This window comes from Apium graveolens, chromosome 9, assembly GCF_009905375.1.
Source record: "Apium graveolens cultivar Ventura chromosome 9, ASM990537v1, whole genome shotgun sequence".
In the NCBI taxonomy this organism is placed as follows: domain Eukaryota; kingdom Viridiplantae; phylum Streptophyta; class Magnoliopsida; order Apiales; family Apiaceae; genus Apium; species Apium graveolens.
This window is the reverse complement of record NC_133655.1, coordinates 10212980-10285068: the sequence shown is the minus strand read 5'-3', so window position 1 is coordinate 10285068 and position 72089 is coordinate 10212980. Positions and strand designations below refer to the sequence as shown.

Here is a 72089-nt window from a genome sequence, read left to right as displayed (position 1 = left end):
AAGAAAGTTAGCATTATTTCTTCTAGTGTAAGTTCTGAAGCAAAGTCTGATACTGTAAATTCTGATAAACAACATGTTAGCATAAACTTTGAAATTAAATCCGCTGCAAATGCTAACAAACTTAATAAGGCCAAAGGATCCAAGCAAGTCTGGGTCCTTAAAACTAATCATTAGTGGTCTTTGTGATTGCAGGGCAACAGAAAAAATATCCTAGTTCTTAACAGTGGATGTTCAGGACATATGACTGAAAATAAAGCCCTGTTACCAGACTTTGTGGAGAAAACTGGTCCAAGAGTTTCTTATGGAGATGGAAACATGGGAAAAACTCTGGGATATGGCAATATCAATCTTGGGAATGTCATCATTGAATCAGTAGCTCTTATCTCAGGACTTAAACACAATCTGCTAAGTGTGAGTCAAATCTGTGACAGAGGTTATCATGTAGATTTCTTTGAAGAACACTGTGAAGTTGTAAGTAAATCTACAGGAAAAGTGGTTCTGAAAGGTTACAGGCATGGTAACATTTATGAAGTCAGACTTTCAACAAACTCTGATGGTTCTGCAATCTGTCTGTTGAGTAGAGCATCAATTGAAGAAAGCTGAAATTGGCACAAGAAACTCTCCTATTTAAATTTCAACAACATAAATGAACTTGTAAAGAAAGATCTTGTGAGAGGACTGCCAAAGTCAGTATTTGCTCCTGATGGCCTTTGTGATTCATGTCAAAAGGCAAAACAAAGAAAATCTTCATTCAAGAGCAAAACTGAATCCTCAATTCTTGAGCCTTATCACCTACTGCATGTTGATCTATTTGGTCAGTCAATGTCATGTCTATTGCAAAGAAGAAATATGCTATGATTATAGTGGATGAGTTCACAAGATACACTTGGGTGCATTTTTTGCACAAGAAGACTGAAACTGTATTTACTCTAACTGATCATGTCAAACAGCTGGATAAATTGGTCAAAGATTCTGTTAAAATCATAAGGACTGATAATGGCACTGAGTTCAAGAATTCAATAATGGAAGAGTTCTGCAAAGAGCATGGAATCAAACAGGAATTTTCTGCACCTGGAACTCTACAGCAAAATAGAGTTGTAGAAAGAAAGAATAGGACTCTCATTGAAGCTGCACGAACTATGTTTGATGAAGCAAAGCTACCAACCTACTTTTGGGCTGAAGCTGTGCAGACTGCTTGTTTTACACAGAATGATACACTGATCAACAAGCATGGAAAAACACCATATGAGATAGTGAAGAAAAAGAAGCCAAATTTGAAATATTTTCATGTATTTGGATGCAAGTATTTTGTTCTTAAGACTCATCCTGAACAGCTGTCAAAATTTGATCTAAAAGTTGATGAAGGAATTTTTGTTGGATATCCACTTTCCACAAAAGCCTTCAGAGTCTACAATATAAGAACAAGGGTTGTCATGGAATCTATCAATGTATCTTTTGATGATAAGAAGATTACTGAACTTGAAGATTTCAATGATCATGATCAGCTGAGATTTGAAAATCAAGATTTAAATTCTGATTCTGCAAGTTCTGATGACTTAAATCCTGATCCTGTAAGTTCTGACGGGTTAAAGTCTGATATCATTGAAACTGTGGTAACTACTCCAAAGGAAAATGCACCTGTCCAGGGGGAGCAAGCTGAAGATCCTACCACAACTCAAGATTCTCAAGAAGCATCGATACCTGTCACTGGCTCTTCAAGTTCTGATTCATCAAGTTCTGATGAGCAAAATTCCGATAACTCTATAAACTCTGACTCTTCAATTTCTGAAGGATCCAACTCAAATTCTGAAGTCTCAGAGAGCATAACTATAGGGGGGCATCAGAAAATGCTGATGCAGATAGCATGGATCATGGGGGAGGATCCTGTTCTAGGGAACAACTTCCATCTGCAAGGAAGTGGACTAAGGCATATACACCTGACTTAATAATTGGAGATCTTGAAGCAGGTGTCAGAACTAGAACTGCAATATTAAATGAATGTCTCTATCATTCCTTTCTATCTCAGTCTGAACCAAAGAAAGTGAATGAAGCTCTTCAAGATGCTGATTGGGTGCAATCAATGCAGGAAGAGTTAAATGAATTTGAAAAAAAAATAAAGTCTGGCCCTTAGTGCCAAGACCAAAGAACAGATCTATTGTTGGTACTAAGTGGGTGTTCAGAAACAAAACTGACAGTGATGACATAATTACAAGGAATAAAGCAAGGCTGGTTGCTAAAGGCTACTCTCAACAGGAGGGTATTGATTATGATGAAACATTTGCACCAGTTGCTAGATTGGAAGCCATAAGAATCTTTTTGGCTTATGGTGCTCACAAGAAGTTCAAAGTCTTTCAAATGGATGTGAAAAGTGCTTTTCTCAAAGGAGAATTGGAGGAAGAGGTATATATTGAACAACCTCCAGGATTTGTAGATCCTAAATTTCCCAATCATGTCTACAGGCTTGATAAAGCACTTTATGGCCTTAAGCAAGCTCCAAGAGCATGGTATGAGACTTTAGCTCAATTTCTTCTGGAAAGTGGATTTAACATAGGGACAATTGACAAGATTTTATTCTACCTCAACCATGAAAAGGACTTACTTTTGGTACAGATATATGTTGATGATATCATTTTTGGCTCTACAAATAGAAAGCTTTGTGAAAGATTTTCCAAGCTAATGCAGTCAAGATATCAAATGAGTATGATGGGAGAGTTGAGTTATTTTTTGGGACTTCAAGTCAAACAAACTGAAGATGGTACTTTCATCAGTCAATCCAAGTACACCAGAAATCTGTGGCGCCCTCCAAACCCGGGTCAGAAGTTTGGGGTCCACACACACATCTTATTTATAACCTGCTTATAACAATAATCAAGATAATAATAATATGCAGTGACCCTACTTATCAACTACCACGGATCGCAACAGATTAAAGTATGCACACAAGCCAAACACATCTACTTATATTACATATCGTTCAAATCCCAATCATTCAAACTCAAACTGAGTATTAAATATTATTACAAACTTTTACAAACTTAATTTTATTCCAAAAGAAGCCTACTAGCTCAGCTTCCTCAACCTTAATCCCTAGCTCTCGCGCTGGACTGGGGATCCTTGCTACCAACTGGTTCCTTTTTAACTGGAAAGAATATAAACAACATCGCACAAATGAGCTAACTAGCTCAGCAAGTCACAATGACAAAATTGAGAATAATGATCATCAAGTGAATATGGTTATGATATCAAGTGAACAATGGATTATGATTTAGAATTGGATACTATATTTTTATTTAAAAAAAACCAAGGTTAGGCTGCTGATCAGTCACGCACTAACCCCGAGCAAAGCACACAGCATTGCTCTAACTACTGGATCCAAGGCACACATTGGCCTAACTTGACCATTATATGTCGACCACGAATCTGGTCCACAACTTTATAAAAACAATCCAATTCTAACATAATAACAGAATAAACAATAATAAACAATAACCAAAATCATTAACAACAGTGAGTGTTTAACAATAAAAGGGTTTTAATCCTTGTAAGGATCAATAAGGTAAATTTTAAAGCTTGGATGCTGGGTAATGAAAGAATTGGATGACAAAGGAATCAACATTTCAGGGTTTCAAAGATTTGGTCCTTTCAAAGCATAAGATACAATGGGTTGAGTATATAAGTAATTCAGTTCAGTGATTGGGATTTTGTTTGTATGTATTTGTGGAGTAGTATCGTAGATTTGTGGTTCATATTTGGGTATACAATAGTCAATGGCTTAGAAAGAATAAGGTTTACGGCTCAAGAATAATAACTGGAATCAGGGTTTAGGTTTCAGTGCTTCAAAGCACTTGCAATATCAATAGGACTATCAAGTACTACAATATCTCAAGAAAGTTCAGAACATTTGCCTGGTATTAGCTTACTACACTGCACTCGCTTCCAATCATAATCGTCTTACTCCTCAACTACCTGTTTCCCCTTCCTACATCTTGCCTCTTCTGCTCACATATCATATGCATTTATCAATAACCAACTCATACGATTCTATTCAACACAAACTTCTATCTACCCTTCGTTTCACCCAAATCCGATTAACGGATTGAAAGTTACGCAATAATCAAGTAAACACCGAATATATAGACTGATAGTCAATCCACAAGTCACGTAAAACACATAATACATCACGTAATCAATGACATATCATTTATAAAGAAGTCTCGGGTCATAAATAGGCTTTCTGGTATTTAAAATGATTTTTAAAACATTTTTCGGAATTAAAACGGGTCGTTGGATCAATTTCGAGTAAATAAACAGGGTTCGGTTAGCCAATTCTGGCTTTGAAACAATTTTATAATAATTATCGAGCCTTGGAAATAATTTAGAATAATATTTTAAAGCTCGAAACTATTTTTCGGAATTTTTAAATCATTTTTAAATAATTAAATCTAATTAAATAATTAATCAAATAAATTAATCAATTAATTTTCAAATTAATTGACCAATTAATCAATTAAAAATTAACTGAAATTAATTAACTAATTAATTCAGATTTATTTTTGAATTAAAATTAATTTTTTTGGAATTAAAATAATAATTTTTAGAATTTTTAGAAATTAAAAACGAATTTTTTATAATAAAAATAAATAGGAAATATGATTTTTAAACATTTTTAAAACAGGAATCCTAAATTTGCAAAGTCTGGAAACTTCAGGGATCTAAATGTATCGTTTTTAAAATTATAGGGGCCTGTTTGCAATTTTGCCAGCCCCGCCGTCGACTTCGCCGGAGTGTGGCCGGAGAACACGATTCTGGCCACCTCAGGCCACCAAACTGTCCAGATCACAACTACACTTCACCAGGAACATATTCATGCAAACAAATCATTCTAATCATTCCTGTTCTGGCCGGAAATTGGCCAAGAACATCGCCGGTTTCCGGCGAACATCGTAAACCTTCAAAACACAACTCCCTTCGATTCACTAATCCTCTGTTAACGAGCTATATATCAATCGATTGCAAATTTCATAAGGAACACAACCCACTATAAATCAACAGCTAATAACCCCTAAATCAAAAACCCCCAAATTTCAATTGAAAACATTCATACGGGTTATAAACCCTAATTTTAAAATTCGAAAATTAAACTCCAATTTGAACATGTTATTGAACTCCAAATCAGACGTATAATATACCAAAATCATCAGGAAAACAAGTTCTACAACATGCAATCATCAAATCATACAAACAATCATCCGAACAAAAATTCATATTTTTAATCAAAATAATTCAAAATTTAATAAAAATATATAAAATTAACCTTTGATTCTGCAGTAAAACAGGTTATGGAATCTGATAGAGCTCTTCAAGACCTTCAAATCTAATACTCGAGCTTTTCCAACAAAGATCAATAACACCTTTAAAAGTTGGTTTGATTCTTGGAACAGTTTATGAATATATGATTTTTCTCTGTAAAATTATATATTTATCTGTCTGCAAATGATTTTGATACGAAATAAAATACGGTAAAAGGCTATTTATATTTACGGAAGATTAGTATCCCATTGGATCATTCCGGATATAAAACGGTACGTTTATTTGTAAAAACTGATCCAAACGGTATCGGTTTTCGGGATAATTATCCAAATCAGTACAATTTGTACTGCGGTCTTGGTCTCAGCGCCTGGTTACACGTATTACGAAGTGATAATTGTGATAGTTTAATAAAAAGCTCCCGTTTATCGAAAATACAAGTTTTATTGATTTACCGAACGAATATTGTATCGAAAATGTTGCGCCAGGACCCGCACAGGACAAACCGTACGCCGGATCGAAAAAGTCGAAATATGGAAAATGCTCGGAATATTACAATTAGGTTAGGAAGGAGTTCTCGGAAGAGTTTCGGGTTCCAAAAACGTAACAACGGGTGACGTCGGTTGGTTCCCGTTTTTATAAAATAGATTTTAAATACCCGGGAAAAGATTTTATAAATTTCATATGATTCTTATAAATTCATAAATCAACATAAAGATAATTAGGAAGATATGACAATTATCTATATTTTATTTTGAACATATAAAAATTAAAATACTCAATTAATATTATTTTTGAATATCCAAATACAAATAACACTTAGCAATTAATTCACAGAATAGATACTGAACACACATAATAATTATTTAATTAGCAAAAATAATTACACGATATATCCCGGATATTACAAAATCTACTCAAGAAATTTGGAATGCAAGACAGTCCTACTGCTTCAACTCACATGGCCACTGCAACCAAGTTAGATAAAGATACTGGTTCATCTGTAAATATTACTAACTATAGAGGTATGATTGGCTCACTACTCTATTTAACTGCAAGTAGACCTGATATCATGTATGTTACATGTCTTTGTGCAAGATTTCAGGCTGATCCAAGAGAACCTCATCTAATAGCTATGAAAAGGATTTTCAAGTACCTCAAGGGTACAGCTGATCTAGGATTGTGGTATCCTAGAGAATCAGATTTTAAGCTAATAGGTTACTCGTATGCAGATTTTGCAGGTTGCAAAATGGACAGGAAAAGCACTAGTGGAAGCTGCCAATTTCTTGGAGGCAGATTGGTTTCTTGGTTTAGCAAGAAACAGAAATCAATTTCCACATCAACTGCAGAAACATAATATATTGTTGCAGGAAGCTGTTGTGCACAGATTTTTTGGATGAAGAATTAGTTACTGGACTATGGGTTAGAATTTTCTAAAATACCCATTTACTGTTATAATCAAAGTGTTATTGCTATGACAGGTAATCCAGTTCAACACTCAATGACAAAGCACATCAGCATTAGGTACCATTTCATAAGGGAACATGTAATGGAAGGTACAGTGGAAATGCATTTTGTCCCAACAGATCAACAACTAGCAGATATCTTCACAAAACCACTTTGTGAAGCTACTTTTACAAGACTGGTAAATGAACTTGGAATGGTTTCAGGTTCTTTTTCTAAATCTACTTAGTTTTTGTTCTCATGTATCAGACTTTATGATCAGTGTTTACAGATTGTCTTATCTCTATGTAATATGTGCTTAAATTGTAATACATTAAATACTGATTATTATCTGATGTGGATCTATATACTCTGATAGTGATTTGAATGTTCTGTGATTATTCAATCCAATGAGGATAACTGTGCTAAATGCTGACCTAGTAGTCTTTAACATACTAGAAATCCCATGTTTGAATTAGCTGTTTATGTGAAACTCATTAACACAAGCAAATTATGATGTTGAGCTTGGTCAAATTTACTTTATGTATCTTATTACCAAGTTTCAAACTAGATTCTTGCTTCTCATCTGTCAAATTCTGATGTCAGTAAATCTTAAGGATGAACCACATGCTTGATAAGCCTCACTTATCTGAAGAAAAGAAAAAAAAGAAAAAAAATTAAAGTCAGGTACTCCTTTGAGATCTAGAGTAATATATGTGAAAGGGAAGACCCAAGTGCATTGCTGGTATTAAGTAATATGCATTAGAAAAGCAAATAAATTTTTCTTGGTGACTTTTCACATTCTCTGATTACTGGAGAAATACTCTGATAATAGCATAAATTCTGATAGCAGTCGTGACTCACTTACACTGAGAAGCCACTGTGAAAAAGAATGTTAAAAGATGCATAAAATGAGCACAAACAGCTGAGGTGGATTCTTGCATAAATTTATTCTATAGTAGACTTCATTATTAATGAGAGATTTTAAGCACCTTTCTTAGTTATGCCTTATTTCTAAGATATACTGAAGTTTATCAGACTTTAATCTTTATCTGATATTTTGCTAAATGCACACTCTCTCACTCCATATGAATGATGAAAATTACTATGGTGATTAAGTTGTTTTAGATAAACAGTTAAGTGTCATTTGCATAAATTCTGAGGACAAGTTCTGATGGAAGTTCTGATGATTAAACTCTGAAGAAAACAAGTCAGTATTTGTATGAAGAATCACAGATACAAACATTCACTTTTTGAGTGCAGAAGCCATATTCTGATGACTGTTAAGATCTGATAATAGTCAAGTTCTGATATTAAATCCTGATGGAAACTCTGATGCTTACGTGGCATTATTTGTTACTTGACTTATTTGTGATAAATACTAAAACGGTCATATTTAATCAGAATATAATTAGGTGAGATAAAACAGTCATAATCATTTGGGTTAGTGGTAAACGTGTTTGTCTTGAAAAACTGCATGTGCAAGGTAATTATTGCTTATTTCTCGTGCCCACTAATTCCTGCTTTAACTTTTTACTGACTGTTCACACATTGCCAGGTGTAAATTGTATGTCATGCTTCAAAAATATAATTGTTGAGTGGAGAGAGTATATATATGGGAGTTAAAAGATTTTCTAATCTTTTACCTACTTTTCTATCCTTAATCTCTCTTATTCTCTCTCTCTCTCTCTCTAATATTCTCTGAAGCTCTTTTTCTTACATGACTTTAATCAAACACCTTGCAAACACTCTCTTTCTCACTTAATTTCTTTCAGAAATGGCACCAAAAGATTTGATTTTCAATGGAGCTAAGTTTGTTACTAACAATTACTTGGTCATTCTTAGCAAGAATGAAGCTCCATCGGAACTTCACTTTATTTAGGACTTCCTTGCTAACTCCGATATTGGGTATGCTTTGACCCAACCTGAAGTAATCTCTAGAACTCAAGTGCTGGAGTTTTGGAGAAGTGACGCATATGATGATGGTGGTGCTCATGGGTCCTCAAGTATCATCTTTTCAACAGGGGAGGATGAACACGTAGTGACTGTAGCTACAGTACGCCAAGCACTGCAGTTTCCTGAGAACTGCACTTATACAACTGTTGAGGAGCCAGTTCTTTAATAGTTAATGGCTCTTCTGGGGTATGAAAAGACATTGGTAAAGCTGGGTCAATTGAAGAGATCTCACATAAGGAGGGAATGGAGTTTCTTCTTCGACTGCATCACAAAGGCTTTTGCAAACAAATGTTCTAATTTTGATGCAATCCCCATTCTTAGTCAACAAATCGGGTATGCTCTCATTAATCAAACTGATTTTGATTATGTAAGTGTTATTTTAGGCTTTATTGGGGATATGATGACAGAAGATAGGAATACAGTTTACTTTGCTAGATTCTGTCAACTTATTTATAGTTTTTGTTGTTCTGATAAGCCCCAATTAGCTAGTGAGTCAATTCCACCATTCAGACTAGCTAAAAGAGCTTTTAATGACTTATTATCTACTGATAATAAGAAGGTTGTGTTGAGACCCGTCCAAATTCCCATATCTGTCAAACAAGCCTTAATAAACTATGATCCAGTTACATACACTGCACTATATCCTGATGTCCAACCATCTGAACCTCAACCATCAGCACCTACCACCACTACACAAACACCTCAAACTTCTCAATCACAACCAAAATCTACCATCAGGATATCTTTCAAACCATTAACTCAATCCTCTCAACCTGAATCATCAGCACATACCATCAGATCTTCATCTTCCAGGTCAAAGAGGACAAAGTCTGTTCCTCAACCTCCTCAAAAGAGAAGGAAAATGATTCTAAGGGATGAATCTGACAGTGAAAAGGAAGCACAGGTTCATGCTTCAGAATCTGTGACAGTTGAAGCTGAGAATGTTACTTCTCAGAAAGAAACTGCATCTCAAAGTTCTGATACTTCGAAGAGGAAATTTGTAAGTTCTGATGCTGCAACAACAACTCCTTCATTGGCAAGGAGATTGAAGAAAATGAGGGCAAAGAGGTATAATGCTAAATCTCCATCTGAAGATACTGCAGAAGCTGAGGAAGGGGATCAGGAATCTCTGATCTCAAAAGAGCCAATTATAATTGAATCTCTTCCACCTCCAGCTAAAGACCAAGACACTATTCCTGATACAATGCTAAAACCTCATGTCTCTCCTGTTGATGCTACAGATGATGTTGAAGAACAAGCTACAAATTCTGAAATAGATATTCATAATCTGAATATACCCAATGTTCTTTATCTGGAAGCTCCACCAACAGAAGCTCAGCAATCTCCAGTTCAATCTCCAATCTTAAATGCTGAGATACCAACTCCACCTGTTTCTCCAAAGCATGCTGAAATTCCAATAGTAGATGAGGTTATTCCTGAATCTCCAGTTGCCTCACACACTGTTGTTCATGCAAACTCTGAAGCTCAAGGGGAAGCAGACTATAGTATACTACAAAGATCCCAAGATTCAGACACTTGATGAGGAAATTGCTAGAAGATTATTTCTGAAACATAATCCTGGAATGGATTTGGAAGTACTCAAGGAGGAAGAAGCTAGATTTAAAGCTGGAAAAAATCTAAAGCCAAAAGCTTATGTTGCAAAGAAACCTCCAAGGCCTAAAGAGAAAGGCATTGTGATCAAGGAGAAGTCAAATACTGAGGCATCAAAGTCCATGACAAGATCACAGATTGATCCCAAAGACAAAGGGAAAGGAAAAGTTGATGAACCTATAAAGCCACAGGAGATGAAAATTTCTCAAATCCTGATAAAACATGTGTGCAAACTGGTTCAAGTTACTGATGATAATCTTGATGAAGATAGAGATGTTCAAACTCTGAAAAGAAAGAAGATTTCTGAAGAATCAAAGACAACCTCTGACAAGGCTCAAGTTGTTCAGAGTGAAGAACAACAAGTTATAACAGAAACAGCAAGTTCTGATAAAGTCATCAAGTCAACCTCTGACAGTGCTCAAGTTGATTTAGACAAAATGGAAGTAGCTGATAAAAAGAAACTTCTGTGGAAAAATGTCAAACCATCATATCCAAAGAAAAGCCAATTGCTGTCTACTTTCATGACTATTGGGTTAAATGCTAAAGAACCAAGAGACAAGGCTGGACTAGGTGCTGATGAAGCTAAAATCAAGACAGGAGTTGAAGTTGCTACTAGAGATCCATTTTTATTGACTGACAGACCTCTTGAAGATGTTACACAGAAACACCTTGATAAGGTTATTTCTATTCAAGTGGTACTTGATGTTCATAACAAGCACAATGTTAAGGAAAATCTGATTATATTTATTGAAGATGGAAGGACATATCAAATGTCAGAATTAGATGTGTTAAACAAAACACTGAAAGAACTTCAATTCTTTCATTACCTTTTAGAGGTAAAGTCTGAAAATACCAGGAGATGGTCAAATTTCATATTGAAGACCATCAGAGATAATGCAAGAATTTCTAGTTCAAGATTTACAGAATTCATTCCAAGTATTGTTGAAGATGATGGAAGTGAAATTCCTATAAAGAAGGATTCTGCTAAGCTTGAGGTAATACTGAATGAGAAATGTCTCTGCTACAATGAAGATTCTTCTCATCATAGGGTAATAAGACTGAATGATGGTTTAGAAAGAAACCATGTCTCTGCTTTAAGGACTGGAATCTATCAGATTGGAAGTCAGAATGAAGAGATGAAGCAAGTCAAGACTACACTCTCTCAGGTCCTGAGGATTAAAGAAGAAAAGCTGATATCAAACTTTGTCAAGAATCATTTTGGATTCAGATTGACTCAGTGAGATTGGTAAAAGCTACAAGGACTGTAAGTTGTAGTTAGTTATTCAGTTAAACTCTTATTGCATTTGTACTTAAATGTTTTTGACATCATCAAATCTATTAGCTTGTATATTTTGCATAATTTACAAGTTGGGGAAGATTGTTAGATATATTTAAGATGTTATGTCTAATATGATTTGTGTTTAGTTTTCAGAACTTAACAACGGGACAAATCAGGACTTACTGGAATCAAGACTTTCTGGAAGTCTGAACATAATATCAGGACTTAAGGTCATATCAGAACTTAAGTACGGGAGGACTTACAGTTAAGGAAGGAAGCTGATTTGCAGTAGAAGATCGAGAATAAAATAAAGGAAGATATGCATGGAAAGAGTTAGAGGACTGAAAGACTTGTAGAAGGTATCTGATTGATATATTTTAGGAGACAGAATTATATTCCATATCAATTAGAAGTTTTCTTGTAACTGTGTACTATATAAACACAGACTTAGGGTTTACACTATATGTGTTATCATTATCGAGAAGATTATACATTGTAACCTAGCAGCTCTTAGTGATATTTGTTCATCACTGAGAGAGAACAATTCCATTGTAAAAGAGGTTATCATATTCAATATATCTGTTTACTGTTACTTGTGTTCAAAATCAATTTGATTCTACTAAATACTGTATTCAACCCCCTTCTACAGTGTTGTGTGACATAACACGTATTATATTTTAGTTTTACTATAATTAGCAAGAGTTAATTTTTCTCCAATGTACTTATTTTAATTTTTTTAATTTAGTTGTAGAAAATTACATTCCATTTGTCGATTTAAAATATATATACATGTACAATATCGAGGTCAATGTTTAGTTGGATCACTTAATTGTTAGGATTAATTTCAAAGTTATTAAAAAAATATATATATATATATATATAACAAAATTAGTGAATTGTACATGTTAGTGTGAATATATTATCTTGTTTAAAAAAATGAAAACTAAAACAACTTATTCAAAAAATATTTTCTATTAGATTTTAACATTAAATATATTTTTATTAATTTTAGCAAATGCTTTATTTCATGCAAACAACGTATACAAAATCAAAAAAAAATAAAAAAAAATATTACCTTCGTGTTTATCTTCTAAATTTAATGAAAATAAAAAAAATAAGAGAAATATTTTTTATGAAGACAATTATATATGTGTGTATATATATATATACGAAAATATATACGAATGTTGAACCCAAATACAAATATAATATTTAGTATCAGAACGTGATATATGTGAAAAAAATAAACGAAATGAATTTAGATGGATTTTGAAAAATTGCCCAAACTATTAACATTTAATACACTTGCACAAATTATTTCAAGCCGGAAACCTTAAAAATAGGTAATTCGAGCTTTCATTTGTTTTTATTCCCTATATTAGATTAATGTAATTTAATTTGTAAAAAATGACCAAAACATAAATTTGTTGGAAATATTTATTAAAATAATTGATCAAATACCAATCTTCAAGAAAGAATGCCCAAAATACATTGCTTTCCAGTTTCTACTGCCCAGAATGCCTACTAGCGGTATGTTCCACCCAAAATACTCACTGCATACGCATTCAAGTCATGTGTATCTTTTTAAAAATTTAAAGAAATGCGCATTCCAATAATTCGTATTCATTAAAATACAAAAGTGAATACATATTCCTGTAATGCGTATCTTTTGTTATTTTTTTAAAAAGTGAATACGCATATCTAGAATACGTGATCAGTCGACTTTTTGGGCGGACACTCCCGCCTATTAATATTTTGGACATTTATATAGTAGTTCATACTAGCTTAAAACTCGTGCGATACACGGACTATACAGATTTTTTTTAATATTACATAATTTTTTAAAAAAAAATACTTGAATTCAATTCTTAATTTTGTTCATTTAAAACTTTAAATGATATGATTTCATGATAAATATATAAGTAAACGTATATGTTCATAAATTTTTAGATTATTTAAACTTATTTAAAGTGATAACATTGGTAAGGGGGGAGATATTATTATAATGAAATTATTATTTTATTGAGGATAAAAATATAATGTCTCCATTATGTTGGTACCTTATAAAACTATTATTTTAACATGGTGATTACTTAATCGATTAACTATAACTCTATAAAAGATATTTGAAAAAGATAATATTACTGATTGAACGATGTAATTTTATTGATAATTCTAAGTGTATTTAAAAAAAATCATGTTTTAAATAAAATTTGATTTTTTATTTTACATGAATAAGATATGAATTATACTTAGTCTAATATTCATTTGATTTATCTCGGATCAGTGATTTACATTATTTTATTTTAGCCTGATGCTCAATACACCGACCAAATCAAACTAATAATTTTTAGTTTAATTTTTTTTTAATTCTGGATCAATAAGATAATTTTGTTTTAGATTGAATAATTAGTATATATATTTTTTTTGTTGGTCGAATTGTACTTTTATTTTAGTTTTGTGTTAGTCTGAATCAATTGTATAATATATTTTTTTATCCTGGATAAATAAAATATATTATTTTGTTTATCTAAATTCATTGGTATAATTTTTTTTAGGAGAATTGATAATATTATTATTTTATCTTAACCCGAGTCACATTATATATCAACCAAATCTTAAGAATTATATTTGGTTTGTTTAAATTTAATTTAGCCCGAAGTAACAAATTAGAATGATATAGAACTCAATATGAATTAAGATTTAAATTGATAGAAGAGGTTAAATTTAATATAAATTATAGTGATATAGAATTAGATATAAAATAGAATTGAAATAATTGGTAAAGTAACAGACGAAGTTGACTTCAATATCAATTAGAATTAGAATTGATGGACCCAATAATCAGAATTAGAATAATTAAGTAAGGGTAATTAGGTAATTTCAGCAAGTACCGACGGATCGACTACCAAACTTTTTATGTTTCGTCTATTATAATATAACACAGATAATGAGAAAAATACCCGTAAGTACGTACTTAGGGAGCTTATCTGAGTACTAAATTTTGTTAATGACAAAATTATAATTTTTTAAATAATTCTCTAATTACAATAATACTTCACGTACATTTTCATTAAAAACTCTTTGTACTCACCTAAATTACGTGAGTACGTACCTAGGAGCATCAAACATCAAACTGTCATATAATTTATCACATCACATGGATATTTCTGAACATTAAAGTATTGCACCTCGTACTCCTAATATCAATAAAAAATAATTAAAATTTCAATGGCTAATCTATCACACATGAATTTTTAAAATCAGCTAATGAATTTTGTTGTGTTATATATAATTTGGTGAGTTTTTTTTCAATTCAATTTTTTTTAAGAACGAAAATCAAAATAAAAAATAGTTTCAGTTTTTTTTCCAGAGAAGTTGTATATGTGGTTGATTTTGGTTGCAAACCGTATTTTTACAATTATTTTCAAAAGATGATAAAATTATAAACTTAAAAATGAAGTATTTTGAAAATTTCTGAAACTAAAATTATTGATAAATTATATTTTTAAATAATTTTTATTTTATTTTTACCCATGTCAAATCCGTTCAATAACTCTCTCTGTTATCAAATAATCGTTGGTTGACTTTTTGGTACATATGTTTAAGAGTTTTGACCACCTAATTAAAATTAATTTTAAGATTTTTTTTGTGAAAACAAATATTGAAGTTATATTTTTATTCAGAAAAATAAAATTAAATAAATATTGTCCAAAAGTCAAACGTTAATTATTTAAAAACCGGGAATCAGACTTAGTCGGTGGAGGCACCGTCCCGGGATTAATTGAGTAATCGGGGATTAATCGGATCATTAATCGGAACTAATTTAATATTATTTTTATTTATAAATAATAAAATATGTAATTATTTTACTATTTTTATTAAATATATATATATATATATACTATATTATTATAAGCGAAACATGGCTATGTTTGGTCGGTTGGTTAACACATTTCTAAAAATTTATTAACACCTTCCAAATCAAAGTTTAAACAAATATAATTTAATTAAAAAATAATAATTATGTTTCTAATATAACTACAAAATCTATGAATTATTATCCATCTTAATTTATAATCACACTCAACTTCTTTCTTACCTCTTTTATATAGGGAACCAAACACTTTCAAAATCAATTTTAGTAATTCAAATTATCATATAACAAAATAAGAAAAAAAATCAATATTAAGAAAAACAATACCGAATCATTTAAATACACCACTGCTACTCAATACTCCGACTTTTAAATAGGCTCACTCGCACAACGAAACGATCTATACAGGCCGTAGTATGAGGACCTATAAAGATTTTAGCTATCTAAATTTTGAATCGTTCAATAATATAATACATGCAAAAGAATATGTAAATATTTTAACTTCATTAATCTCAATAATATATATTTATTATTTTTCTTAATTTAATTTTATATAAAATAATAAAATTACAAATATTATAACCAGTCCGTGCATCGCACAGGTTATAAGTTAGTATAAAGTAATAACTATACTATCAAATAATAACTATACGTGGGTGGGTAGATAAAAAGTAATTCTAGTACTTTTTCTGCGAGAAGACAATTTCCTTTTCGAAAAATAGTGAATAACTATACTATCTAGAATTACTCTACACAGTGAATCTTTATTGTTTGATCAGCAAATAATTAATTATTCTAGTTACTTTGCCATTAATTGTTGAGATTACTCCGGACCATGTGAAATGAGGAGTTAAATTAATAAGGACGTCGATAAACCCGACTCCTTTTCTAAAGATTGGACGATTGCGTAAGAGGCTAGCGGGGCTAGTTCAACTGTGTAAGAGGCTAGTGGGGCTAGTCCATCATTAAAGGCCAATGTGTGCCTCGATACCCCGTGTTATTGGACTTATACTGGGTATAGGTTCGTACTATATTCCGACTGATCAGCAGGTAAGTACAATTTCTTGTGTCCAATCAGATTTACTGTTGATCACCATTTATGACATTCAAGTTATGAAAGTATTCAGGTGATTAGAAAGAAAAGTATATTCAATATTTTAATCCAGTGAAGCCTTGTTAAAGTGAGATTTATAAATCTTTATACAGACTGTTGACACATCGAACTTGTGATGGTTGATGTAGATTTCAAAAATATTTTTCTTTGCGTCTACCGATTTCCTATATGGATGGTAGACTTGATTCTAAATGAGTTTTTAAATGGTGACTAAAACCTCTGTTGCTCAATCATTAAAGGTTTTAGTATTCCTTAACAGTTTATGGGATCAGAAGTCTTATTGTTTTAAATGTTCAGCGTGATAACATATATCAGTTTTATTTGAAAACCTCTGTTAGGAGTTATCCCACATCGTTTGTGGGAGGGGCAGTTTGCTAGAATATAAGCAGCCAGATAACTCCAATTAGTATGAGGCCTTTTGGGAGGTGCCCAAAAACAAACCCGTGCGGGCTCGGCCCAAAGTGGACAATATCATACTAATGTGGAGTTAGACCTGCTCAGCAAGCCCAACAAACCTCATATATGATTTCAAACTAGCATATTACGCTTTAACGGACTTGTTGAACATTTCTTTCGCTCATATTTGTTTGTTTTACCTATAATCTTCCAATGAAAGGTAGATTTGCGAAGTTTAGCCGCGTAATTCAAAAAGAGAAAAGAAGGAGGCTTTTATAAAGATGGTTGGTTCAGGGTATTCAGGACTAAAGTAAATTTTATTGTGTAGAGTCATTTTATATATACTAGCTTAAAACCCGTGCAATGCACGGATCACACGGATTTTTTTTAATATTATATTATTTAAAAAAATATGAATTCAATTCTTAATTTTTTTCATTTAAAACTTTAAATGATATGACTTCATAACAATTATATTAGTAGATGTATATGTTCATAACTTTTTAAAACATTTAAACTTAATTAAAATGATAGCATTGATAAGGGAGAATGTTATTATAACGAAATTATCATTTTATTGAGGGTAAAAATATAATGTCTTCATTATGTTCGGACCATAAAAAATATTATTTTAGCATGATGATTACTTAATCGATTAACTATAACTTTATAAAAGATATTTGAAAAAGACAATATTACTGATTGAACGATATAGTCTTATTGATAATTTTACGTGTATTTTAAAAAAAATATTATTAATATTTTAATTAAAATTTGATTTTTTAGTTCACATCAGTGATTTACATTATTTTATTTTAGCCCGATGTTCAATACATCGACCAAATCAAACTAATTATTTTTAGTTTAAATTTATTTTTAAAGTTCGGATCAACAAAATAATTTTATTTTAAACTGAATAATTAGTATATATGATTTTATTTTCATTGGTGGAATTGTATTTTTATTTTAGTTTGTGTTAGTCTGAATCAATTGTATAATGTATTTTTTTTATCCTGGATAAATAAAATATATTATTTTGTATATCCAAGTTCATTAGTATAATTTTTTTGGGAGGATGAATAGTATTATTATTTTATCTTAACCCGATTCACATGATATATCAACTAAATCTTAATAAATATATTTAGTTTGCCTAAATTTAATTTAACCCGAAGTAACAAATTAGAATAATATAGAACTCGATATGAATTAAAATATAAATTTCTAGAAGAAGTTGAATTTAATATAAATTATAATGATATAGAGTTCGATATAAAATATAATTGAAATTGGTAAAGAAATAGAGTAAGTTGTCTTCAATATCAATTAGAATTAGAATTCACCCAATAATTAGAATTAGAATAATTAAGTGATGGTAATTAAGTAATTTCAGAAAGTACCGATCGACCGACTACCAAACTTTTAATGTTTCGTCTATTATAATATAGTACAGATTATAGTTGTGTTATCGTATAATTGGGTATAGTATACTTCTTTTCGAATTTATACTAGCTGGTTAAGTTTTGAGATTGAGGACTTGTTGAAAAGAGTTTCAAAAGAGAGAAAATTTATTTGTGCAATTTAGAATTCTTGTTTCTAAAATTGTAACCTAAAAAGATCTTGGTTTAGTTGGGGTCATAGACGTTATATTTCAGTTTTTGAACTATTGTTGGTAATTATTTATGATTAAACATGTTGTGTGGTATTGAGATTTCACGTGACGACCAAAGTCTCTGACCCGGGATTTTGGGTTGTTACACCTTTGCCAGTGGAGTATTGACCCATATACTTCTTTGTAACATGTGAGATAATCTTTTGTCAGTGGAGTATCATCTAAAATTTTAAAATTATTAAAATAATATCCACAATTTAATCAGGGTTTAGACTTTAGGGTTTAGGGCGCTAAACCCTAAATCGATTTTACTTTTATTCATTATTTTTAATATTTCTAAACCTCATATGGGGAATTGTTAAATCATAAAATATTAAAAATTATAAAATATGGGGGTGTTGGCCCCAAATGTCACTATTTGGGGCAAAATTGCCTTGAATATCACTTTAACAGAAGTTGGCCCCAAATGTCACTTCAAAACGGTATCCCGGGTGCTGTTTTCAGTTTTTAACAAAAACGCAGTTTCGGGTTGTGGAATTCGATTTGTTTTCAGTTTTTTTTAAGTAAAACAAAAACGTTGTTTCGTTTTCTGGTTTTAACAAAAAAGCAAATTTCTGTTCCTGTTTTCGGATTGTTTGTATAATTTGATTAAAATAAAAAACACGCTTTCGGTTTTTGTTTTACTATAAAAACGCAGTTTCGGATTTTGTTTTTTGTTTTGGAAAACTAAAAACGCAATTCTAACACATAGCAAATGCCAAACTTTCGTCTTCCAACACTACCATCGGAACTCTGAGAAGACCCAACAATAGTAGAAGCATCATCAAGATCAAAAGAAGTAAGAGAATGATCTCTAGCTGGACACTTAGTAGGCCTCTCAGAACGACGTACAGGGGGAGGCTGATCACTAATAGTATCATCGGGGGGAGGGTGTGGAGAAGGAGTCAAATGGAGATCAAATGAAGGATAAGGATCCCCCGACCTCTCCTGAATGTCATCAGTACAAGCACGCTGAATACTATGATGCTCAGGTGAAGAGTGTGGAATAGGCTGCTCGGGAATGTGTGGAGTAGGTGTCAAATGTAGATCAAATGAAGGAAAAGGATCTCTCGGTCTCTCCTGAATGACAACAGTATCAACCCAATCAGAATGAACTACTCCGCTACTATGAACAAAACTATCATCATCATCTCCAAGATGCGTCATCACAGGATCATCTCTACGAACATCATCTCCCACTACATCTCCAACTACATCTCCAACTACATCTACTGCAACAATCTGATCACCTATATCAGCTCCTCGAGCTCGGCCTCGTCCTCGGCCTCGACCTCGGCCTCGTCCTCGGCCTCGACCTCGGCCTCGACCTCGGCCTCGCCTTCGACCTCGTCCTCCACCTCCACCACTACTAACACCACCACGTCTACGACGACGGCCGGGATCTTGCCTTCTCTCTAACTCTACGCTCATCCAATGTCAATCCATCAAAACCATATAATCTGAAATCCCTAACAGCATTACAACCATCAGCAGCTAAACGATGAACATCTGGAAGAAATGATACCGTCTGATCAGCTAAACACCTCAACAAATCTCCCTAAAAAATAAATAAAGGAAATATATGTGACCAAAATAAACAAAGAAATAAGCAAATTAAACAATGCAAACAAACAAATGCAAAGTTAAAACTTACAATGTAACTATGAAATGCACCAGTACGAGAAATAAATTTCACTGTCCTCTGCAATTACCAGTCATGGTAGTCAGGAACTGTACTATCACCACCATCAGTCAAATCTGAATGTAAGATATAATCCAAACTATGGTCCCAAAGAGTGATAAAAGACTCATGTTTCTGACTAAACTTAATCAACTGATTGCCCTTTAAAGTCATTTTATGAAGCTCAGTAGTATACTCTAAAACATGTGGAATAGACTGAACCATGCCAAACTGACGAGCAACTCTGTCAGGCACATGAGTATCTACAATAAAAATAGAGAGGAGAGGCCCACGATAACGCCAGATATGACGACCAGTCAAACAATAAGCAGGCAAATCATCAATGATATCAGAATAAGGTTCCCATTTGAAATGGAATGATGCAAGCCCATCTAGAACAGTACGATAAACAGAAACTGTACGCCCAACCATCTCTCTAAAAGAAAGATAGAAAATCCACCTAAATAGCAATTGAATATATTAATGCTAACACCGTTTAAAGTATTGGTAAAATAAAAAATGTTAAAAGTTGTTTGTTCATGTTAAATAAATAGGGAAAATGAATTTTTTTTTGTCACCCAACTTATTGTGTATTTAGAAACTTATCACTCAACTATAATTTTTTTTTGTTTTACTCACTAATGTTAGGTTCAGATTTTTTTTAATCACTAACGTTAGGTTCAGATTTGATTATTAGTATTTTGTCAATTTTCAATAGTATTATTAAAATATAATGATAATTAGTACAAAAAGTGTTATATGTGTCTTATAATAAAGCTTATATGTGTTTGCTAGATGCATATAGAGGAGTCGTATAATGTCTGAATTATAAACATATGTTATAGGAAGAACGCATATTGTTTTAAACATCTGATCAGAACAGATATGTATATATATTGTAAACAGACGCATACAAATTTTAAAAAACAGAATACGCATCTGTAAAATACGCAATTCGTCGGTAGTTTGGGCAGTTCTTCCACCAGTGGGTATTCTGGGCACTTGAAACTGAAAATTGATGTATTTTGGGCATTCTTTCATTGTGAAACAAGTATATATATAAACACAAAAATATAGTAATATTGTAATAATGTGAATTTGATATTAAATCAAACAACTCTCACAAGATATTTATCTTACAAACATAGTTTTATAACTTATTTTTAAGATTTTTTTTGTATATAAAAATTTAAACGTTAAATTATTATTTATAAGTAAAAAAATTAAAAATAATTCATGAAACTACATCTTTAGGAGCCTTAAAATGCTTGTCAAACTCTTATCACCCAGGTAAACGTCTTGGGGGACATATGGAGTACTATATATATATAAAGATATAGACATATATCAAATCATTAAAATATTACATACTACCACTATATTTTAATAATGCTACCAAAAATTGACATAATGCTAATAATCAAATCCGAACCTAATGTTAGTGACTAAAAAATAAATACGAACCTAACATTAGTGAGTAAAAGAAAAAAATAATAGTTGAATGGTAAGTTCCTAAAAACACGTTTAGTTGGGTGACAAAAAAATAATAGTTGAATGGTAAGTTCCAAAAAACACGTTTAAAGTATTGGTAAAATAAAAAATGTTAAAAGTTGTTTGTTCATGTTAAATAAATACAAATATTTCTAAAATCCAATTAAGGGATTGGTGAACCCTAAATCTTTAAAACAACTACAATAGCTTTATCATTTCAAATTATAAATATCGGTTCCTAGGGTTTAGGGCCCTAAATCCTAGATTAAATTAGGGTTAAAGATCTATTGTTGAGGGCCTAAAGGCCCTAAACACTAAATCTTAAACCCTAAATCAGTAAATTTAACTTGCAACTATCTTCATGTTAAGTAAATACAAATATTTCTAAAACCCAAGTAAGGGATTAGTGAACCCTAAATCTTTAAAACAATTACAGTAGCTTTATCATTTCAAATTCTAAAGATCGGTTCCTAGGGTTTAGGGCTGTAAAATTAACTTAAATAAACATACCTTAAATAAAGTTACAAATTATAAAGTTCAGTTCCTAGGGATTGGTGAACCCTAAACCTTCAAACAACTAATGTATTTGTCAACAATAAAAGAACAAATAAATACAAAAGTAGTTATACCTGTCTCCGTATGGTGGCGCAAGCTGACCATCCCAAACAGGAGAATAATGTAAACGCATAGCTGTAGGAATCGGAGCAAGAGTAGGCAACCTCTCTCATGCCCATGCCCATAACTGAAGCAACAAAAGACAGCCAGCGACCTCCTATTTGCCTTTCTTGCATCCCTTGCATAGCTCCCTACACAAAAATGCAAGGACAGCAGCTCCCCACGCATACTGTCCACATGTGTCCAAGTCTCGAAGAAAAGGTAGATACATCGGATGAATACAACCTCCAGAAGTATCAGTAAAAAGGACACCAGCAATAATGTGAACCAAATAACACCTGGTCCGGTTCCTAACGTCATCTAATGATGCATCCTCTGAAAGATAATGTGGAGTAAGAGATGTGAAAAAAGACAACAGAATCATGTCCCCATTAAGGCGACTCGACTCAGGCGCACAACCAAATATAGAAGCAACTAACTCAAGCAAACCATCATCAGGCCCGGGGATATCATCAACAATAAGAGCACGCCCATCAATAGGAATACCAAGAAGGACACCAACATCCTGAAGAGTAACGGTAACCTCTCCCATAGGTAGATGAAATGTATGGGTCTCCGGCCTCCATCTCTCCACCAAAGCAGATAATAAACTCCAATCAAGCTGTAATGCAGAAAGCCTAGCGACACCATAAAACCCTGAAGACTGTAAAAATGGTATCATACGACGGTCCAACCTAATAGTTTCTTTATTAGGATTCAAGTGTCTACATTTCATAGCATCACCACCACCTACTCTCCAAATCTCTGCAGACCTATGTTTCGGCTGTAGATGGAGAAGGGTACAATCAATAGGTCCTGGATTAATAGACTGCAAATAGACATTTGTCCCGGATTACACATTAACAAACAAATAAAACACAAACATAGTAAATACATTTCAAAAACAATGTAAGCATGATGACCATATATAAAAAATGGAATGAGATTATATATAAAAATGTGGTGCCTTTTAGTGCAACTAAAAAGGAGAAAAAAGAAACCAGAATTAAAAGTTTTGCAATGACACGTAAGATAATAAAGTAAAATATAGCTCGAAGTCTAAGGTCAGGCAAATGGTTCTAATATAATCACAAGCGATCGCTGTATATCTTTATATCTGTTATTTTTTTTTATATCCATGATCAAGTAACAAGCAACAACACAAAGAAAGTTAAAAGTCTGGAAACAGTTTTGGCACAAGTGGATTCCAAGTTTTGCTAATTCATATAGTACAGATCCTTTATCCGGCTAATTTTATATAGCAGAGACTCTTACACTAATTATATAACAGTGACTGCTAATTATATAACAGGGACTGATAGTTTTAGGGACTGCTAATTATCTGTTTAAATTTATCCTTTTCCCTGAATAGTCATATCCCAGTTTGTATTGTTTGTAAATTACTGTAAAAATAACATGTACATAATTACACAAGTAAACATTCATGTGACTTCACTGGCAAATAAGTTGACCTTTTATCAGCACACAGCAAAAGGAAATTAATGGAGTCGAGCAAGAGTAATAGATATGGATTTATTAAAGTGTAAAGCATATATATATTTGGTTTCTTCTTCCTCCTAAATCAGATAAATCATAGCTGAATTACTTATGTATATTCGTAAATGTGTGCTGATGAAAGTTGGTTGTGTATGCTAAACTTTGACAAACAATACTAAAATACTAAGCATTTTGACAAACACATGGTGGGCAATATATATAATATACATAAAACGAACCTAATTTTAAACACATAACCATAACAACAACTACAAAACACATCATCACATTAACTACAACATGAAAAAATAATTAATAAAAGATGTAGGAGGGAAAACATACATTAAAATCCATGAAAAGAGGACAGCGGTTCCGGTGAATCGTGGAAGGACAGCAGCTCTGGTGAAGATTACTGTAATCATATGATAGTATTATATATTATATATATTATAGTAATCGTAGTATAGTAATTATTATATTATATTAATCGTGCACAGAAGATTGAGTAGAGTAGAGTTTGAGGGAGAAGAGTATTGGGCCGGGTTTAAATAAAAAACGTTAAACAAGGTTACGTTTTTATGTTTTTTAAAACGGCACACGAGGCTATGTTATAGAGTGACATTTGGGGCCAAATGTTTAAAAAATGACATTGAGGGCCATTTGATCCCAAATAATGATATTTGGGGCCTTTTTTCAAATATGATACATGTTTAAATAATAAAATTATTAAATAAATATTTAAATTTATAAAAATATATACATAATGCTCTAATGACGCCACTGACAAAGTTGTATCAGCCATGATATTCTACTGACAAAATATCAAGTGGTGTATCACCGCTGGAAGTGGCGTATCATCTTGATACTACCAATCTTGATACTACCAATAAAGTTTCTTGTGGATATTTAAGGATACCTTATTTCGGAATATGCATTTTGGACAAAAGGACCTCTTAAAAAAGTACTTTGGTAATTTATTCCTATTTGTTTTACTCATCTCAAATCCGTTCAATAACTTTTTAAAACTAATAATATCTTCCATAAAAAATAAAACAAATTTTCTATTCGGCACATAATAAACGCGTAAAGTTAGAAGTTCAGGTCATTTTAATTGACAAATTTTTTATAAATGCAGATTATAAAAAAGAATCAATCAAAATTATGTAAAATTCTAACTTTTTGCATTTATTATATTTTCATGAACACATAATAGAAAATTCGAAAAAGAAAAGAAAAGAAGTGTCCAAACATGTTAATTACTAGGATGAGTATGAAAAACGCAGCATCTAGACAAAGTGCGTGCGTGTGAGTGTGCGTGTTATTCACTACCAACTGCTACTGACTCAGCACTCTCCCCTTTTTAATTGATCGTTTCATCTATACACACACAATCTGTATCTATCTTCACTCACTTTTGATGCACCGGAGATCGAATTAGGGTTCCGATGACAACCGCCGTCCGTTTCTACTCTCCGGCCGCCGGCGGAAACCTCGATGCTCTCAATCGCCTTCTCAATGACCTTTGCACTAGACCTAATCCTAAAGTAAGTAGCAATTCTTCCTTTTTTAGTTGTTTAGTTATCAAAAATTTTCGGAATGTGTTTGGAGTTGAAATTAGGCTGTGGCCTTTAGTTTTCGGGTTTTCGAGTGTTCTGTCTGATTCTTAGTAGCTCTTAATGTTCATTTATACTTTAATTAGTTCATTTTTAATTTTATGATTAAATTTGAATAGGTATGAGAACTTGATTATTAATTTAAGTTTGTTGACGATGATGCTCGGTATGTTATATATAATATCGGATGTCTTTGTACTTGTTGGATAATTAATTACTCGTTTTTTATTTTATTGAGATTTATATTTTAAATGCTAATAACTCACTAATTTAGAAGCATTTTCGTAATGACTAGACATGATATAAGCTAATGGAGGATGATGATTAGTGTGATCAACATTATGCGATTTAAGATTTACGTCTATGGTTTATGTTCGCCCACCCTGTTTTTTTATGATATGTTGGAAGAATGGCCCGAGTTGTTTTTTGGACTCTCACTTTTATTTCTTTATCTACTTTACACTTGGTTCGCAATGATCACAAATTAGGAGAGGCGAAATATCTATTTTAAATGTGTAGCTTCTTATAATGTAACCACCTTTAGCCCAGCAAGCATCCCCTTTTTGGTCAAGAAATGGCCTAGAGGGTGTTTGTGCTTTATGTTAAGAAATTAAAGAGATGTTTGAATTTAAAGAATGAGTGTTTTTGCAGTAAGTTAAAAAAGTGACCTAAGGTTAAAAAAATAACTTAAAGAGAGAAGTCGGTGAAGGTACTTTATGAACAATTTATTATATTTTTGTAATTTTAGTTGATAAATGAAAGTTAATCTTATCATTAACATGTACAGGTTATTATTTTTTAGTACTTTTATTAACTCATAAGTTACACATAATAATAACATTATCCAAATATATTTTAATCTAAAATTAAGATTAAATTCTCCACTTAACGGACTAAGTCGTAAGAAATTTTTTCAAGTTTACCCAAACATGCTCTAAGAGTTCAAGCCGTGTTAGAGGCATAATTGGATGAATATTAAATTTGTTGGACCAACCCATCAGGAAAAATATAAGAAGTGTAGGCCTTTTCTTTTTCTTTTTTTATAAACAGAGTTAATGTATGTCATATATCTATGAATCCTTGAGTACCTGTGATTGCTTAATTAGATATATGATATATATTCTTATTGATTCTCAGGATGGTGCTACATTGGCTTTAAGGAAACATGTAGAGGAAGAAGCTCGCGATCTTAGTGGGGAGGCTTTCTTTCGATTTATGGACCAATTGTATGAGAGAATAACTCGTCTTTTAGAAAGCAATGATGTTACTGAAAATTTGGGAGCTTTAAGAGCTATTGATGAGTTAATAGATTTAAAACTTGGTGATAATGCCTTGAAGGTTTCAAAGTTTTCCCACCACATAAGAACTGTATTTGAGTCAAAGCGCGATCCTGAAATATTAATCCTAGCTAGTACAGTTCTTGGCCATTTAGCAAGAGCTGGTGGTGCAATGACAGCAGATGAGGTTGAGTGTCAGGTTTGAACTCCCTCCCTCTCCGTAATACTTTTATGAAAATACCTGTATTTATTTGTGAAAAAATTTTAGTTATCTGTTTTTGCAGGTAAAGATTGCGCTGGAGTGGCTTCATGGCGAACGAGTTGAGTACCGTCGTTTTGCTGCTGTCTTAATCTTGAAAGTAAGTGCAACATCTTGTTTGTGTGTTTGACATGTTTTTTTTCCAATATTTTTTTTTGCGTTTTTGCACACAGTTGTTGAAATTGATTTATATTGTTTTTATGCTAACAACTTCCGTCATTATCAAGGAATGCAGGCATTCTGACTCTCTTCATATAGTAATTTTAACCTATTACTCTGCATAAGTTTAATAAGTTAATTACTTTATATACAATTTGATTTTGTTAAGGAAGTATCTATTGGCTAATAGTTGGTAAGTTATCTTACAAGTAAACCTCTTTTCTGTCACGGTATAGGAAATGGCTGAGAATGCTTCAACAGTATTTAATGTTCATGTATCTGATTTTGTGGATGCTATATGGGTTGCACTGAGGGATCCAACATTGGCTGTTCGAGAACGGGCTGTGGAGGCATTGCGTGCATGTCTACGTGTTATTGAAAAGCGGGAGACACGTTGGCGTGTACTTTGGTAGGACTTCTATGCCTTTAAATTGGAGGGTGCTAATTAATGGTCTTCAATCTGTGATTTTTTTGGGTGACGGAAAAACTATATTCGCAGTGATATAAACTTGAGGACTGGGGCATAGCATATACTTATGATTCAACAAAATTGTGTCACGAATACTGTACTTCAAAAAAATAAACACTAAAAATATATTTGCAGTTCAGTTTGGCATTATTCCAGTAAAGGATGACACATGCCAGCATAGCTGTTAGGTGTTTTTATAATCCATGAGTCATAATAGTTAATCTACTGGAAGCATTTCTGTAAATTGGTTAATTAAAAAGTTCTTATATCCTTGCAGAATTTGTTCTAAGATTATACATCTTCCCTGTAGATACCAGGCCACGTGCACGGATATAATCAGATTTGTCAAGTTTGATGTAAAGAAATCTGAGTATTTAACATTATTTCTCAGACTTCTTCAACATATATTCCATAATTTTAGTATGTGTAAGTCGGAAATTTTGGGTGTCAAAATTTTGGTACAAGCTTGATAGTTATACATCCGGCAATATTAATTCTATGTTCTGAATAAACACACTTCGGATGTGTAGTTTGCTCTTAGCTATGTAATCTGAATTCATTTCTAATATGAATGTAATTTGACAGGTATTACCGTATGTTTGAAGCTACCCAAGATGGGTTGGGTAAAAATGCTCCTGTTCACAGCATACACGGTTCTTTACTTGCCGTGGGGGAGCTACTAAGGTTGGTTTAGATAATGTCTAATTTTTTTTTGTCACACTCTGGCAGTTTGTTTTTCTTTCTTGCTAGTAATTGTTGATACTAGTTACGTTAACTATATATTCTGATCTTGAAGTTGTCAGGATTAGGTGAGATCCTGAGCTGTTTTACAACTGTTTTTGTATATAATAAGAAGTAAACAAGCAATAACAGAGAAGTAGAGATGATAATAAGCAGAAATAGAGTGAGATTAGAGAGAATAGAGCAGATCTGAGATAGAGGATAGAGATAACTTGCAGAGAAAGATAGAAACTAGAGAGAGAAATAGAGAGAATCAGTTAGAGGAGAGAGAGAGTGTGGTGGAAACCATGTTCCTTTTCATATATTTCAACATAATGGAAATGTAACATTACACCTGGTATATATAGCCAGTACTTGTAACTAACTTCTTAAAAGACCACTATGCCCTTACTTAACCCTTAAGACTGCAATACAGATATTATTATTATTTTAATGACTGATATAACCCTGCTAATATACTAGGCCACTGCACTTCCTGATAGAAGTTTTTTATAAAATGCAAGTTCTATTAGATTAATATAATACTATTAGTCTATTATAGATCATCGATGTTATAAATTGAATCAAATATATTTGAAAATTATCATATAATTTTTTTGCCAGATGTAATTTTACTAAAAATGTCCAGTTTAAAAAAATAATGAAGTTTATTTTGCAATAATAATCATTTGTAATGAAATTGTAATTCAATAAGTAAATAATTTTCAGATAAAACAAAATGCGGCATTAATTTGTATGCTCATGTAGTTATATAACAGGTGATTAATAAACAAATTATAATCACTTTTGTATGTGATAAGAATCTATCCATAATATAGCAAAATCAAATATTTCACTTAGATAATCGAAAGAACTAAACATAATTGAATAAACATATAAATAAAATTTAATGCTAAAAATATATGATGGTCTGAATGTAAGCATGAAATGATATAATTGAATATGCCGGATTTTTTTACTATGATATAAAAAATACAATTGTTTTTTGGAAGTTAACATGCATGCTTATCTAGTGTTATAATCTGTTATGTTAAGAATATAGATATTGATAAATATATAAAATATCTGTGCAACGCACCGGATATAAGCTGTTATGTAAAATTCCAACAGTGGGGATATGTAAGAAACAAGAATAATGTGCTTAAGCTAGCAAATGTGAAGCAATTAAAGTGACATCAATAAAGAACAATCCAACAATTATTGTAGTTTTAAAAAAAATATTATTTACTTTTCTGTAGTTGTCAAAGTCGAACCCGATATATATATTGGTTAGAAACAATTTGTAGTACTGCAGTGATGGACTATCAAAGAGTCTTTGCAGTTCTAATAAATATTAATACATTTTCCCGAGAAATGGTTTCATGGTTCAATATTTCGTTGACTTTCCTTCAATGGATTCATATGATAAAGTTTCCCATATAAAAAGTTTCAGCGGTCTAATGGTGCTTACGCAATGAAAGTTGTTCTTTACAATCAAGATCTGGCAACTAATGAATATTTAGGCCATCTTATGGATTGGTGTACTGTGTCAGGACCAGCATGAGTAGTTATAGTACTATAGCTAATCAGTATTAATGTGTGATATTAGTAGTATTGTTAGTAGTAAGTGTATGTTGGTCATTTCAATTAGTAGTCAAGTGTGCCTATATAGACAGATGTAATATGCCACATTTCAGTTTATGAATGATAATATGGAAAAGGCCTTTGCCACCGTCTCTCTCTCCCCCCCTCGCTCTCTCTCTCTCTAACTGAATTTCCCTCTCAAAACCCTAGCTTTTCTCTACAAGTCTTTCTCTCATCTCTCTCTATCTCTCATCTATTTCTGATCTCTCTGATCTCTGTCTAATCTCTTCATTTCTGCACTAATTCTTCTTAATCTAGCTGTTATCTCACTCTATAAACCAGAAAACTACAAAAAATAGCAACAAAACTGTTCAGGAACTTTTACTAAATCCCGACATACTGTGCACACTGACAATATTTTCCAATATTGCTATCAGTAAACAGAAAAATAATACAGACACCCTAATATATAATACAAGAGACAAGAACACTGTCAAGCTTGATATACTGAAAAGGAGAATGAGAGTAAGATTCACTATTCTGCTTAATAATCGATTGCTCAGTTAAGATTTGGTGCTGTAAGTGAAATTGAACATGGTTCTTTACTATATTTTCTCATAAAACCTTTAGCTTGGAACTCATTACTGGTTACAATCAATAACCAGGTATTACGATGATAAATCTTGCACAGTATTATGGTTTTGTGGAAAACATACAGAGAGATAGCCATCATTACCCTTTCATTTTTACATTCTAAATGCTTGATGATCACAATCTTAATGTGACAGGAATACGGGCGAGTTCATGATGTCAAGGTACAGAGAAGTAGCGGAAATTGTTCTGACGTACTTGGAACACCGAGATCGCCTCGTCCGTCTCAGCATAACTTCTCTGCTTCCTCGTATTGCACATTTCTTGCGTGATCGTTTCGTGACAAACTATCTTACGGTTCGTTTCTATTTTTCCTCTTATTAACTTAGTAGATCATAAATGTCAAGCTATGCAGAAAAAAGTATGGGTGCACTATGTGGTGATTTTTACTTTTGTGCATTTACAAGGTTTATTCATTTCTTGCAGATATGCATGAATCACATTCTTGCTGTTCTTAAAATACCTGCCGAACGTGCCAGTGGATTTATTGCTCTTGGGGAGATGGCTGGTGCTTTGGATGGTGAACTTTACGATTATTTGCCGACAATAATGTCTCACGTTCGTGATGCAGTATGTTTCCACAATGTTCTTGTTATTCATGGCACTTGTTTTTCTGGGATGTTACATAAATCCATCTTGTCGAGCAATGTTTCTGATAGTAAATAATTTGTAGATTGCTCCTCGTAGAGGTAGACCCTCACTTGAAGCTTTGGCTTGTGTTGGAAACATAGCAAAAGCAATGGGGCCTGCTATGGAACCCCATGTGCAGAGTCTTTTGGATTCTATGTTTGCTGCTGGTTTGTCCTTTACACTAGTCGAAGCCCTTGAGCAGATAACTATTAGGTATTTTGGAGGATTAGAAAGAAATTTATTAAATGATCTGCTATTAACTTGGATGAGGTCATGACTTGTAAATGTGGTTTATTTTTCAGCATCCCCTCGTTGTTGCCTGCTATCCAAAATCGATTGCTGGAATGCATTTCAGCAGTTCTTTCACAATCGCATCATGCTCAGGCTAAGTCATCTATCACGCCAACCCGAGCAAATGTCGCTAGTACCACTCAGCAAATATCTGAACTCAGTGGTTCTGCTCTGGTGCAAATAGGTTTGCAAACTCTTGCACAGTTTAATTTTAAGGTAAGCTCTCTATTTGGCTGATGAATGTTTTTTTTCTTTCTTTCACTTCTAAATTTTTAGATTTCAGGGTCATGATCTGCTCGAGTTTGCAAGAGACTCTGTTGTCGTATATTTGGAAGACGAAGATGGGAAGACTAGGAAAGATGCTGCTCTTTGTTGCTGCAAAGCAGTATCAAATTCTTTCTCTGGCACGTTGCCATCACAGTACACCCCTGGCAGGTCCAGTCGAGCTAGAGGAAAGAGAAGGCGTCTTATAGAAGAGGTCTGTCTTTAGGGAAATTCTTGAAGTGATATATTCCAAGTTTTGAATCTAAATAATTTTTTTTTCATTATAATTTTCGTTTGGAATTTTGGATTGATAGCAAGTTTGACCATTATGAGCTCATTTTATATGTTATAAACTCACAAGATATGACGGTGACCGCTTAAAAGAAATAAGAGCACTTACAGATAAAGTAATGTAGTCAGCCAAGAAATTGTTATCGAATACCTGTCTAACCTTATACTCCCTCCCTCCCTCCGTCCCATCCAATTCTTACACTTTCCTTTTTTGGATGTCCCTCTCAATTCTTCACAACTTAAAAGTTTCTAAAAGTAGTAAAGTTTTGTAATAGAAAAATCAACTATATCCACTACTTTCCACTATACCCGCTTTAGACATTAAATATTGATTGGTCCCACCACTTTACATGCTTTTCTCCATTATTTTACACTTTTTATTAACCTCCGTGCCCAACCCCGGGAGTAGTTTTGTGGTGTTATTTGCAACTTGTAAGATATGCAGTTTGTCCAAAGAGTACCTTCTCACGGTATGGTTTAGTAATACTCTGATCTGCGTTTTTAGCTACACTGCAGTGGTTAGACAGATAGTTGCTCAGTGGATGATTATATGTGATATGCATAAACTTGCATGCGATTTGAGAAGGCCCCGATATTGTGCATCAACAAGTTCTTCTGTCTAAACTTTATTTTCAATAGTTACTGTTATATCTGGTTCTATATTTGGTGTTCTAGAATTGTTGATCACCACAAACACTCTTTAATTTGTAGTCACAGCCACAGTTTGATACCTTTGGATGATAAAAAGATGTCTTCTTTAAGTATTTGAGCCTTTACCATATCTAGTCCATGAGGATATATTATACAAATAGTCATTTGTTACTTTTCCGCTTCCCAGTCACACAGTACATGTAGAAAATTATATATGTGAATATTGAACTGTCTAAAACCACCTTAGCATTATAGCGTGGATCGTTTGCCTCTCTGGGTGAAACATATTTTTGGGGGGCGGGGAGGGGCAGATAACGTTTACTATATCTCCTTAAATCTTTATTTTTTTTTATGAAATTAATTTGATTTGTCTAGTGCAGAATAATGAATATAACTTATGTGTCCTTGGAGTTGCCATAAATTGGTCCTACTGCAGACTCAATCTTTACCTGACTCCCATCTTTAATCTCGGGGATCCCCCCTGTATATGAAGTCTTAAGATGTTCAGTAGAATCACATTTTAATATTACTTGTGGTGCTAAGAGTTGTGCATTTAGAAAGTTTTCCAAGTCTAGCTGTAATGACATATATGACATTGATGTCGATGGAGCAGAAGCTATATAGATGTTGAAAAGTTGTGAAGATCAAGTCTAAAATGATTTCAACTTTTGCTAGTTGCATCACAGGCTTAGATATTGACATTTGATGTGAATGTTATTAGTATTTCTGTATTTGTATATTGATAAATTTAATTTAACAGATTGTGGAAAAGCTTCTCATTGCAGCTGTGGCTGATGCTGATGTTATCGTGCGGCGTTCGATCTTCTCTTCTCTGAATAGGAATGGAGGTTTCAATGATTTTCTTGCACAAGCTGATAGTTTGACTGCTATATTTGCGGCATTGAACGACGAGGTACTCTTGCATGTCAAATTCTACATTTCAAAATTTGTTGGAAACCTCATCTTCATTTGAACTTTCTAGAGCAGAAAATATAATGGTTGAACTTGTGGCACCTTTTTGTTTATTTCCATGGTTTCCAACAATGAGTTTTGATTGGTTAGTGTAAAGATATATTCGTATATCTTCAATCTTTTTGTTGCCATATTTAAGTAACTAGCTTTGGTGTTAAGGCTTCAAAATATGGCATATCTTGCTTTGACAGTTTTTAAGGTTTGATGTTCTACTTGATAAGCTCAAGTGCTCATTAGTCTTGTCGTTGCAAAGCTTAAGTATTTACTGGTGTCAGGATATTATTAGTTGCAATTATACTTTCATGGTTTCAAAGTGTTAAATTTTTGCCGCCACCACGTGAAAACAATGCAAAGATTATACTAGGAATAAGTTCTTAGTTATCTTATATTTACTGTTTAAGTGTTTGTTGGGATGTACTCGTTGCTAATTGTACTAAACCTCTTTTATTTATATTTACTTCCTCAAACTACAAATTTTAGTTGTTGTATGTTTATGTTGTCGTCTGACTCGGGTGGCACAACACATATCCGAGTGTTGGACTTAAAAAATCTAGAAATTGGGAACACAGGGACGTCCCGTTCTATTTTTGGGCACGAGTAGGGGGACCCGACATATTTTATTAATGAACAAGTGTGGTAAGTTCGACATCTTAGAACAAAGTAACCATACAGTTTAGATTAAACTTGATTTTCCAAAGAATTTTACGAATTAGGCATCTTCCCTACTTTCATCTCATTCTTGCTTGTTTCTTTCTTCTCACATATATATTTTCAACAGTAAGTATGACTAATATTTGATCTATAAATTGATCAAAATGTCCATATTTTAGTCAACGGATCCGACACGAAGTGTCGTATTCGAGTGTTTTGAGTGTCCGATGACCTAACAGAGTAACATACCGTGCCATTAATATAAAAATCTATACTGTTTGATAAAATTTTTTGGGTTCAGCTTTAGTAGTAGCATCATAGAAAGCATCGTGCGCTTACGGGGTCTATATATTAATTTTATCATTTTTAGTTAAAAAAAACTTCTATACCATTAAATTTTAAACTTCAAAACTAATTGAATATATATAAAATATTGTATGTGATTGTAAATAAGAACTATATAGTACTTTAATATTGCTATGTATTGCATAAGTCGTTCTTTACTTATAGTCTAAATTTTAAAAGCTTTTCTTTTTTAATTAGAAAAGGACTGTACTTTTAAACTCAAATATAGAGCAGATATGATCTTATTTATTAAACATAAACGCTGCACTCCCGAGTTATTTAATTTTTAAGTGAGGAAAGCAAATGAACGTAAAAAGAAGTTAATGAAGTGAACTGCCACAATTTTCGCTCATTTGCTCCCTAGTCTAAACAAATGTAAAGTGGAACTTATAATAATGTGCTCCCGAGTTGGAAGGATATGTATAAATGTCAAGTTACAATTTAAATTTAAATTTAGATAGTAAGGGTTTATTTGTATAACAAGTCTCTTTTAATTTATTTACACCAGCTGCTTTACTCGTCATCTCATTGTTGGAGTGGAAGTTTTGGGAGGAAAGCATATAAATCTTCCTTCACTCCCCCCCCCCTTCTTTAAAAAACTTTCTTTAAAAAAACTGAAACCTGTGTAGTGCATGAATATCAACACAGAATTGTATAATTTGCTTACTTCTTCATCTACTTTTCCCTTTATAAATCTTGGAGTAAGGTGCAAATTTTTTATTTTAATCCCGCCTCAAAAAAAGTTAACTCATCAATCTCCGATTATCAACAGCTAACATGTCATTAAAATTTTTTATGTTTTTATTATATTATCACGACCCAATTGGTAACTCGAATCTTATTTCAAAAAGCCAATAGTTTGTTATTAAATTTGGGAAAAATGATATAATTTAAAATTTTGATAATTTAAATTTTAGACTCTACCCAAATAATGTCCAAAAGATTATTAAATTTTTATTGTTTCGGTTTTAAAAATAGAGTATTGATAGGAAAGACACAGAGTATCTAGTATAGAAAAATGTAAGTAAATAGAAATAATATGGTGTTATATGAAAATCGTAACATAAGTGAAGATTAATATTAAAAATTTCATATATATATATATGTATGTATTTTTCCAAAACAAATTATTATATATATAATTAAAAGAAATAATGACCAATGTACATACTATTTGAATATGGCGTGCCTATAATACCTGCGTGCGGAAAGTTTGTCCAAAATACCCGCCCTCCGCGCAATGTTCACATGCATATACCCTTATGGTAGTGAGATAGGTTGGACTACATTAGTACATTGTGCAACATTGCATTCAAAGACTGGACCCCATTTTATATATGTTCATGTGCTCCTGTTATTTGCAAATTTGCATCAGAATATCAAGGTGTGCTATACTATGCGATATATGACTATACGAGCTACAAGCATGACCATGTAAATAGTAAATGCATATTCTAAGTTAATAAAATAAAACTATTGTGCTATCAACTATGTTTAGACCAAGGCAGTGAATAGTGATATAATTTATATAAACTCTATAAATATACGCGTGCTTCTCATGCGTAAAGCCCTTTGCGCATGTTACCAATGCGGAATCCAAATGTATACGCATGAGAATATGCCTATACTTTAATAATAAATATGATGTTATACTTTAATAATAAATGTGAAGTTGGATCTCAACTGCACACTACACGCATTACTTTCATGTGTATTCTTACCACGCATGTTTAGAATGTGTATTTAGTGGGTATTTTGGGCGGAGATCAACACTTGTGGATATTTTAGAAGTTTTGTTTGTAAAAATGGGTAATTTGGGCTTTAACCCTAATTAAAATTGTTATTGGATTCAAAATAAATATCAAGTAAAAATTAGCATTTATACAATACTATATATATATAATATAATATAATAAACAAATACGGGAAAGTTTGTAGTTTAGTTAGCTCCTTATTTTGGTTATCTCTTTCAATTTCAACTATTGGATCTTTCAACTCAAATTGATTTGAACAATTAGATACAATAATAAAAGTTTTTTTTATACATACAGAGATTTAAGTTCGATTACCACCAATATCATATTAAAATTATTATTATATTCTAGACAAAGGTATATGTTTTTTATGATGTTAGTTTAAAATTATAAATAAATATAAAATCTCATTAACCACCTACTGATTTTATTCTATTATAAATTTTTTGAAAGACTACAAAAGAAATTCATTAGTTAGAATCATTAAATTATAAAACATTTGAAAGTAACCCGTGCAGGTATAGGATAATGTGTGTGAAATTATATCTTACATATTATTGATCCTTTGTTATATACCAAAATATAAGGTAGCTTTAAATGGAAATTAAGGTGAAGTATTCTAAATATTTGGATAGGAACCAGTATATCTATAAATATTATAAATAAATATTGGTGCATTAGAGATGAAAGAACCTCTTAGCGGGAGTTAAAATTTGTTATAAATTAAAATTGTTGGAGTTTTGCAATACTAAAATATATTTAATAGAGTTGTATTCTATGTAGACCACTTAAATCTTAGACCTTAGACCACTTGTATTGTCCTTCTCTACATACTGCAGTATTATAGTATGTACTGCAATATCATAATTTGTATTGAAGTATAATATCATGCAATATTATAAGTCAACAATATTTTGGTACAATATATATTGCAACGGTCTAAAAGGATTTAGGATTTAAGTGGTTTACATCCAACATTTGCCTATATATATATATTACATTTGCCTATATATATGTTTTATTAGATATTCGGTAAATAGTTGAATTTAAACTTGATGGCCAATTATAAATTTGTAATTAAATTAAAGGTTCTAGATCTTTGCAATACTAATTTATATTATTTAGTTTGCATTAATAATAATATAATATTTAGTTTGCATTAATAATAATAATATAATATATAATATATTTCACTAAATATGGGGTTAATATAGGGTTAACTGTTGAACCAAAAACTTCATGACCGAAAAACTTAATGACTGACTCTCTAGTCCAATATATTAATATTACAGTGTAGTCGATGCTTAAATTGAGATGTTGCAAGTTTAATTTGTTTGATGGGGAAACGAAAACTTTTGTTTTTATTAGAATAGAGTTTAATTATATTTAGTAGAGAAATTAGGGGCGGTGGCCTTATATGTCAGTTTGAGGTGAAAAATGGTCCAAAATGTCTGAAAATTATGGCTCTAAATATCACTTCAAGACGGTACATCGAGTAGCGTTTAGGCGAAAAGCCCAAATCGCTACATCGTATAGCGTTTTGGCACTTTTACTTTTTTTTATTATAATGTGCAAACGGTTAGATAATCTAGAGTTTTGGTTCCAAAACGCTACCTGTAGCGTTTTGGCCCAAAACACTACTTTATTTAAAAAAATATTAATTTCTGAAATTAAAATTTTTAAACATGTAGGGTTTTAAACATATAATTTTTTTAAAAAAATTATTTTTAAACTCAAATAAAAAATTGTTAAATCCTAAAATGCTAAAAAATTATTTAAATTATTTCTAAAATCCAAAGGGGGATTGGTGAACCCTAAAATGTTAAAAATTATTAAATTAAGTTACACTATTAAATTTAAAATTGTTTAATTTTAAATTTACATTTTTAGTTCTCAGGGTTTAGGGCCTTTAATTAGGGTTTAGGCTTAACCCTAGATCCAAGATCCTAAATCGGTGTAACATTTATTAATTTTTTTATAATATTTCAAAAAGCCAAAAGGGGATTGGTGAACCTAAAATGTTATAAATTGTTAAAATATGGTATATACTTAAATTTTAAAAATATTAAATAAAAAAAATCGAAAAGGTAACATTAAGTAGTGTTTCCGGGCCCCTAAACAATACACCATAAGAAGTTCAAAATAGGAAAAAAAACAAAATAGCATAAACATTACATGATGTAACATTATGACCTTCAAAAGTAAAATAAAACAAAACGCTACATCGTGTAGCGTTTTGGGTTGTTTTCCAAACGCTACACGATGTAACATGGTGAAATGACATTCTGGGTCATATTTTCAAAAGTGACATTTTGGACCATTTTACACCCCAAAGTGACATTTTGGTTCATTTCTCAGAAATTAGTGTATTTACATATATGTTTTATGCGGGGTTAGTAGTTTATCGATATGTAGTAGGTTATATAATCTTGTTATCGGGCCTTAGTGCATTATGTAATATTGTTAGGGTTTTCTATTCCTATAGAAGCATTATAATCCCCCACATATTGATTGTTGATTATTGATTATTTTTTTAATATTTAATTAGGTCTCTTCATGGGTTGCAATCCATCTTAATTCTCCCTTGTGCGATTAGGAAACCCGTAGGTAGTATAGGTAGTAGGTGTTCTGCGTTCATCCACTTGAGTGTTATCTTACTATTGTATTTATCTCATATACCCATTGTTTTAGCAATCTATCCTACATCATTGTTGAAATTCGTGAACATTATATAAGTGTCAACACTAGAAAAGATTAGAGGAGTGGGGTATTTAAAATTGAAGTTTTGGACAAGGAATAAGACATCGGCGGAAACATATATAATTTTAGGCAAAGGTAACGTTTTAGGAACTCTACCACATTTAAATATTTCATTCATGCAGTGAAGATTCTTAATTTTGTTTTAAACTTGTGGACAAGTTCATAATTTGAGTTCTTGTTTTCTATATAAATCATAGAAGTCATGCAACCCCTACATATTTTTGTGGACTTAATTATTGGGATATTATTGAATTGGGTCTCTTTGTTTACGGGTTGCAGTCCATATTCTTTCAGCCTTCTGCATTTGGGAAATCCTATGGTACTGATTCTTCCATTGCTGAATCTTTTTTTCGATATAACCTTGTTAAACATCACTAAATAATTTACTTTATGAAAATGTCCGTCTATGCACTACTTAAAATCCAAATTGATTGAGTTCCTTTAGTTTTTATGTAAAAATGGTAGTTTTTTTTCTTCTTTACCTATTTTGTTTTGAAGGTAGGCTAAATTGGTTAGGTGCTGAGTTACTGATTGCATTTGAAAATCTTTTATCTGATTAGGAGAAATTATTGATTGGAGTCATTTGTGATTGTGTTATGCTTGCAGGCTGGCTTTTATGTGGAATAAATTTTAAACTACTACCTGCTATTAGAACATTGAAAAATGATGAAATATTCGCTTTATTACCACATGTGTTCATTGTGTTTTTTACTTTGTTGTAGGATTTTGTAGTTCGTGAATATGCGATATCTTTAGCTGGTAGGTTATCCGACAAAAATCCAGCTTATGTTCTTCCAGCTCTTCGCCGCCATCTTATACAGCTGCTAACATATTTAGAACAAAGGTAGTTGTAATATATTATGGATTATTCAGTAACTTTACCTAGTCTTTATTATTAATTTATCTTTGTTTGTTGTCAGCATGGATAGCAAATGTAAAGAGGAGAGTGCAAACTTGTTGGGTTGCTTGATTCGAAATTGTGAACAACTTATACTTCCCTACGTCGCTCCAATACACAAGGTTTGCAAACTATGTTCAGTTTCATTATTGCGTATCAGTACTTTCCTTACACTGTAGTTTACTCATATTCAGGCACTTGTGGTGAAGCTGAGTGAAGGGACTGGTGTGAGTGCTAATAATGGTATTATCTGTGGAGTTCTTGTTACCGTTGGGGATCTTGCTAGAGTGGTAGGTGATTATAGTCTATTTTCTTTTTTGTCGTATCCTTCTTTTTTCCATATTCAATAATGTTCAAGGGGTTGTTTTTTGCTATTGTGTTCAATTGTCAGGTATATAAAGATTAATTATGAAACTTCCATTTTCATTTTTTTTGATATGTATCACTGTCCTGAAATAGAGGGTCACCTGCAAGTAGATGTTATGATTTAAAAAAATATGTATTTAAATTATGAAATATAGTGAATTAGAGAGAGAGAGAGAGAGTAGAAATGTGAATGTGTCGGTAGCTGAGTATATAGATTACAGAAAAATAACTCTTATCAGTTATCACCCGCATAATAATAGAGGCTTCTCATGTGCATTGGTCGTTGATATATGAACCATGTATGCCCGTGCGTCGTACATTCCCATAGTATGCCCGTGCGTCGTACATTCCCATGTAAAGGAATCATGTAAGTAGGTAAAGCAATTTGCATCATAATTTAATTCTTAAACTTTGTTTTTCACAGAAATGAAAATAATGTTATTAGGGTGAATAGCACCCAGTTGACTAAATTAGTAAATTCTGTAGAAATGATGTTAAGTATTCTGTTGACCGTTGTGAAACAAAAAACACAATTTAATGCTTCGAGGGGAATGCAACAAGTAACAATTAAGTGAATCTTTTCTGTAGTGAACTTAAATATCAGAATCATCATTAATTATGATAGTTCTGAAGTCAGATGAAGGGTTGGCCTAGAGCCTGAAGAGCTAGAAATAATGACCAAAATACACCACTTTTCAGCTTCAAGTGCCCAAAATACTGTTTGGCGGTAACGTCCGTCCAAAATACCCACTGATTACGCATGTCTAGCATGCGTATACCATTTTTTAAAATTTTTGAATAGAACATGCATGTTTCTCATGCGTGTTCCTTTATTGTTTTATGTTGAATACGCATCATGTGGATGCGTATTCATTTAAGGACAAAATGGAACACGCATGTTCCTTATGCGTGTACTATTCAAAAATTTAAAAAATGATTACGCATCTTCAGGATGCGTGTTTAGTGGGTATTTAGGGCGGAACTTCCCGCCTGTGGGTATTTTGGACATTTATAGCACAAAAGTGGGTATTTTGGTACAACACTCGAAGAGCTATCTATAATTCTGCAATGTTCATTTTAGCAGAAAAAAATATCCAGCTTTACATGTTGTTACTCTAAATATTAGTATTTTACGGGATACATAGTGCAAATTGATGTTTTCTTTTACCATATTGTACTACTAATAATAATAATAATAAAAAATAGTATATCCAGCTTTAGATGATGTTACTCTATACATTATTATTTTATGGGATACATTATTATTTTAGAAATCTCGTGGATAAACGATAGAGTTATTTATTTGCTTCTTATTGGGTCATTCTTTTTGGGGTACTTTTAGAAACTTTTGTTAGTTATTTATGTAGATTGGTATGCAGAACTCCACCAACTTGGCTCTTTCGGTGTATGTTTTAGCTTGTTTTGTTAAGATAAAGTCTGATCCAATTAATTTGTCTTCACAACACCTTAAGATTTACTACAGATGGTAACTTATCAGGTATTTTTGTACTTTTATCTAGTGATCTTTCTCTCTAAAACATCTTCAGCCTCCAGCTGAAAGTAACCAGACCCACTGCTTTAGCGTATTGTAAAATTTGATATGGTCGTATAGTGGACTATATACCTTAGCTATGTTTGGTACTTCGGTTTGGTTTATAGATGCTTAGAATCATAAATTTGATTGCATAGTTCTGTCATTATTGGTCACCTCTTCTTTCTAAAGTTCTTGTGGCATGTAAATAAATTTTTTGTGTAAACAGTAAAAGTAATTTTCGATGCCTTGTTGTCTCTAATGCCATCCTTTTGTTACTCTAGGGTGGTTTTGCCATGAGACAGTATGTCTCAGAACTTATGCCGTTGATTGTTGAAGCTTTGTTGGATGGCCCTGCTGCCAACAAACGTGAAGTGGGAGTTGCAACTCTTGGTCAACTGGTACAGAGTACAGGGTAAGTCATTGATTTCTTGAATATAGTTTTGGTTGGTTTATACGGTTCCGTCCATCAAGAACCTATATTATGACTATAATTTAGATAATTAAGAAATCATGTGATATATTTATTTTTGAGTTATATCCTTTTCCCAGTTCCCCTAACTCCATAATTTGCAGTTATGTGATAACTCCATATAATGAGTATCCTCAGTTGCTTGGTTTACTATTAAAATTGCTGAATGGGGAGCCAGCATGGTCTACAAGGCGAGAAGTGTTGAAGGTAGTTTGAAGTTACACTGAAAGTGTTCTCTTTCGGTTATGGTCTTTGGTACATTATAATTCTGTCCAACAGGTAATTGGAATAATGGGCGCTCTAGATCCCCATGTTCATAAGCGTAATGAACATAGCTTGCAAGGGTTAAATGGTGAGGTTACCCGTGCAGCTGGTGATGCCGGCCAACATTTTCAGTCTACTGATGAATTACCTATGGATCTTTGGCCATCTTTTTCAACATCAGAAGATTATTTCTCCACTGTAAGACTGTCAGGTTCATTAGTCATTATTGATTAATTCTAAATATGAAAGAGGATTTTCTGATTGCTAAAAGCCCTCTCCTAGAAATATACTACCGAAATTGAAAGCTCAGCCTAAAGTGGCAACTGTCTGAAAAGTAGAAACACCTCCACATGCACCCCGAGGAATTCGGAATAAAAATTTATCTGAGTTGCCAATTTATTAATCTCTCTAAATGATGAAGTACTTATCCTTTATCCTGTCACTGCTACGTAGAGGACAGATTTCAAGATCAATTTCATTTGTCTAGATGCGGATGCCTCAACCTCTTAAAATATTCTTTGTGGTGCTCTTGCATAACATATTAAAATATTGGATGTACTGCCACTTACATAGGATGAAGGAGCTGTAAATTCAACTGTTTCACTTGTTCAATAACCTTTTGCAAAAAATGAGTAATTGACTACATATTTTCCCTTTTATTTTATAAATTGCTAAAGGATAGACACTGTCGGGAGCTGTCTTCAATGATTCTAGAGTTTCATGCCTTCTCATTGACAGACATTTTTTCAGGTTGCTATTAATTTTCTGATGCGAATTCTTAGGGATCCTTCCTTATCTAGTTACCACAAAAAAGTAGTTGGATCTCTTGTTTTTATTTTCAAGGTTAGTTTGCTTGAAGGCAATGTATTGTTCCGTTACTTTTTCTTGTTCAACCATGACCTAGTATCGCTTATTTTTGTTCATGATATTGTTTTCCTATATTAATTTCTTGCGAGGTTAGTCAATGGGTATTGGCTGCGTTCCTTACTTACCAAAGGTTAGTATAATCCACTTTGATTTTATTCATCCCGGTACTTATTTTGGACAACTGAGTTAGATGCAAGTACCTATACTGCAATTAGTGTAACTGTCTATGTGAACAAATTATGCATATACCATATTAGAAACTTTTTTATATTTTATGTGAAACTCATGATTAGGTACGAACATGAAATGATAAGTCCAACTCTTGTTGGAATATGGGATTACTCTGTTGTCTAAAGATCGCATTGCATCCCTAATAGGCAGCCTAAAACTTGTACAATGTTAACGGTACTCCTTATCTGGGCAATGCAACTATGTACTGTTGAATATAATATTAAACTTTAAGTAAAACTATATGCAACCCGCAGGCTGAGTGTTATGGTGTGGCCCCAAAATCCAGATTATCACTGTGTTCTTCGCGTGGTGGTACCCAGTCGATCTTTGGCATGGCTATAGCCCATGGACCACTACTAGGAAATTGTTTCCTCTCTTAGTTTTAAATTTAAAGCTGACAGCATAGTCCTATGCAAGACAAGTACAGGACTTAGTGCCTTGCTTCACTATCCTAAATCCTATAGCTCGATGGGTGATCTTGGAATTATTGTGACAGTCCCATATTAATGGAAAATTACTGGTAGTGATAGGAAAGATGGAAGTGTATATTTTGTCTGATGTAATTTTATTCCGGATAGAGCACATAGGATGTTCCATTAATTTTTTAGCAAGTAGGAAAATAGGGAAGGAGCTCCAGAAATATAAAAAAAATTAGATATCAATAAACCCAACCAAACATATCGAGTATGCCCCTCTCGGAAGAACAGGTGAGATTTAGATGTATATAGGACTCCCCTAGTAAACGGTGGAGGCTGTGTACATTAAAGACTTCGACTTTTGAGAAAATACTAGTAAGAAGTCATTGCTCAAGTGTTATTCTCAGTTTTAAGAAACAATTTAGGTGAAGTCTTCTATGTCGTAACTAACATGAGGTAGCATTGAAAGATTATCAATGGCCAAAAATATACATACTTGATTGTCAGCCACTGTGTAGGTATCTTGTCAAATTCGCTAGCCAGAAGTGAGAAAGTTCGATATTTGATGCAAATGATGCCATGTGGTACTAGACCCGGAAATTTGGTACACAACACGAACATACAACACGAACATGATACGGAAATTGTGTGGATTTGATAGTACGTAATGAATTTAGTGTTGGGTATCAGTTTTCGTCTTAATTACACAATACAACATGGAAGTACACAAAATAAAAATATTTATAGTTGAATAATATTATTTTGTATATATATATATATATTACGTAAGTTATCTAATATTTTCCAGCAGAACTCGCCTTATTTTGTAGTTTTGTATTTTTCAACTGAACTTTATATTTTGTATTGGAATTATGAGATATTTTAACAATTGAATTCAGAGTCTGTATTCAAAACAGTGGCGGGGCTATAAAACTTAAGTAGTGGGGGCTAAGCTAAAATTCACTATTTTTTTTTGCCTATTGAGATATTTATGCATTAAAATTGTTCAAAAAATTAGGTTTATTACAAAATCTAGTAACTTTTTACAAGAGAAGAAACCACTTTTTATAATAGTAGAATTATAAAGTAATTTTGTTTTGGTATTATAAATTAAAAGTTTTTAATATTGTTTTAGCATTTTTAATGTGAAAAAATGATATATTATAAATTTAAAATTATGATTTAATATGAGGTATATATACGTGTCAAAAAAACAATTAAGATAGAAACATACAATAAAATTAATATGGGACATAAATTGTAAGAAATTTTTTAAAATTTGTACAAACTATATACACATAAGAAGATAGAAAATTAAGATATTAATTAATTAAAATATGAAACATAAATAATTATATGGACTATTTTTTAGGTTTAGTGGGGGTTAAAAAAATTAACGCTAAGTGAACTCTAACCCTAGTGGGGGCTTTAGTCCCCACTAGCCCCAATGTAGATCTGCCACTGATTCAAAATTTAGGGTTCTACAGCATCATTTGCCTTATTTATAGTATTAATTAGAGTTCTCCAGCAGAATTCGCTTTAATTGTGTAGTATTAATGTGCTATTTACGTCGAGTTCAGGTGTAGAACATAACAATAAGACTTCCTAATATAGAGTTAAATATAGAGTATGATACAGTATTATTAAACTCTCTTCCTTTTGTGGTTAGGTCATTTCTTTTTTACTTACAATTCTGTTTATAAACTCCCAAGGTTCTACCTGATCTCCTGCAAACCATTCGTACATGTGAAGATGGTGTTAAGGAGTATGTTACCTGGAAGCTTGGAACACTAGTGTCTGTTGTGCGTCAGGTATATTCATGATACATTTTATGATTATGTGTTCATTGTAAGAGCCCTGTATCTATTTACACGTTCATGTGCAGCACATCCGTAAATATCTACCAGAATTGCTCTCTCTGATATCAGAATTATGGTCATCCTTCAGTTTGCCAGCTGCTAAGCGTCCAGTGAAGGGATATCCAGTGAGGCTTCATGCAGTTACCCGCTTTTTATAAATCGTTTAGTTACTATTATTAAGTGCTTTACTGCTGAAATATGTATTGTGAATTAGCTATTTTTTGTCTTCTTTCAGACTCTGCATCTTGTCGAACAACTTTGCTTGGCACTGAATGATGAATTTCGAATATATCTCCCTGTAATTCTTCCATGTTGTATTCAAGTTCTGAGTGATGCTGAACGTTGTAGTGATTACACTTATGTTAATGACATTCTTCACACCCTTGAAGTATTTGGTGGTCAGTGCAGTTCATTTTTGTTGTATTTAGGTGCATCTTGTTTAAAAATAAATATTTGTAGACTCTCAAGCAACCTCACTTTGGGTTAACACTACAGGGACCTTGGATGAATATACACATCTACTTCTGCCTGCAATTGTTCGATTGTTAAAAGTGGATGCTTCTGTGGATGTAAGGCGTTCAGCTATCAAAACTTTAATAAGATTGATCCCTCGAGTGCAGGTGTGTAGTTGATTATGAATCTCATCAAGAGTTGGTGGTTATGGTTTCATGTATGTTACTATAGTATAACTTAATTGAATGTTACGTCTGTTTGTTATTAGGTTACAGGTCATATATCAGCACTTGTGCATCATCTGAAGCTCGTCTTGGATGGGTCCGTGATCTCATCTTTTGATCATCCTCTATACGTACTTTGCTCCCATGTGCACATGTTCTAGCATACACTTATTGCTCTCCTCCCTGCCTAGCCAACACTTTCCAGCACATTGGTGTAGTTAAGTAGACACAGAATTACTAATTTGATCTAAATATATTTGTTCTGGGTTCATTTCATATTTTCTCCTCTAAAAAAGAAACTTAATCAAAGCTGTAAGAAGATATAATATTCAGAGTGTGTCATCCCAATTACTAAGAGCAGTGCCAGCCTCTTTTTTCCCGATATTAAGGTTCAGAGTCATTTGAAGATTTGGATCCCTCGGCCACCATTTCTCTGTTGTGCATATTATAAGATGTAATCCTTTTTTTTGCAACTTTTGCTGTCTGATGATAAAAACAGACTTGTTTCTTTCTAGGTTTTTTTTTGGGGGGGAGGGGGTTTGGATCTTCAAACCTTTTTTCATTTTCTATACCAGTCGTAGAGGGCATTTTATGGTAAGCAATCTTTATATGGACGGAATATTTTATAGGTGCTTGAATTAAATAGGTTTCCAATGTGCAGGAAAAATGACGAGCTCTGCAGAGATGCAGTTGATGCACTTTGTTGTCTAGCTCATGCCCTTGGAGAGGACTTCACCATTTTCATTCCATCAATTCACAAGATCTTACTGAAACTTCGACTGCAAGTAATCTTTAGTTTATGTTATGTGCTACAGTGTGAACTTTTTTTTTCTTGTATTGTTTTGGCCTGAGATATATTCTCTCCATAGCACAAGGAATTTGAAGAAATTGAAGGGCGCTTGCAAAGACGTGAGTCACTAATTCTAGGAATTACAGCTTCTCAGAGGTTAAATCAACGACTTCCTGTTGAGGTGATTAGTGATCCACTGAGTGACGTGGAGAATGAATCGAAAGAGGATAAACTAGATATGAACAGACAGCTCAAAATTCACGAGGTATTCTTCCTATCTGTTAATGGCAACAGGATTCATGGTGGATGGTTACTTGGAGAATATACTTTTTGCATGCTGGATATGGACAAAATTCTGAAGCTCTTATGTTTTAGTTCCAAATTATTTAATATACTTCTCATCTATAAAGAAGGCAAGGAGGAGAACTGTGACTATTCTAATCTTTTGATGAAGGTTAATGAGGGTAGACTACGAACTGCAGGGGAGGCTTCTCAGCGCAGTACAGAAGAAGATTGGACAGAATGGATGAGACATTTCAGCATTGAACTTCTAAAGGAGTCCCCCTCACTAGCATTACGGACTTGTGCAAGGCTTGCACAGTTACAGGTATGGCTAATTTTCTGAAATGCAGTTTAATAACCTGCTGAATCATGAATTCATGATACTTACTACAGGCGTTTGCAGCCTTTTGTGGGACCAGAGCTGTTTGCAGCCGGTTTTGTTAGCTGCTGGTCACAATTGAATGATGCCAGTCACAGACAACTAGTTCGGAGCCTAGAGATGGCCTTCTCTTCTCCTAATATTCCTCCTAAAATTCTGGCTACACTCCTCAACTTGGTATGCCTGTCCTGCTTTACCTTGTCACGGAAAATCGTATGTAAAAATTAACTGCTAGAGTGCAAGCATGCTGCGTTGCTATTTCTTTTATATATTCTTTAGAGGAAGATAATTAGGTTAGTGAGCTGGTAAATACCATGGAGGATAGCTTTTAAATGTGCACTCATTGAAGAAGTGAATATTGCTTGCATTCTTTCTAAAAATCTGAATATTTTTCTTAGGCTGAGTTTATGGAACATGACGAGACACCCCTACCTATAGACATCCGACTGCTTGGCGCTCTTGCTGAAAAGGTGTGTAATGTTTTGCTTTCACAAGTATTTCAATTACAGACAGTGACACTGTAATTGCTGTACATCGGCGTCGCCTTTGACCTATAAATCTTGAATTCAGTGTCGAGCTTTCGCGAAGGCTCTGCATTACAAAGAAATGGAATTTGAAGGTGCACAAGCGAACAGGATGGAAGCAAACCCTGTTGCTGTAGTTGAAGCTCTGATTCATATAAATAATCAGTTGCATCAGCATGAGGTGTCTAATTCAATTATCTCGATTTTCATAGTGCAAATATTGCTTTCTATGTGTAATACCTCAGACTACTTCTTAGCAAGTAAACCTTACAATTTATTGATCTTTGTATATTCGTTCAGGCTGCAGTTGGAATTTTAACTTATGCCCAACAAAACTTGGATGTACAACTTAAAGAGTCATGGTAATTTTGAACCTTAATAGTGCCTTCATCTATGTCTATTTAAGGCTCCATTTTTATGCATAGTTTGCTAATACTTTGCATACTTCCGGGACACGATGGGTTTTTTGCTTCTGTGATGTGGATCGTCTCCGTTTTCTAGGCTTGTGTGTGGTGGTTTGGGGGGGGGGTTAGGACTGTCAGATGCATATACCACATCTCCCCATAGTTTGCTTCCTGTATATTTCTTATCCTCGTCTTTTTCTTTTTAGCATATAAAGAGTTAAATTGACGTCTGTGAATCTCTTGATTGCCAGTGTAGTTACCAATATCTAAGTGCTGATATTAATTTTCTACACTTGAAGGTATGAGAAACTGCAACGCTGGGATGATGCTCTCACTGCATATGTAGCGAAAGCTTCTCAGGCATCTAACCCTCATCTAGTCCTGGAAGCCACATTAGGTTTGTGTTAGTATTACTGTAATTATAGGTTGTCACTATTTAGTGTAGAATTTTAGGCGATATGCACTTCAGCAATAAGGATTTGCTTGAGCGATTTAGGAAAAATCTAGTATACATCAAAATACTTATCATGCAATGTCAAATAGGCATATATTATCAGTCGGTTCCTTACGTTTTTTTCATCTTAAACAAAAAATTGCTGAAGTTTTACTGATTATATCCTATAAGTAGTGATTGAACTAATATCTTCTGTGTGTGCAATATTTTATCTTTATGTGTCTGTCATGTTTGCTCCTTTTAGTGTGCATGTAACGATTCCAGCCTCTTGATCTACTAGTTGCTACATAAACTGATCTTCACTGTTCAGCTAATATGTAATAAACTATGTAGCATATTTTTACTTTTTACATTTTCCAAATTCTGACCCTTCTCTAACTACTTTGGTAATTTTGCTGCTTATTGACACTGTGTGTGTACAAAATTATGTGTAAGCTTTGCTAGTGTTAGCTATACTTGAGATGATAACTCAAGTTTATGAGGAAGTCCTATCCTTATAGACTATAGTTGATGCTTTGATGGTACACTGGCAATTTGTGATGATAACTCAAGTTTATGAGGAAGTCCTATCCTTATAGACTATAGTTGATGCTTTGATGGTACACTGGCAATTTGTGCTCTTTCATAGAAGTATTTTAATTTTTAAAATTGATGTAATCTGTAGTCAAATGTATCCTGAATGTAGTTGCTGGTATGGGGTAACTATCATAATTAGTACTGATTCATGACCTGCATGCACCGATATCTGAGCAAACATTGATAGTCTGTGTATGTTGGCCTGCAATGAAATTTCTTTTCTTCCTCCGTACTTCTTTTAGGACGGATGCGATGCCTTGCTGCATTGGCTCGTTGGGAAGAACTTAACACTCTGTGCAAGGAATACTGGGCACCTGCTGAGCCAGCTGCTCGACTAGAGATGGCTCCAATGGTTAATTTTCTGTTTATAGGGTTAATTTCCTGAACACACATTCACTTTTACTGAACTTTATAATTTAAATCTCCTAGGCTGCAAATGCTGCCTGGAACATGGGCGAGTGGGATCAGATGGCTGAGTATGTTTCTCGACTGGATGATGGTGATGAAACTAAACTTAGGGTGTTGGGAAATACTGCTGCCACTGGTGATGGTGGTAGTAACGGCACATTTTTCAGGGCTGTCCTATTAGTTCGTCGTGGGAAGGTATTATGTTTTGGGTTTAAATTTTTCACTGTCAAATGTCAATAGGCTTCTGATTTTGTCTACTAAATTAGCTGTAACATTGTTTTCCAGTATGACGAAGCTCGGGAATATGTTGAGAGGGCAAGGAAATGTTTAGCTGCTGAGCTTGCCGCTCTGGTTAGTTGTTTCTATGATACAATTTTTTTTTGCTAAAATATATGTTATGAGGGCAAGGGAATGTTCAGCCACTGAGCTTGCCGCTCCGTTTAGTAGTTCTTTTAATATCTATTTTAGCTATGATATTACATATCTAGTATACTTGATTATCAAAATTATGATAGGTCCCTGTACATGTATCTAAACTAAGCAATGAGCATCACCATTGTTTTAACTGTTGAGTTGGACACTTAATCCGGATCATGTCCAACACCAAGTACATAGTCCGTATTTCAGAGATTAATTTTGTAATTTCCCTGTTTGGGTAATCTTAAAAAAGGTTACTAGTTAATTAAAAGTTAATTTTGTAACTTATCAGCAGAAGTAATTTTCCTACTTATAAGTAGTAAGCTATGACCAATTTAGATACCTTATCAATAATACATAATCTACAAGATGTCAAAGTAAAAAATTACACAAAATAATAGAAGTTACATTCAAAAACTATAATGTTGATTTTGGTCAATTCAAAGTGCAAATATTCAGATAAGTAATTTCTGTAATTGTAAGGGGCTGTTTCTTTGTGGAAATTTTTTCCATTTTTCTATTTTTTGTTTTTTTAAAATTTCCTGAAATTTTCATTTCTAAGAAAACAGTTGAAAACTGGAAAAATGTGTTCCAAATGTCAGTTTTCTATTTTCTTAAAAATAGTAAATAAAATGACGAAGTAATTTGAGTAAATATATAAAAGAGCAATTAATAAAATTATTTTAATGTTTCATAATTTAATTTTATATACATATTTCTTTAACATGTTTAAAATAACCTTATATAGATAAAATATAATTAAAGATGACAAATAAAATATGAATAGGTTGAATAATTAATCTTTATAATTATATGACCCTAAATATATATACAATTTTGGAGCTTTTATTAGAAAATCCATTTAATAATTATATACAAAAATTTTGAAAATTTTTCTACAAAATAACTCATAACTAAGTTTTAGTCATGAGTCTTTTCTTTATTCATATAACATATAAGTTATTAGTTATTATATTATTAAGTTCTCACATATAATGTAAATAGTAATATTAAAAATATTATATAATTATTATTTTAATCGAACTTATAAAATAATTGTTAAATTAAACTATTTTGAATTTTTTTATTACAAATATGTAATATACTTTTTAATTTAAAAATATGATATTATAGTGTTGAAAATTTATAAGCTCCTAAGTTAAGTTAGTAGTATATTAGTTGTTTACTCTGCTATTTTTTTTGTTACTTTTTAAGTAAACTTACAAAATTGTTAATTAACCATATAAAATTAAAACTGATAAAAATATAAAAATGTTTATGTTTGGTAGGAATCTATCTTAAGGTGTTTAACTACCAGCTGTGTTTTTTTTACTTTTCTAGGTTTAGAAAACATCAAAATGTTGTTTTCCATACTTTTCATATCTGTAGTTAAAATTTGGAAAACACGGGAAAACCGTGTTTTCTATTTTTCCAATTTTTTGTTTTGAAAATTTTGTATTTGAACATGTTTTTTGTTTTTCTAGTTTTCTTAGAAAAATTTTGTGGAAAACTGTTGAAGTCAACAGGCCCTAAGTGTCTACTCCATACTTCTCCGAAATTAACTTGCACATTATTTTTTTTCTTTTTTACAAACATATACACACAAGTTACATTTTAATGAATTTAACTTTGATGGCATTAGTTGCTTATTAGAAAAAACAGACATGCTGCGAGCCTGCAGGAAAAGCAAGCGTATCACCAGTTCTCAGTTTAAGTGCAATTATATGAAGTTATGAATTCACATTGGCCACTAACTTTTTTAGTTTCACTAGATCTATTCTTCAAATTTTAGTGAAAAATGGTGAACATCTTGAAGCTTATTGCGTTGAATAAAAGCGAATAACTTGTATACGATACTAGTTCCATGGTCTATTAATTTTCATGACATGGGATCCCTGATTTTTGGCAAAGAGATCCTAAAATTCATAAAATAATGTTGAGATAAACTAAATTATGGGTTTTCATAATTTCCTTGCGCAACAAAACTAACTGAAGAGTTTCTTCTGGTCTATTATTGTACATAGTGTAATTAAGACAGATTTCAAAAAGAACGATGTATGATAAGAAAGTGTAATTTCAACTTATAGTCTAGTGCAGTAGCGGTTTCAAAACTTCCTAAACAGATTGAGTGCATGTCATTTGGGCCACTCATTCCAGTCTTCTATTTTCTTATAGGCTTTATTCAACTATAGGTTTATGTTTGTATTAGATCCATCATATTTTATCCTACACCAACCTTAGTATCTGGATATGTGTGTGTGTGTATATATATCATTTCTTTAATTTTAATTTCACTTGACTAGGTATTAGAGAGCTATGAACGTGCATACAGTAAGATGGTTCGTGTTCAGCAGCTTTCAGAACTAGAAGAGGTAACCCTACATTTTTATCTGAAACTGCTGTCAACACATTTTTTTAAAAACAAGTATGCCACTGCATGTAGTTAATGTTTGTTTCTCTTCTATTTTTTGCGGTAGGTAATTGATTATTGTACTCTTCCTGTTGGAAACCCTGTTGCTGAAGGGCGGCGGGCTCTTATTCGCAATATGTGGAGCGAACGCATAAAAGGCACAAAACGAAATGTTGAGGTATGTAATTTTTCTTATCCCTTTATCCAAACTCTTCTGGAATGAAAAAAAAGGATGCAATCATGAGGAGAATATTTGGTTTCAAGATATTATATTGTGTGTAAAATGATTTAAGATGAAACTTTCTTGGTTCGTGGTAGTAGTAGTAGTTTTAGGACTTCCCTTGATAAGAATTGATGCGGACAAGGAAAATATTTAGACTTTCAATTAGTTATATTTTTATACCAGTATTTAGATTTGAAGTGTCCTTAGGTTGAGTATCATTGTTGTCCTGTTAATAGTGATACTCGACAAAGGGCATTTAAGACTAATGATTTAAGATGTGATTTCAAGTGACGTAATTGAAACCATATAACTTGCATTACTATTTTAGAGACTTGTGTTATTATTATGAATTTTATACAACTAAATAAAGAAAAGCCAATGAATTAAGTCATTTATTTAACCAGTGAGATAATATCAATAATGCTACCCAAACATATCAAACTTTTGCCTCCAAAGAATAAACTGTAATAGTTTGTAGAAGGGTGATACAGTTAGGCTCTTCAGCGGCAGGAGGTACTAATGATAGTAGACTATCATAGTGATAGAATGTACTGTAATAATGATAGGAATATAGTAGTAATAGAATAAATTACGTTACAAAGGGGATTCAAATACACATAAATTAAGATTCTTTTGTTGGAGTTGGACCTTAATTCTTGAATCCTTGTGAGAAATACTAGATACATTGACCAAGAAAAACTAGATAGTACTTGTATAATTTTATGCTTTAAGATGTGTGGATATTTTCTGCGTCTTGTTCACCACCTTATATCATCCTCTCGAGAATGGAGTAGTCGGTTGGTTTTGATTTTGATTTCTTCTTATTCTCTTAACCAAGTGATGAATTGGTCCATAGTTCCCCTAATTTGAATGTGCAAAACTATTTCGTTCGTATAAGATTCCTATCAAAACGTGGTCAGTCGAGATATCTTGTCTTGTCATTGTGTTTAGTAATTCACTTATTAGGTCGAAGTGTCATCTTAAACATTAAACTTGTCAATTTAAAATTAATAATTTGTGGGCACAGTAGCTCACTGCTGTTAAGAGCAGACTTGTAAATCATAAAATATTTGATTAACAATTGAAGTACGATGGTGGATCACTGTTAAATTTCTTCTGTAGAAGTCTGTAGCTGGTGCCATGTTGATTGCTGCATTACTTTTTGAAGTAATGAATGCAAATCTAGGGGCTGTTCTTGCACTGTTAGCAAGCTTTATACATTCTTGTTAATATAACTTGGTCCAGGTATTGCAAATTAATACAAATGGTGAAGTATACATTTGGTGGCAGCATGTTTATAATTCTAATAATATTGCACATTTCTGTAGTTCATTCCTTCATTTACAAATTGTGGAGAATTATTTTCTCAGATACCAACCTCTTGTTAATGTTTCTACACGTTCATGCTCCTAATTTAAATAATTATATTTATAGGTGTGGCAAGCACTTTTAGCAGTTAGGGCACTAGTACTACCGCCATCAGAAGACAGTGAAACTTGGCTCAAGTTTGTATCACTTTGCCGAAAAAGTGGTAGAATTAGTCAAGCAAGGTCAACTTTAGTTAAACTCTTACAGGTGAGCAAGACATGTTTGTGATAGTGTCATAGAGGTTTATGTTTGTTTACGATCAAGTGAAATTTTAACCCGTGATATTGATTTATTTGCATAGTTTGACCCTGAAACAACTCCTGCAAATGCGTCGTATCACGGACCACCGCAAGTGATTTTAGCGTACTTAAAATACCAGTGGTCTGTTGGTGATGACAATAAGCGCAAGGAAGCCTTTTTTAGGCTAAAGGTATGATATAGACCTTCATATCGGCACTGAGAGCAAAAACAATATGACTCTTCTAACATTCATTTTTTTCTTATAATGCATACTTGGATGAACATTAATACTAGGATCTAGCAATAGAGCTCTCAACTGGACCAAGCCTCCAACCAGCTACATACAGTAGTTTTATTGGTGTTTCAAGTGAACCACTCATTGCCCGTGTATATCTGAAACTTGGGACTTGGCAGTGGGCACTTTCTCCTAGTTTGGATGATGGATCCATAAAAGGTGGCCTATGCTTACGATTTATTTTTCGGTATCAATAATTTTTTGTTTGTCTTGCTATCTTCCTGATGCTTGTTAACCAACTGCACAGAAATCGTCAGCGCTTTCAAAAATGCTACTCATTGCGCTAAAAAGTGGGCAAAAGCCTGGCATACATGGGCACTATTTAATACATCAGTAATGTCACATTACACTTCAAAAGGTCTTCCTAAAGTTTCCGGGCAGTTTGTCGTTGCTGCAGTCACCGGATACTTTCACTCTATAGCCTATGCTGCAAATGATAAAGGAGTGGATGACAGTTTGCAGGTAAGCAGTAAATTTTAAATTATAGCTTTCAGTTCGTAACTTCTGTTTATCGGCCTGTTATCGTATTACCTTTCTGAAGTAATCTTAAACTTAATTTTTTTTTAGGATTTGTCTTGGTTTAAGTACTCAATTAGGTGGCCGCTTATCATCTTACCAATTTTGAAGTTCTTTTAAACTCAAAAGTTTTTTTAGCATTTGTCTAGGTTTGAGATACTCCTTTGGAAAGTATGTAAATATAGTAGCACTTTTTATATTTATGGCCAATTTTATACGTGATAAAAATTTTGCTGGCATACATGAGTTCAACACAGTATGGATGTGCAATGAAGTCAAATGTATCAACTAAGGCCCCTGTTTTGATAAGTTATAAACGACGACGTCGCAGGGGCAGAATAGGAAATGCATCAAGAATATTAAAATGAGTGAGGTGGCATAGTAAGTGGATAAGTAGCAGAAAATAGAAAATAGAAAGTATCGAGAATATATTTTGTAAACTCTATTTGGGAACTGGGAGTCGAGGCCAAACAGATTAGGCTTCCAAAATATGTTAAAGAAATTAGACTTCTAAATATCGGATCTTAAAAAATATATTAAATTTGTTTATGCAAAAAGGATTTTAATAAATGGATTCTAGATATTTTATAAAAAATTGGGTTGATATATATATATATATATATATAGGGCCGCGCTCAACTTAGAACCGTCCTTAAAATAGAACCTTAGAATCATTACAATAGAAAGCGAATTCTGTTAAAGAACCCTAAATTTTATATAGACTATCAGGATCTAAACATATATACATGTTTTTGCATCGTTGTGTATGCTTAAAAATATTTTCAAAATATTATACATAAACACAATATTTTGCATGTGCAATTCTGCTGCAGAACCCTAATTAATACTACAAATAAGGCAAAGTTCTACATCTGAACTCTACGTAAATAATATATTAATACTACAGAACAAAACGAATTTTGCTGTTGCAGAATGTTATGTTCTACACCTGAACTCTATGTAAATAGTCCCTCCGTCCCTCTCATTTCTTTACAGTTTTTTTCACATCCTTGACACGCATTTTAAGGCAACTATAAATTATATCTCCGTAATTTATTTTTAAAATTTTCTTTTTTTGTATAAAAGTTTAAACATTATATTTTTATTTAGAAGAAAAAAATTAAAAAAAAATTATGCAACTACATTTAATAAGAGCATTAAAGTGCGTGCTGAGCCCCGTCCCCCAATGTAAAGAATTGAGGGGGACGGAGGGAGTAGCACATTAATACTACAGAATAAAGCAAAAAGCAAATTGTGCTGGAGAACCCTAATTAATACTACATATAAGGCAAATGCTGCTGCAGAACCCTAATTTTTGAATAGACTCTGAATTCAGTTGTTAAAATATCTCATAATTTCAATACAAAATTAAAATTTCAACTGAAGAATACAAAACTACGAAATAAAGCGAGTTCTGCCGGAGAATCTTAGGTTACTTACCTAAAATGTATCAGTTCTAAGAGTTCTTAGGCTAAGAGTTCTAAGAGGAACATGACCCTATATATATGTTTGAGTTAAAAAGGATGGAATTATAGAATAAATTTTTAGGATAAATAGTTACATATTGGGTTTAAAAATATGTTAATTTAAGGATATGAGACCAGATATAATATAAGTTATGAAAAAATAATAGGGTTGTAGTACGTAGCCGGACTAAATCAAAAATGAGTTTTCTAGCAATGAACTTCCAGATAATATGTTAAAATAAGTTTTGAAATGCGGCTCTATTTAACAATGCATATATATATGAGCGCGTATATATTTATTGATTTTCAATACACAATCCCATTCCTTACACAGGTAGGAAAATGGAGTGTAGTCGATTTGATTAGGTTTGTATTTGAGAGACCATTTGATACCTTACAACTTTATGACTCAGTTCTTCTTGTTTACCTTGACATGTATTGAATTCAATTTTTTTGCAAGTTCATATTTTGACATAAAGCTTTTTGACTTGCAATACAATTTCAGTTTCATTTGTTGTTAGATATTATATGAAGAATGCTATGGCTTTAATATTCCTCAGGTTATATTCTGATTGTCAATTTAGGACGATCAGCATAATGTAGGTATTACTGCTGATGGCTGGATTTTGCTAATGTCCAATAGGAATGGTTCAGCTTAATCGTAATTTGTCATCATAAAGAAGGGCTACTTTCATGTCACTTGCCCTACTAGACCTTGACTAGTGGGCAGGCTTGAGGAACCCTTGAATTCCCGTAGACCTTGACTAGCTGGCAGGCTTAAGGAACCCTTGAATTCTCGCAGACCTTGACTAGCAGGCAGGCTTGAGTAACCCTTGAATTCTCACAGCTAAATAATTAGCTTTAAGATTTCTTGAGAAAGTGGATTATAAATATTAAGATTCTATGAGATCCCTGCAGCATTTCTCTACAAATCTGTCACAATCACTTTGGTTATGAAGAACAATATGTTTTCCTTATTTACCTTCCCTTTCACATTCACTTTGGAGCAATAAGCTATCACAAATTGAAAATATAGTAGAGCAACGTGCACAATCATGTTTGGACATGACGCCCGAATTCTCTACCTTTCTGCCATTTTTGTTTATCTGTTGCAGTCATTATAACCCTGATCGTTTCTCATTAAAGTAGTGCATGTTTCATTTTCCAGGATATGCTTCGTATTCTTACACTGCTTGAATCACAGTTTATTCAACTCTGGTAGTATAGTATCTCACTAGACCAATGCATCTTTCTGTTTCCAGGATATACTTCGTCTTCTTACACTCTGGTTCAACCATGGAGCTAGACCAGAGGTTCAGCTGGCTATGCAAAATGGTTTTACGCATGTTAATATCAACACATGGTTGGTTGTCCTGCCACAGATAATTGCGAGAATACACTCCAATAATCATGCTCTCAGAGAATCGATACAATCACTACTAGTGCAAATTGGAGAAAATCATCCACAGGTTTGATTTAGATTGTTCTTTTCTGTATCATACTTCTATTGTAATGTATAAATCAAATAGGTTTCTTATTCATGTTTTTCTAGCTGCCAAAGAATCCAACTCTTTTATATATGTATTCAATAACATATTTTCTTCTGTAGAAACTTAAGCTGCATGTTCGTGTTGGAAATTTTGAAGTGCTAAACATGCTGTATTCTATTATAGATTACATCGATCATTAATATTAAGATAACTAACAAAGCACGGATATTGTTTTTGCATATGAATGTTTATTAGTGTTGGTGTGTACCCAAAAATGAAGCTTAGACCTCTTAATCGTTTTTATAGTGAACCTATCCTAAGGACAAAACTTATTGTTGTCTTTTCAATCACTTGTTCCACAAAAGTTTCTTGTCTTTTTAACTGCCACCCCTTAATACTATGTTTTAATATAGGTAAGGTCTTTGCAACTCCTCTTCCAAGTCAGATATGTAAATCTAAGATCCTATGCTGCGTAGTGACACTCGCCCCAACAGTATATTAGAGTCTTGCCACCTACCTCAATCTACTCTAAAAGATCCTATTTGTCTTGCATCCAACGCCCTTTTTATAGGTCACTTGATGTGAATTACTTTAAAAAAACTGCAAATCTAATGTCACCTACTAAGCTGCAACATTTCTATCCTCATTTAAGAACCTTCATGGACATATTGTACCCCTCCTGCTAGATCTTATATCCCATATTAAATTTTCCTTATATAAAGAATTACTGTGTTGCTTGTGTAGCCAGGTAAGTCTTGCCCAACCTCATGCCAGTGAATGGCATTGAAGTCACCTTCAATAAGTAAGGCGTTTATTTTGCACAGGGGGGCTCCTTACATGAGCTCGTCGAAGCCCTTTCAAAATTGATAAAATGTAAAAAGGGAAAGGTTGAATTGCTATATATAAACGGAGAACAGACAAATAAATTTAATAGAAGAAGAAAAAGCAAAGACCGAATAAAGAAGAGAAATCAATACTAAAATTTGGTTGACGGTGGGAGTGGGCAGTAGAGATTGTTCAGTATCTTTTTTGTATGTTGAAATGTTCTATCAGATTGCTAAGACTTCATGTTTCTCCTGAATTATTTGTGTTGGTGTAATTGGTATTCTGAGCTCAGTTAATTGGGGATTTTGAAAAAACAATAACGTGTGAAGATCTAAACAAATTTATGAATGGTGTACTATCTGATCATAACGATCCAACTATTATTGTGATGTGTACATATCCAAAAAATTCATCTTTCAGGCTCTCATGTATCCTCTGCTGATGGCATGTAAAGCAAGTAGCCCATTACGTAGAGCTGCTGCTGAAGAAGTGGTTGATAAAGTTCGTCAGCATAGTGGTGTTCTAGTGGATCAGGTAAAGAAAATTATTGATTAGTATTAAAATTTTGCAGTGCAGGATATGGCTGACCAATTTTTGGTTGTGAAGGCACAACTTGTATCAAAGGAGTTGATAAGGGTTGCAATACTTTGGCATGAAACGTGGCATGAGGCATTAGAAGAAGCTAGCCGTTTATATTTTGGTGAACATAATATTGAGGGCATGCTGAATGTCTTAGAGCCATTGCATGAAATGCTTGAAGAAGGAGCATTGCAGAACTGTGCCACTGCAAAAGAGAAGTCCTTTATTCAGGTTGTTTTCATTTTTATAAGAATACCTCTTTATTTGCGAACAACAAGGCTGAAGGACAATACAGACAGATTGTGGCATCATATATGCTGTTGTGCATTGTAAAACCCAGTCACTCGATCGGTATATAATTATCAGCCTCTATGCTGCTTCCTGGTAGCACTCTCTCTTATTAATGAAATTGATGGTAAGTGACACACTTTCACGTCTGATGTAATGACAAGGGAGATGAAGAGAGAAAGCTAGGAGCTTTTCTGCAAAGCTTTAGTCCTCTAAAAAAGTAAAAAAGAGCTATACAATATGCTTTGTTGTGCACTTGTCTCTTCTGCTCTGTGAATTCTGCGGAGCCAATTTTTACATAACCCATTCAAATAAAATATTGTAAAACCGCGATTTGGTTCTTAATTTTCAGTATTTGGATGAAGAATTTATTCCTTCTTCATCATATGGATTTACTCATATGTATATCATACTTTAAATACTTAGGCTAGTACATTTCACTTAAAGGCTATTATTATGATAATTTTAGACATCAGACTATGTTATAGTGATCAACGTGATATATATGATTGTACATTTGTACTTCAGAATACAAATCTCACATTGGAGAACAGTATAGTGTGCGTGAATGATGGTAGATAAGAACTAAAATAATAAACCGAGGCACAAATTTGACTTGGAAATCGAGCAAGTGATCTGTCTTGTTATTGTCAACATTAAAGCTGACCCATCACTCATTAGCCAAGTATAATTTATTTAGTTAAAGGGGTATGTACCTCCACTGTGTGGTTTTTAGTTTGCATAGATTCTGATGTTTACCTGTCCTAATTGATTCTTTCATTCTTCCAAAATTTGTCATTTCTGTGAAGTTTAGACGTATCGCCACGAATTGCTTGACGCCTATGAATGCTGCATGAAATACAAGAGAACTGGCAAAGATGCTGAACTAAATCAGGTAGTTATTATCTGAACAGGTAGTGAAATGTAGTGTGCCTCACATCAATTTTTGTTGGAATATTGAATAGTATTTATATTGTTTGAACAACTAATTGACGTGTTTTCTATGTTATAAAGTCGAGGTGTAAAAACTCTGACTTCTCTATATAAAATTCCAATAAGTGATTCACTGGTGGTGATTTCCTGTTTCTAAAATTTTGTTTTAGAATATTCATTTTTTAAGTCGCTTAAACATTGAGCATTGACTGCTTCTCTGTGGTGCTTTTCATTACTGTTGACTACTGGTTCTCTCTTCTTTTAACAAGTGGGTTTCCCCTGAATATATGATAATAACATTTTAGTCATCTACATTTTGTTCACCGTATATTCTACATCCTCCAGAACTAGATTTGATGAATGAATGTACTTTGAATCAGGCTTGGGATCTGTATTATCACGTCTTTAGACGGATTGATAAGCAGCTTACTACTCTTACCACACTGGACCTACAGGTATAATCATGCTTGCTGGTGTTGTTTTCCCCCTTCCTATTTAGCAGATCATTTATTCTTTTTTTTTCCTGTTTGGCAAAAATAGTCTGTTTCTCCTGAATTGTTAGAATGCCGCAATTTGGAGCTGGCCATTCCTGGAACCTATCGAGCAGGTGAGATCAGATATGATATTCAAAATCTTCACTTCCTTTTCCAACAAGAGTTATTGAATAAATAAGCAAATTCTTATTATGCAATCTTCAGATATCTCTCAATTCTGAATCACATATTATGACCGCTTGTAATACAGATTCACCGGTGGTGACAATTGCATCAATTTCACCTCAACTTGTTGTTATTACATCCAAGCAACGTCCTAGAAAATTGACAATGCGTGGAAGTGATGGAGAAGATTATGCGTTCCTTCTGAAAGGACATGAAGATTTGCGCCAAGATGAACGCGTCATGCAAGTAATAGTTAAACATATTGTTCATCACATTTGATATGTTGGTGAATGATAGTGTAATATGTTATAAAATATCCAATAAGTTGCTGAAAAAATAATTTGGAGGGATATTGGTATCTGAATATTGTATTTTTGTCAGCTTTTTGGATTGGTGAACACTCTTTTGGGGAACTCTAGAAGAACTTCAGAGAAGGATCTATCGATTGAAAGATATGCTGTTATTCCATTATCTCCAAATAGTGGGTTAATAGGATGGGTGCCGAATTGTGATACCCTCCATGATCTCATTAAAGAGTATAGGGATGCACGGAAGGTATGATTCTCTCTCTCTCTCTCTCTCTCTCTGCCTCCCTCCCTCCCTCCCTCTCCCTCTCTCCCTCCCTCTCTCCCCCTCCCTCTCTACTTCGCTCTTCCTCTCCCTCTCCCCCGCGCCCTCCCTCTCTCTCTCTCTCTCCCTCCCTCTCCCCCTCTCTCCCTCCCTCTCTCCCGTCCTCTCCCCCCGGGCGCTCTTGCATTCCTTTACAGATTTAGTTATTTTTTATTCTTGTAGATCCCTATAAATCAAGAACATAAACTAATGCTTGGGTTTGCTCCGGATTATGATCGTTTGCCACTCATATCTAAAGTAGAGGTGTTTCAGTATGCTCTTGACAATACTGAAGGCAGTGATATGGCAAGGGTATGTATCTTCTGGGATTTAGTTGCAATTTTTTTGTTTTTCTATTGTAGAATATATAATACAATAACTAATGTTCTAATTTTTAGGTTCTTTGGTTAAAGAGCCGCACTTCGGAGGTCTGGTTAGACCGAAGAACTAATTATACCAGAAGTTTGGCAGTAATGAGCATGGTATGTGTTCTCCTTCCGCTTGTATTAGTTTGCAAATTCTCTAAAGTTCAGTTGACACTGCCTCCTTATGGTCGTGCTCGTTCATTGAGTTTCTTAAATAATTATAGTTAAGCACTATCTTCCAGAGCTGACTTATAATTACACAAAAGTCGAGGGCGTAGTTGCGCATTCTGTATAAATTATAATCATCTGATTCTTCTCAAGAACGTTAATAGATGAATTTGTGCGTGTATATCTGGAATTGAAAAATCATTGACCTCTTTTGGTTAGCAGGTTTATTTGGGTACTAATCAGTTACAGAAATTTAAATGCTAACACAGCCTATCTCCACCATGTTTTGAACCCTCGACCCCTTATCACCAAGAGGGGATGGGTTTCTGCTAGGGTATAAGGCAAGGGGTAATTAGTGGCTTTAAAGTGCTTGATAAAGAGAGCAGAAGGATGTACAAAGATGATAATTTAATGGATTTCATATGTCCAGATTGATAATTTATCATTCTTCATGATGCGTTCAAAAAAAAAAATTTAATGATACAATTACAAGAGACACCTGTCCAATTGGCAAGCACTGCTTTAATTACTCAGTTTGTTAATTCTCCTACTTTTGTGTGAAATAAAGCCAGCACTAGATGCAATTTGAAATTTGATCACTGGTGAATAATAAATTATTTTTAACTGTCGTCATTGATCTCATTGTAATCATGACATGTTTCAGGTCGGCTACGTTCTTGGCCTAGGTGATCGACACCCTAGCAATCTTATGCTGCTTCGATCGAGGTACTATTTATTAGGAATAGTGACCTTGTTAGCTACGGTTTCGAAGTACTGACACGTGTATCACCTTTTTCAGTGGAAAGATACTTCACATTGATTTTGGGGATTGCTTTGAAGCTTCAATGAATCGTGAGAAATTCCCCGAGAAGGTGTTCTTCTACTGACTTCTTCTGAGGAACTCTTTCGTTCTCCTTGGTATATGACATTTACATGATATAACTCCATGGGATTGAATTTTTTATGCAGGTCCCATTTCGCCTTACCAGAATGCTTGTGAAAGCTATGGAAGTTAGTGGTATCGAAGGAAACTTTCGTTCAACATGTGAAAATGTAATGCAAGTTCTCAGAACAAATAAATATAGTGTAATGGCAATGATGGAGGTATATATGATCTCTTTTTTTCTCTTCCTTGCCAAATTTATAGTTAAAAGTTCCTTTGCAAGGTCATATGGAGTATTTCACAGACTTTCTCTGAATCTCTGACCATACTTGAATTTGATATTATTATTAAGTTATCTTATATTGGGTTTGAGGCTGCTCTTTTCTGTGATATAGGCCTTTGTCCATGATCCGCTTATAAATTGGCGTCTCTTTAACTTCAACGAAGTGCCGCAAATGTCAACTCCCGCAAGTGCTCATGTCCCACCGGTTGTAAAGATTGATGAACCAGCTTCTGGTCGAGAGCTACCTCAACCACAAAGGGGTGCTCGCGAGAGGGAACTTCTTCAAGTACTTCCCTGACTTTTAGTTTCTCACATCTCTTTTACAGTGTGCTAAGAGTATATAAATGTTTATTGTAGGCTGTTCATCAGCTAGGTGATGCTAATGAGGTTCTGAATGAACGTGCTGTCGTTGTTATGGCCCGCATGAGTCATAAGCTTACTGGACATGATTTTTCCACTTCTTCGGCGTCAGCTAACTCCACACAACATGCACTCGACCACAATAACTTAATTTCTGGAGAGAGTCATGAAGTTGACCATGGACTGTCAGTCAAAGTACAAGTTCAGAAGCTGATTCTCCAAGCTACCTCTCCTGAAAATCTGTGTCAAAACTATGTCGGGTATGATTTCTCATACAGGTTACCCTGTTACTCTTCACTTATCATAATTCACCTGTTGGTTTTTGTGGATGAAAATGGTAAAAGAAAACGAAGAACAATGATGTTGAAAAATATTTAAAAAAAATCTGTTTACTTATTTTATATTATATAATGCAAGTATCAAGGCTATAAATAGGCTACAATGATGAGTAAAACTTATCACTGGATAACAATATTGATAATCTAGAAACAATTCAAAACAATATAATCAACTTTGAATGATCTTTATTTAGCAAAAAAAAAAAGCTTTGAATGATCTTCAACATTTCCTCTTAATTTAAAGTTCAATTGCTTGTTTGACCAATGATGTACTTTCATCATCAACAGTTTTGTTGGAGCACTTCTCTCATTAAATTTCTTCTAGGTGCACTTCTCACCCATAGGCCATAATCAAATATAGAGTTTTTGTCATGGCAACTTCTGCCATGGCCATGGCCATGGCCATCTGCTAGGTGCCTATGATTCTCAATTTTTTAAAAACCTATTTAGTGTCCTGCCTTGCACCACCAGTAGAACCAGCTTTGTTCTCCATTTCTTCATTCATGGCAACTAATTGGTAATGCCAACTACTGTAAATATGGATTTCTTTCCTTGGTAGGCGCATGCAAATTTGTTGCAGAGGTTATTGTTATGTAGTCTACAAACTAATTGTTTTTAGTTGAACTCTAAACTTTTGTTCTTATCATGATCTTTCATTCTTTCAGGTGGTGTCCGTTTTGGTAAACGAAGAGTTACCAGAAGAACTCTGTATATACGATGTTCATAGAATGAAGCCTTGTTGTTTGTACCTTGTTTAGGCCTTCTGTCCCGTAGTTGTGAACTGTATAGCACACCATCAAAGTTGTGTACATATGTAAATTATACATTCCATCAGTAAGGAAGCTATGATGACTCTGTGTATAATTCCAGCTTGTCCCTAGATACTTTTTTTGCAGTATCCCATCTGTATATTAAAGTTTATTCAGCTCTGTGCATCTATTATGTTTTTGCCTATGATTATTGTCCGACTTTCTTTCTCTAATTGTACAGAAATCTTATTTCATCTCACCGTCACCGTCAGCATGTAGGTTAATCTTCAAAAAAACTGTACCCCATTAATTAAGCATTGATGCAGTGGAGGTATAGAATCATGTGCTTTCACATCTATTATGTGGAGCTCTCTAATGAAGCTTGAGCTTAAGTAGCTCTTTGATCAAAGCTTCCACTTCAGAAGTTCAGAGTTCTTTGATCGATCTCGAGCTCAAGATACCGGTTGGTAAGTCTGCGCAAAGTTGTCTTTTGTCAATAAGAAAGCCTTATCAGCATCATTCTACTTATATCTTCCTATGTATATATGTCTGGAATTTTAGTTTTAGTTCTAGTTCATACGCACTCCAACTTTTTACCTGTTATTTTCATACAATGTTTCCTATTTTATTCTCGTGCCCTCCCTTGTAAAATTTGTATAGCCTATATGTAGTTAAGATTCTATGGTAAAGCTAGGGGAGGAGCTGTGTGTCGATGAGGGTCAGTAGGTTACCGAAAGTAGCTGATATTTGTTTTGATGCAAATGATGTAGATATTCTTTTGCTGCAAAATTTGATAGGCAGCTGATTTGTTGTGTTACTCTAAATGAACAAAAATTAATTATGATAACTAAGTATGTGCTTCACTTATGATCGTCTCAGGTTTGGTGGCTGATAATATTTTATAAACTTTTCCAGCCAGCTGGGTAGGTCTTATGTATTACAATAGTTTATAAATTCTCTTGAGAAATAGTAATTCTGAAAATTAAATAGCCACGGAATAATATTTTTTTTAGTCCTTTTGTCGCTGGAAATTACAAGTTGCGAAATTTATTGTATAATTCTATATTGCAGTTTAAGTGTTGCCGTAATTTATAATTTATGTCAAAGCCCAAAAGATTGCATTTCGGGAAGCGAACTTCAAGGGCTTTCACCATATTTACCTTTTGTGAAACTAGCAAAGCAAGGTGACGAGTTTCTTTCTCCATTAGGTTGGTGTTACTGTATTAATATTTGACTTGTCTTTGTTTAAAACAATTATATGTCAAACCAGTTTTGCTCGTTTCGTAAGAGGTTTTTTGTTTAGTTGGGTAAGGTTTGTCTTCTGCCTTTATGTTGGTTGTGATTGGCAGCATCGTTTGAATGATTCACAATCTTCCAAAGGTATTTCCATGGATGGGGCGCTGGGAGAGCTCGGGGTGCGTCACCTTACAGGCTTCCGACAATACAAGGTGCCCAAATTTTCAAGACCTTATTTATATTTACGAACAACAATATCATTATGAATTCTAAATGTATTTGCTTTGATAGTAACGGAAAGTGGACTTTTGGATAAAGTGGACGTTAAATTAGTTTTAGATGATTTTGTTACAAATGTGTGAGAAGATCCTCTAATTTTAAACGAATTTTTGGAATATATTTATTATTTACACGTTTTGATATTTTATTCTATGTTCGGAATATATCTTCTTTAAATTTATATTAAAAATAAAAATTATGGGTCCAACTTTTTATTTCGCACAGGCCCGTGATTGTTTTGCCCCGGCCCTGATATTCCCTAACCCTTCCTGGCTAATTTATCAGACAACATGCATGGAAATGGAAGCTAATATTTGTGGAAACCATTGATAATATTAAAACAAAGGGGACCATAAAACAAGGAGTCCAGGAGATAAGCCCTACAAGTGCTCTAAGATTTTATTCCAACTCAATCAACCTCAACCACCATACCAACTTACCAGCCAGTCCAGGTCAAACTCATTTCTTAGGAAATGAACAAGATTGCAAGTTGATTACATTGTATATGTAAAACACAATCGGCAAGACAATAGTTAGTTTTAGTTTTCAATAGTATTTAACGAAATGATATTATTCCGTGTTCTTTTAAAATCTCGGATGTAGTTAATTCTTTGGTTGTCAATTGTCATACAGCCATTGTTCTTTGTTGACAAGTCTTTGTCATATTTATTAAAATGGTTGGTTTTTGGATGGCTGTGAGATGTTTTGGTTTCGGAGTGGCAGTGGCAACACTTAATTCATTCCATATAATTATTATCCCATTCATTTCTTTGCACTTTTTAAGCTATTCTTTTAGGTAGTTTATATTGAGGGACGGGGCTATACACACATTTTAAGGTTCCTTATACAAATGTGAGCAGAAAAAATGTTGCAAAAAGGGTCTCTATCTCTGTAAACAAAAATTAAAATTTTTAATTAAATAAATTGTTCTTGTAAAGAGGACTTTAGCTGCAAAGATGACGGAGGCCATTAAAGTAATGTGAAGTTAGTGACAAAAGTTGCAATATAAATCAACACATCAAATCACAAAGTTGTGTTTATTTGTAATTCAAGAAAATCTTCTTTAAACTCTCTTATCTTTGCTATTTAACACTAATTTTAAGATTCCGACAAAGAGAAAACACTAATTTTAAAGCAACCAGGGCTCCCAATCATTTGGTCAAAATTTATTATGCACGTCACATTATTTGGCATCCTTCCGGATAGCTACATAACATGATTTTTATAACATGATTTTTGCCAATTATTTATCTTTTACAAATATTATATGTGCAAATGGTCTTTATGCTTTATTATATATGTGTATTATTATTTGTATTATCATTTGTTTATGCAATGGATAAAGTACCTAACTACCTTATATAATCCGTAGGGGTTATTTTTTTGACAAATATAATTTATAAGAAGTATGTATTCTAAGAAAATTTCGGGGATGAACGAGTGTCGGACAGAGAGGACGAAATAATAAATTTGAGTTATCAACTCTTATCTTATATTATCGTTAAGTGTGCAGAAAAATTTATTTCTAGATTTTCGAAAACAAATATCCTTTAATTTATTGTTTATTGTAGTCTTTTAAGTTAAATTGAAATTTCTTTATCATTTCATTAAAACTACCCCCTCTGTGTTTATGGGGTTAAAGATTCATTTTCGTGGTAATTCGTAAATTCTGTGCAAAATTTGGCGCTAACTTTTGATGTTATATATTTATACTAGTGTTACAGATTTCGGAAATCGAAATTATGCGGTTGAGATATCGATTTACGATTTATCGGACGATTTTTAAAAAATTGGATGATTTATTGGTGATTTATCAAAACATCGGTCAAATCGGACAAATATTTTCGACCGATTTTTCAGCGATTTGTCGGCAATTTTTGAAAAATCAATCAATTTCTATAGTAGAGATTTATAATCGCAACAAAAAAAATAACCGCTTCATCAAAAATATATGTTTGATTACAAACTTAATCCTTATCAATTTTACCCTCTTTAAATGAATAAAGGCCCTAAATAACCATAATTTAATAATCATGAGCCAAAATATCTATTGATATACCGTAAATATCCACCGGATACTCCACAATGGAATATCATGATAATACGCCACTCACTCGGTGTAATACGTCACTTAACAGAGTATCATGGGTGATACGCCACTCTAATTATATTATCAAACCTGATACTCCCCTATTAGTGGAGCATCATGTAATTTTTTTAAAATAAATTTTGAATCATTTTCTTGATATTTTATAATTTTTAATATTTTAGGGTTCAAAAAAAAATAATGATACTGCACTGACATTAGGGTATTAGTCCCGATACTCCAACTGAAAAGTAGTATCAGCCCTGCCAATGGCGTATCACCATGATTAGGTGTAATTCGAACCGAACCGGCTCTAACTCGACTCGAACTCGACTGGATAAAATGGGCTCGACTCGTTTTCGAGCTCGAACACAATTTCGGACTCGATAAAAAACTCGAGTCAAGTTAAGTTTTTTTGAACTCGACTGGGCTCAAACTCGATTATTTTTTTCTAATTTTAAAAATATTCATGTGTTTGGTAATATAGTTGTCATCCAATTATCTATTATTATTAATTTCATAAACTTATTTGCTAGGTTTTCGTATATTTACAATTATTATTATGCAAATTTTATTCTAAAATTTTATTGTTTCATTTTAAATGGATCAAAAAAGATATTTTTAGGTTGAACTTGAAACTAATATAGTAGAATCAAATATTTTCGTGAATTCGAAGTTAAAACTCGAAACCTCGAAAATAACCTTAATAAACTCGAAAACTCAAAAATTCGGTTAACTCGACTCGAAAACTCGGTAAGACCGAACTCGTTAAATTGGGATAAACTCAAAAAATCAATAAAAATTTGAAAACTCGATAAAAAACGTGATAAGCTCGAAAACTCACGAGCAGCTCGAACTGGACTCATTTAATTTACAGGTCGAGTCTGAACATAATTTTCAGGCTCGATTTTTCTTGGACTCGACTCAACTTGATAAAAAAAGAAGCTTGAACTGAAATTTAATAAACATAAACTCGACTCAAATTAAATCCATAACCATAATACTTTATTGGTAGTGGTGTATCACCCTAATACTCTCGCTCGCAAGTGAAGTATCTTGTGGGTAATGAGGGTCACAAATTTCAGAATGGATATTTTTTCTCTTTAAACTGTAATTTTGTAATTTTAAATGTCCTTATATTTTTTAAGGGATACAAATGTTAACGTTACGAAACAAACTGATCAACATAAACAAAATCGCTAAAGAGATCAACGGTCAATAAGGCCAATACAAATGTCGAGCACCGAAAAATTTTATTGTTCAAGAAGTGCCACTTTTATATTGCCTTTTATAAGAACATATCCCGATGATTTAATTCCTGCGACACCCCATAAGTAAACCCGAAAATACTGGTATACGACACGTGAATACGGTATAAAATAACATGAATAATTAGTGTTTGAGTTCCAAAATTTGATGTACAAACATGAAGGTACACGAACACGAAAAAATACAAATATAATTAGTGTCGGGTTTGAGTTTCTGATATAGATACACGACACGAAACGAAATTACACGGAATAAATAAATAGTTAATTTTTTTAAAAATATAGAAGATACATATATATACTACATACCAAATATGAATTTTACCTGTTCTAAATAACATTTATATAATTGTTTCATGCTTCTCTATTCATAACTTTGTTGTTTATTGAGTAACCAGCTCATCTAAAACCTTAAGGTATTAGAGAAAGGCCCCAATAGGATCATATATTTAACACTTCCCCTCACTCGAAAGCCCTTTTATGGGTCGAAGAGTGGAACACCGGCGCCCATCTTTGGGGCATTAATTGTATTTAGTGTCCACATTAAATTGTGAGAATATTGGGGTGACTGGGAATCGAACCTTAGTTCTCCCGCCAGCCTAAGCTCTGATACCATATTAAGTAATCAGCTCATCTAAACTCTTAAGGTATTAGAGAAAGACCCCAATAGGATCATATATTTAACACTTCCCCTCACTCGAAAGCCCATTTATGGGTCGAAGAGTGGAACACTGGCGCCCATCTTTGGGGCATTAATTGCCTTTAGTGTCCACATTAAATTGTGAGAATATTGGGGTGGCTGGGAATCGAATCTTAGTTCTCCCGCCAGCCTAAACTCTGATACCATATTGAGTAAACAGCTCTTCTAAAACCTTAAGGTATTAGAGGAAGGCCCCAAAATGATCATATATTTAACATTGTTGACTATTTAAAACCATTTTTGTTTTTCTATTGCATTTATTAGCAAATAATTTTTTTCGTATATAATCAGTATACTTTAGTGTACTAAAACGGGTAAACACGATATATTAGTTCCGGGTTATTATCACCCAATTGGTAC

The 72089-nt window shown here is 33.1% G+C and overlaps 1 protein-coding gene across 1 annotated transcript; it reads left to right on the top strand.

The window, feature by feature from the left end:
- The first annotated feature begins 25240 nt into the window (after positions 1 to 25240).
- LOC141683726 (serine/threonine-protein kinase TOR-like) lies at positions 25241 to 66336 on the top strand. Its single transcript, XM_074488480.1, has 57 exons — positions 25241 to 25501; positions 26708 to 27046; positions 27132 to 27206; positions 27502 to 27674; positions 28320 to 28418; positions 30827 to 30986; positions 31116 to 31259; positions 31363 to 31532; positions 31622 to 31826; positions 31894 to 32088; positions 33577 to 33729; positions 40021 to 40142; positions 40219 to 40318; positions 40391 to 40486; positions 42378 to 42508; positions 42670 to 42772; positions 42845 to 43027; positions 43580 to 43672; positions 43791 to 43826; positions 46056 to 46154; positions 46229 to 46327; positions 46438 to 46600; positions 46698 to 46822; positions 46924 to 46976; positions 47541 to 47664; positions 47749 to 47934; positions 48124 to 48276; positions 48355 to 48507; positions 48729 to 48800; positions 48901 to 49035; positions 49155 to 49216; positions 49558 to 49655; positions 50531 to 50640; positions 50718 to 50891; positions 50982 to 51047; positions 53417 to 53485; positions 53591 to 53701; positions 55181 to 55321; positions 55416 to 55544; positions 55649 to 55808; positions 55897 to 56111; positions 58894 to 59100; positions 60367 to 60480; positions 60553 to 60756; positions 61628 to 61708; positions 62127 to 62201; positions 62287 to 62353; positions 62491 to 62651; positions 62787 to 62960; positions 63198 to 63326; positions 63413 to 63496; positions 64212 to 64273; positions 64347 to 64419; positions 64517 to 64651; positions 64826 to 64999; positions 65071 to 65333; positions 66077 to 66336. Exons 1-57 carry the CDS (start codon positions 25403 to 25405, stop codon positions 66093 to 66095), a joined length of 7395 nt encoding a protein of 2464 aa, XP_074344581.1. The 5' UTR covers positions 25241 to 25402; the 3' UTR covers positions 66096 to 66336.
- The last annotated feature ends 5753 nt before the right edge of the window (positions 66337 to 72089 follow it).

Excerpts from the sequence above, each read along its gene's own strand:
- LOC141683726 (XM_074488480.1), top strand. The coding sequence starts at position 25,403 with ATGACAACCGCCGTCCGTTTCTACTCTCCGGCCGCCGGCGGAAACCTC. Across the intron at positions 43,028-43,579 it reads CAGAAGATTATTTCTCCACT|GTTGCTATTAATTTTCTGAT; the intron begins GTAAGACTGTCA and ends ACATTTTTTCAG. Across the intron at positions 51,048-53,416 it reads CTGCTGAGCTTGCCGCTCTG|GTATTAGAGAGCTATGAACG; the intron begins GTTAGTTGTTTC and ends TCACTTGACTAG.